Genomic DNA, 72,089 nt, shown 5'->3' with positions numbered 1-72,089 from the left:
TTAAAAAGTTTTTTTTTTTTTTTTGGAATGGTAATAGTAGAATATAAAAATGAAAGTGAAAGAAGTAATAAAGAATCATTTTTTTTAATTAAAAAGTAATAGTAAAAATATATCTAGGAGTTTCTCTGCAGCTGTTGTGGGAAGTGAGGGGTCATTTCAATGTCAGAAAATCCCTTGTTCTGACTGTACTTGTTCTCAAGGTCTATAGGTGCCCCTCAAGTGTCTCCAGTATTAAATGCCGGATTTTAATTTGTTATACCTGTTACTTTCAGAGCAGTTCCCCCTTCTTTGTTTATTTTGGCTTCCTCTGTTTGCAAGTCTCTTCAGTGTCTAATTTCCACCCTGACACAAGAAGGGCAAAGGTGGCCACTTATTTAGGCTCACTTGTTTAGTTGTCTTGTTGGTGGGGAGGGACACTGCAAACAAATACTACTGGCATATGTGGGGAGTGCTCGCAGTGGATGGACCACACTGGGTTTGGTCTAGGCCTAAGGTGGCATGTGCTTCCCGGGTCTACACTGCTCATTCTCCAGGGTGTTCTGCAAGGGCACTGTCCCAAGTGGACCCTGCATTTTGTGTACTTTCCAGGTCTAAGCCACTCAGGTTCTTGGGTGCTCCGTAAGGGCACAGACCTTGGATGGGCTGTGTGTATCATGCCTTTCCCAGGTCCAAGCAGCCCATGAGACCAGGTGCTTGGTAAGAGCACTGTGCCAGGTGGGCCATGTGTCTTATTCACCTGTCCATACCTGTGATGGGGAAGGGGGGGGGTATGAGCAGGATTTGGTAGTGAAATATTTCAGACAACAATACACACCAGAAAATGTCTCTGAAAGCCCAATAGGGAGTTCAGGATTAAAGATCACAAATGAAGGAAATCTCACGTTGTACAGAAATGGCTAGGCCCTTTTGTTACCTCCCTGCTTAGTCACCAGTTTCAGGTCAAATTGAAAATAGCATGATCTCAGACTAAATACTAAGGCAGGCTATTACAGAGCTAAGTACTAAAAATAGCTAAATATGCTCCTTACAACCCAGTAACGTGTCCTTTCTTGGAGGGAAATCTGAGTGAAAGATATATGTTTGCTACATATGAAAAGTATATAGCAATTTCTTTTAGAATTGATTAAACTGTTTCCCAAAGTGGTTGTAATATCTTGCATGTCAAAAGCAATGCATGAGAGCTCGTTTTTCCATGTATGATGCTTTTCTCCATTTATTTTCTTTAACTTCCCTCAGCAATGTTTCATAGCTTTTAGTGTGACAATTTGTGAAATATATACCTAGATAATCATGACTTTTAATACTGTTTTAATTGCATATTTGATGTGAAACTCCAATAGTTTGTAAGTGGCATATTGAAATATAATTGATGTTTTATATTGACCTCATATCCTGTGATCATGCTAAATTTACTTATAATTTCAGCAAAATTTTTGTAGTCTCTTTAGCATTTTTACATAAATTATTGTTGTTATCATTTATTATTATTATTGGCAAATAAAAATGGCTTTACTTCTCCTTTCCAATCTGTATGTATGATTGCTAGGATCCCCAGGGGCCTGGGATCCCCAGGTAATACTGAATTGAAGTCATAAAGGAGAACATTCTAACCTAAATCCAGATCTTAGGGGGAAAGCATTCAGTCTTTTTTCTAACAAACATGACAAAGTATGACATCTGATTATGAAACTACTGTGTTCTTCTTGGATCCTCTCCCCTTGCTCCTAGAATGGGAAATGCTTCCACACATAATACCTATTTCATGGTCATAGTGCTTATCTGTTTTTTTTTTTTTTCCCCACTCATAGCTTACAGTGAGCCCTTCCTGTTGTCCAGTGTCTGAAAGCTCTTGTTCCCTATGTCATGTAAGTATTATTTTTTTTTTACAGTGGGAGAGCTGGTCTAGTCCCAGTATTCAGTCAAGGCCAGAAGTGGAAGCCCCTCTACACAGATTATAGAGGGAGATGCATAGAGGAGATGATCTGAGTGAAAAAAAATCAGGTATTATTAATGGAGCATCCTGAAACAAATCCTTTTGTGAATTCCTTGGCACCTGAAAAGTCATTTTGTCTAGAAATATTCATATTTTACTGTCTGGAGGCATGCGCAGGATTAAGTGATGACATTTTTTTTTCACCTAGTCCTACATCATCATCTCAATCTTTGATATTTTGCCATCTCTGCCATAAGAGGAGGCAAGTGAGGATAAATGCAATGGGACGGGGCAAAGTTGTTCGTTCTAGTGGCTAGAGTAAAGTAGTTATAATTCCCCCATTAGGCCTTTCTAAGGTAGAGGTGTTGTTCAGTTGCTCAGTTGGGTCTCTTTTGAGACCCCATGGACTGCATCACACCAGGCTCCTCTGTCCTTCATTTTCTCTTGGAATTTGCTCAAGTTCCTGTCCATTGAGTTTGATGATGCTATCTAACCATCTTATTCTCTGCCATTCCATCTCTTTTTGCCTTCAATCTTTCCCAGCATCAGGGTTTTTCCAATTAGTCTGCTGTTTGCATCAGTTGGATAATATATTGGATCTTCAGCATCAGTCTGTCCTTCCAATGAATATGAAAGAGAGCTAGCTTCTAAAGAATAGGAAACCTCAGGCACATTTTATTTTCCCAAGCACATGAAAGTAAATGGTTTCAAAAAGAATAAACAGAGTAAAGACAAGAAAAACGATCATGTTTCATGAAAGCTAAACTTGTCACCTGCTTGCTTATCACAGTGAGAGTTTTATTTTCTGGAATATGGCCTTAAAATTCACTCTACTCTGAACTTTATAGTTGTCCTTTTGGAGGAAAGGGAGAAGAAAACCATGAAATATTACAAGATGAACTGCCTTTAATTATATTTTTATTATTATAATTTTTAATTTCATATTTCTCCTAACAGGTTACTAGGGCCCATCAAGTATAAGTCCAAGATACTTTCAGATCCATCCCCTCTTCCCATCACTTCTCTATTTCAGACCACAATCATTGCTCACTTGGATTACTCCCACAGCCTTGATCATCTGCTTCCTACGATCATTTATCAGCACTCAGTATATTCCAGTTATTTTTCAAACTTTAAAGTGTATATGGATCATCTGTTAATCTTGTCAAACACAGGTTCTAAAACTGTAGGTCTGGTCTGGTCTAACGTTCTGCATTTCTAATAGCTCCATATAATGCTGATGCTACTGGTGCTCAGATCACATATTGAGAAGCAAGGGTAATCTCTTCAACATGGCAGATATTGCTTTACAACTCCCAGTTTCTCTCAGCACTACTGGAATTCAGCAGTATATTATTTTACTGAGATATGCAAACTTTCAGATTCTCAAGAGATGCATTCGTTGTTCTTTTTACTGGGTACATGCACTATGAGACAATGACCATGAGAAATTTCTTGCAATATCAAATTGCATGTTCAGTGGATTTTCCCATCAACAGTATTCCCATGTGTGGATGGAATAGGATCGTTGGATCACTACACTCAGCCTTACCATTTCTCCACAAAGAGCTCAAATAGTATAACTCAGACTTGCAATCTCATTTCTGAAGAGATTCAGGATATTTCCTCATTAACTGCTAAGCCAACTTGAAAGAAACTGAACATGTCCAGGCTTTTCCAGAAATTATTTTGTTAGAATAGAGACCAACTATCTGATGTCTTCTGCTTAAGCCACTGTCAATTCTAACAATAGCTCTTGCAAAGTAATAATCATATACATTTTGTTTTTATTTATTTGGCAACTACTTTGAATTGGTCACTGGACTTAATATATATTATTTCATTCAACCTTCAAAACAATGCTATAGAAGTTGATTTCTAAAAAAATTAAATTTGCCCTGTAACTGAAGGAACTTAGGCTTAGTGGGTAAATAATTCACCTAAAGTCACAAAGCTTATAAAGCAAGGCTTTGAAGCCTCAGTATAAGGAATCTGTAATCCAACATTTCAGCCCTGGCTTGTCTACTTGTGTCAAGTCTATGAGACTTTCTCCTTGAGAATAACTGAAATCTTCCCCACATGGACTGGAAATATATGTGCGTATTGGATGCCTTTGCATGTATTTTTCTGGTGAGACTGGCATGGCAGAAGACAGCCAGGATTGATATATGGTCAGTGTAATGTGTGTGTGTTTAGTCGCTCAGTTCAGTTAAGTTCAGTAGCTCAGTTGTGTCTGACTCTTTGGGACCCCATGAATCTCAGCATGCCAGGCCTCCCTGTCCATCACCAACTCCCAGAATTTACCCAAACACATGTCCATCGAGTCAGTGATGCCATCCAGCCATCTCATCCTTTGTCGTCCCCTTCTCCTCCTGCCCCCAATCCCTCCCAGCATCAGGGTCTTATCCAATGAGTCAAATCTTCGCATGAGGTGGCCAAAGTATTGGAGTTTCAGCTTCAGCATTAGTCCTTCCGATGAACACCCAGGACTGATCTCCTTTAGGATGGACTGGTTGGATCTCCTTGTAGTCTAAGGGACTCTCAAGAGTCTTCTCCAACACCTGCTGCTACTGCTGCTAAATCACTTCAGTCGTTTCTGATTCTGTGCGACCCCATAGACGGCAGCCCACTAGGCTCCCCTGTCCCTGGGATTCTCCAGACAAGAACACTGGAGTGGGATGCCATTTCCTTCTACAATGCATGAAAGTGAAAAGAGAAAGTGTAGTGGCTCAGTAAAGTCATGTCCGACTCTTCGCGACCCCATGGACTGCAGCCTACCAGGCTCCTCTGTCCACGAGATTTTCCAGGCAAGAGTACTGGAGTGGGGTGCCATCACCTTCTCCAAAACCAGTCGTGTCCAATTCTTTGTGACTTCCTGGGCTGTGACTTTTTTTTTTTTAATTTTATTTTTAAACTTTACATAATTGTATTAGCTTTGCCAAATATCAAAATGAATCCGCCACAGGTAAACATGTGTTCCCCATCCTGAACCCTCCTCCCTCCTCCCTCCCCATACCATCCCTCTGGTTCGTCCCAGTGCACTAGCCCCAAGCATCCAGTATCGTGCATCGAACCTGGACTGTGACTTTTTGTCTTTTGTCTTTTTGTGTTTAATCTTCCTGCTATTGTCTTTATTTAAAGCTTGACTCATTCTTTGAAATATATTTTTACTTTTAAAATATATATCCCAATATATTTGTCTTAATGAGTGATTTAACACTTTCTACTATAAGAGAGTTATTTATTTGACATCTTATTTAAATATTTTATTTTTAATCTCTTTGTTCACCTATGTCCACTTTCCTTTCTTTTTGATGGATTTCATTTTCTTTGTTGTATGTAAGGATTAGTGATTTTGCTTTTATTTCTTAAGTGGTAGCTATTAACTGAAGTTCCCTGTTCACGTTTATTTACTACCACTACCTTATTAAACACATCATTTTCTCGATCTTCTTTTTTTTAATTCAAGTAGTTTAGTCCTGTCTTATGTCTCTCCCCCACTCATTCCCAATCACCAAAAGCTCTTAGTCTTTAATTATATTTCATATATTATATATATAATTTTAATTTTTTTGCTCTTACTTTTATTATAAGCATCAGTAAACTTCATCAAAATAATTGAGTAACCTTAATTCACAAACCTGTAGTAGCATTTCCTGTATATCTTAATATTTCATCTTAAAAATATTTTATTCCATGTGACATTTCATGTCCAAATGGTTTAAGATATTTTATAATTGAAACTATTTTTATTGCCATTCTACACATAATAGAAAATTTGTTTCAAAAAAAAAAAAGAAAATTTGTTTCAAAATTATTTCTCTTCAATTCAAAAGATCTCCATTTCTTCTTACATCTTGAGTCACTAAGAACAATTCTGATGCCTGTCTGATTATCTGTTCAAGAGGTAGCCTGCTTTTTCTTTTGAAGCCTCTAGAAAGTTTTTCTTTTTCTTTGATATTTTAAATGTTACATAATATGTCCAAACTTGTCTGTGCTATGCTTAGTCATCATTCATGTCTGACTCTTTGTGACTCCATGGATTGTAGCCTGCCAGGCTCCTCTGTCCATGGGTTTGATTCTACAAGCATCAATACTGGAGTGGGTTGCCATGCCCTCCTCCAGAGTATCTTCCCAACCCAGGAATTGAACCCAGGTCTCCCACACTTCAGGTGGATTCTTTACCATCTGAGCCACCAGGGAAGCCCAAGAACACTGGAGTAGGTAACCTATTTCTTCTCCAGTGAATCTTCCCTATCCAGGAATTGAACTGGGGTCTTTTGAATTGCAGGTAGATTCTTTACCAGCTGAGTTACCACGGGAGCCTGAGCTTGTGTAAACATGTTTAAATGTGTCATTTTTCTCCTGTCTGACATTTTAAACTCAGGGTTTTTTTTTTTTTTAATCTTTAATACTGGCTTTTTATTCTTTAATCTATTTTCTCATGAGCATTTTAAATTTTGTTTTCCTGTGCAGAGCCTAGTGTGTATTCTGAAAGTTTAAATTTTGTCTTCCATATATGTTAGCTTTTTTTTATATGTATCTTTTATATTTCCATCCTTTTTTGGTATCTTCTGAGCTGGAGTTTCTATCTAGTCTTTCAATAATTGTTCTTTGCTCCCAAGGTGGATCCCTCCTACTACTTATGCTATGTATTCTTGATATCAATTAACATGTTCATTCTTATTTTCAATTAGTATATTTTATACTACAATTTATTTCATTTATGATTTATTTTTCTTGTCTTAAAGGCCAATATCATCCTTCATCTCCTTTTAAATATCTATGATACATATTCTAAATTTTTGATCCTTTGTTCCAATTCTGTTTTAAACAATATATGTTATCTAGTTTCTTTTGAAGTAAGGTACCCTGGTGGCTCAGACAGTAAAGCGTCTGTCTACAATGCGGGAGACCCAGGTTCGATCCTGGATCGGGAAGATCACCTGGAGAAGGAAATGGGTACCCACTCCAGTACTATTGCTTGGAAAATCCCATGGATGGAAGAGCCTGGTAGGCTACAGTCCATGGGTTCACAAAGAGTCAGACATGACTGAGCAACTTCACCTTCCCCCAACCAACCCTTTAATGCCAAATCATCCACTTCCTGCCCTACCTACAGCCACTTTCCTCCCATACCTCCTTCATATCCACAATGGCGAGTTCATCATAGCCCTCAGTCTCCTTAATACTTGTCAAGTATTTTTGCTTGTTTTGTTTTTTAATTTTTAAAAATAAATTTATTTTAATTAAATATAAGTAAAATAGGACTTTAAAAATTTATTTTAAATCTTATTTATTGGAGTTTATCTTACTCCTTTTTTTGTATTGTCTCTGCATTTTGGGGGAAGTGGGTAGTTTGCAGACTCGCTAATTCCCCATCTTGGTGGGAACCAAAGTTCTGTGATGCATTTCTGGCCTCTGTGTTGATGCATGAGGCCTCTTTCTGGCCCCTGATGCGAAGTGTGGCTCTTGGCCTCTATACCCAACTCTGCCTGTTCCTCATGTTAGCTCTCAGTGAAATTGTAAAGTCTCCAAGCAAAACATTGTTAAAGCATAATACATCTTATAGTTTACTTAAAAAAGAAGCTGGAGTATATTTGAGATACTTTGTAATAAGTGTACTCCTTTTCATTTGCATTTGTTAATTTTCCCTTGAGTGAAAAGGAGGGGAAGTTAGAGAAATAACACTGAGTCGATTTCACATTCTTAGTGTGTTGAGTACATGAATAACATGCTATGTTGGAGGATGGGGCAGGGAGAGTGAAGGTCTGTGTCCCAGCTTCTTTTTTTGTTACCATGGACTCAGAAAATAGTTGGGCAAGTAGGAAAGTCCTGGAGAATACTGGCATAAGATCTGGTGTCTGTTTTCTGTGGGGATTTGTGGGTAAGAGAATGGTTTTCCTGAGTGTTGGAGTGTTAAATCACAATCAGTTCCTGTACACACACACACAAAGAGAGCTAACAATTGGCAAATGCCTTGCACAGCTGCATCATTGCTTATAAAAAACGGGAATGAAACAAACTTATATCTATGGTAAATGAGATAGTGAAACCCATACACTGCTGCCTCCAAAAATGATTTTTACTCATCATCAGTAATGAGAAAAATGTCTAAATGGCTTTAAGGGACATATGAAATTTATGTGGTTTGACACTTAAGATTTTTAGAAACATCTAAAATAGCATAAAAATAACCAAACCGTGAGGTTAAAATATACTTCAGGCCAACCTATAAATCCATGTCAGGAGAGATTTATTTTAGAGCAACATCTCAAATACAGTACTACTTTAAACTCTGTAGCCATTCATTTTTAGAACAAAACAGTAAAAATACTAAGGAAAGATACAGCCTCCACTCTAGATTAGAACTTTTTCAGGAGTGTATCAGGAGTTGCTGTTAGGCATTAGGATATGCTGACTTACAAACAGATTTTGCTTGCTTATTTTACCAGAGTTTATCTCAATAGTTACTTTCATTACGATTCTGCTTATAATTTAGTAATAATAATAGTATCCTTTGGTGTTCCAGTTTCGAGCTGAGCTTGTTTTAGTAAATGTTTCACCACCTGTTGCCCCACTAAATAGCTCACATTCAGGTAAATGGAGTTTTTAAAATGATGGTTCCAAATCAACTGGCATTGATATTGAATGAGTTGTAAGGTAGCCAGTAGTGGCAAACTTGCCAAAAATGAATACTCTGCCTTTGTTTATACATTATCAAGAATTAAATTCTCATTGAAAAACATTTAGTTTTATGTTACTGTAAACTCAGATAAAGGGATGCTGTGAACATTTTTCAGCATAAGGAAAAAGAAATATATGAGTTTGTATTTTCTCAAAAGGAGCCTTGCAGTTCTGCATTCTTTATCTCACTGTTCTGTTCATTTGGAATGCTCTTAAGTTACTGAATAAATGGAATTTGATTTTTTAAAAATCAGATATGTCATTTAGCCCATTTTTTAGCTTTTAAATTGTTTTCTTGCATTTTGGCAACTGTCATAATCAATTTCCCTTCCACTCAGTAGAGATGCTGATGTTAAAGAACATTTGAGTTAAGCCCTGCTTTCTCCACCATCAGGATTGTGATGGCAGTTAATACAGGAGAAGTATACATAAGCTTGGTGGGAAGTAGGGGATGAGGGAACCTCAGGGGACTTCTGTTTATAAAAATGCCCCTGGCACAGACTCAGAGACTCTAAATAATTCTAAACCTAGGTCCCCCCAAAATGAAGCTGACATTTTCTTTGAATAAAAGCTTAATGTAAATAGAATTATAATTAACTCATATATTTATTTAACAAATATTTCTAGAATATCTACTCTATCTTCAAAGCCCTGAGATAGCCTTGCAGGACATAGCATGTTGTAAAGGTAATTTCTTTCTTCAAGGAATTTCTGGAACTAGCAGAATATTTGTAGTAAATTATAAACATGATAAAGTCACTGGGATTTTGCATGAACTCCTCTGTTCAGTTTATTGAGGCTAATATAATACAAAGTTAAAATTCAAATAATACTCAATTGAAAGAAATTATTCAAATACTTGTAGCACTTACTAATAGATTGGTCACAACATTTCCTTGCTAGTGTTCTTATTGGCAAGCCCCATCATCAATCACTCCACATATTTCTGGGGTCCATTATTAAGTCTTTACACATGCTGGTGCTTTAAAAGTCACTTTCTTTCACCCACCCTTATTTGATTCCTCTAACAGATTTGTATAGGAGGCAGGAGGTATAGAACTAATGGTTAGGGATACTGGCCTTGACGCAGATTATCTGGTTCAAATCCCAGTTGCTACATTTTTATTACCTAGTTTAATTTGAGTGAGTTACTTATCCTCTCTAAGCCTCAATTTTCTCATCCACTAAAGATAGGAGACAATAGTATTCAACATAAAAGTTTCTGCACATATACAATGATTTAATACCTAAGAGGATAGTTGCGCTGATCTGGGGCATCTTGTTCCAGCTATGTAACGCAATATGTGTTCTTTAGATTTTGCTGCCTGTTCAGTCTTCATTAGAGTTACATCATTGCTTACTCTTGGAGAAATGATCTATCATTTTCCTGATTTTTATTTAACCCACAATATTAATTTTTTTAGCCAAATAATGTTTCATACCCAGATGTCAATATTTCTTGATATAAAATTCAGTTATGATCCAGCACCTTGTATTCTAATTAGAGACATCACATTAACTTTCACTGATATGCTATCTATGTAATTAGTAGGGTCTGCCTGGAACTAAGCATTGAAAAAAATTCTAGGGCTCCAGGAAATAAATGTTTTTCAAATACATTGCTGATTGCTCCTTGAGTCACCTGAGGACAGAGACGAGCATGGTATGGAAGTCTGATGTTCCATCCTTGATATAATGAACTAATTGAGAGGGTAACAGGCAGGAAGGCCAGGGCTCTCCAAATGGAGGAAATAGGCTGCAAGTGTCAGACATTTTTTGTCTCTCTCTTAAGAGGCAGGAGGAAACAAACTACAAGTGTCAGATTGTTTTTTTTTTTCACTTCTCTATACAAATTATATAAAAGAAGGTTTTTAAAAAAAGTCTGTGTTGCCAAGATGACACCTGGTCCCACCTGAACTTTTTGCAAACCTTGAGCTAACCAATGTGCTTTTCTTATGGAAATGTTTTCCTTAGGCTATGTTGATAAACTATGTATTTACCTTAGACTCTGTCTTCAAGTCAGTTCAGCCAAAGACTCAGAACCACTTAACAAACCAGTATGTTTTACTAAAGCAAATGTTTTCATAAGCTACGTTAATGAGACTATGTCTTTGGAAACCTACCTTTCTTTTTTTTTTTTAATATAAATTTACTTATTTTAATTGGAGATTAATTACTTTACAATATTGTATTGGTGTATACCTGTTGCGGAAACCTGCCTTTCTTAAATAATCACATCAATTATTTTATGGCCTGGGACAACACACCCTGTGCCAATATTATCTCAAAATGTATGTTGTGGGTGAGGGGTCTGGTGCCACTCTCTGAGTTTTGAGACATTTCCTTTCTCTTATTAGCAGCCTGCTAGTAGCTATATAATATCTTGCCAAAGACTGGTAGGAGGGCACTCTTTCTGCCCCCTTCTGATGCCTATGTCAGAAGCTCTCTCTATCTCTTTTATGCTTTAATAAAATTTTATTACACAAAAGCTCTAAGTGATCAAGCCTCGTCACTGGCTCCTGATTGAATTCCTCTCCTCCAGAGGCCAGGAATCCTGGCATCTTTCATGGCTCAGCAACAATCTTTCACTACTTCTTTTTATTACATATAGTGAAAGTTATTAGGGTTTAGAAGCTTTCATAATTATTTTTCTAAAGTTGATTATCAAATATTTTGCTATATTCAAAGAGGCAAGGCAGGAAATGGTTACGTGCAGGGATCATGGTGTTTGGGGTGCAGTGATTAATTAGTGTTCATACTGGTTCAGTTTAAAAAGATCTTAGAAAATAAATAAACAGGTGAATTATTAATAACACCAACAAATATATGCCTGTTTTCTCAATCAGGGTTTTTTAGAAAACCATAAGCAAACTAAGTTTTTAATCTAAAAATGTATAAATACAGAACTATCTTGTCAGTTGATCAAGATCTACAATGTTAACATCACCCAAAAAGGGCAGAACTCATTAATAAATAACCCATTAAGTTGACAACACAAAGTCATCTTAGTTTCATGGTCTTAAATTATGATCAAATGGTAAAGTTGCCTCATTTAAAAGCTAATAGATTTAAGAACTGAAGTAATTGAGACATACTATCTGAAATCATCATTGTGTGAAATGCTGTATATAACTCTTCTACAGTGAGAACTCTGAGTTCCCACTTTGGGATTCTACCATGCTTTCTTTATTAATACTTACTTTTTTTCAATCTGATACTTTCCAGATTTCATTATAATTTTTTTCTTCCATCAGTTCAGCTGCTCAGTCGTGTCTGACTCTTTGTGACCCCAGGGACAGCAGCATGCCAGGCTTCCCTGTCCATCACCAGCTCCCAGAGCTTGTTCAAACTCAAGTCCATCGAGCCAGTGATGCCACTCAACAATCTCATCTTCTGTTGTCCACTTCTCCTCATGCCTTCAATATATTTATCAATACATTTCACTCATGTGGATTCTTTTTGGATGTGTGTGTGTGTGTGTGTTTGTTTATCTTTTCATTTTTGTTTTTAATGTTCCTAATTATCATCTACCTCCAGATGCGTTTCTTATGATTATCAATCATTCTTACGATACTTTGTATTTTTCATTTTTTCATTATGTATCAATCTATTTCTGATAATAACTAGAAAGTAAACACTGTCAAAGTTTTTTTCATATGATCACCATGGATTAATTTGTAAAGTGATTTAAAATATAGTATCTATTTATGGTTTTTTCAGGCTTTATATGTTATCATGGATTTTATTGAATTTAAAAAATAGGCATTGCATTTTAGGTATAAATCTTAAATCATTGTTTTTTAGTGCAAATAAATACCCTGATAGAGAGTATAAAACCAAAGGGATTATCTTAAAAAGACAGTAATCTTTTAAAATAGCAGTTCATTTATTCAAACCCCTATTAAATTAAAAATTATGTGACTATCTTTTGGTAGATTTCTTATTTGCTCATTAATTATACATTACATATTCTTGGTATATAATAATATTTGACTTAATCTCCAAAATATACAAATAGGTCATATAACCCAACAACAACAACAAATCAATCCAATCAAAAGTGAGCAGGATTTAATAGACATCTATTTCTCCACAGGGACATATAGATGGCCAAGAGGCACATGTAAAGATGTTCAACATCACTAATTATTAGAGAAATGCAAATCAAAACTACAATGTGGTACTGCCTTACAATGGTCAAAATGGTCATCATTAAAAAATACCAAATGCTGGCGAGGGTATGGAAAAAGGGAGCCCTTCTACCCTGTTGGTGGAAATGTAGTTGGTACAGCCAATATAGAAAACACTATGCAGGTTCCACAGAAAACTAAAAATAAAATTACCATATAGCCTAGCAATCCCATTGTTAGGAACATTCATAGAAGCACAATTCACAGTTGCCAAGACATGGAAACAAATGTCCATTGACAGATGAATGGATAAATAAGATGTGGTACCTATATACAGTAGACTACAATTTTGCCCTACAAAATGACAAAATAATTTCATTTGCAACAACATGGATGCAAATTGAGATTATCATACTAAGTGATGTTGCAGCCTGGTGGAGCAGAGACCAGAACCTGCCCCATGACTCAAGGGTGTGGCAAACTCACCCTTGTGATTGTGCTAGTAAGCATGCAAAACAGACATTCTTGGGGTGAGAAGTGCTCTCTGCTCAGCTTCACTGCCTGCCCCTGTGTCCATCTCCATGGAAACAAAACAATATATTCCTGATCAACAGCAGAGCCTTAACTTTACTCCCTGCTTATGGTGCACTGATCAAACTCCCTAGTATAACTATTTCTTAATGATCTCATGTGACTTCTGCCAATAAAAGTGTGGGCTAAAAATGAGCCATGTTGTCTTCCTGCCATGGAGAGCAGGAGGGCCCCCTGACTCCCTGCTTGCCAAATTATATGTGTCTGTCTTTTCATTTTGCGATCACCCCCATTTCGGGTCTTTCTCACCTGCTATGTTGGACACATCAAGTGAAGTAAGTTAGAAAAAGAAACACATACCATATGATATCACTTATATGTGAAATCCTCTAAACTATCTATAAAAGAGAAACAGACTCATACAGAGCACACTTGTGGTTTCCAAGATTGGGGGAGTTTTGGTTGGTAGATGCAGACTATTACAATTAGAATAGATAAACAACAAGGCCCTAAGGTGTACCACAGGGAATTATACTCAGTATACTGTTATAAATCATATAGAAAAGAGCATAAAATTTTTAATGTATAAAAAACTAAAATTAATTTGTTTATTGGTAAAAACATAGACTTTTACCAGTTTACTCATTCTTTCAACCTTTCATTCAGAAAAGAATAATGGAATCTTATGGAAATACTTATAAAAGTAAGTATATGTTAACACTTATTTTTTCTTCCATTCAACTAGTTGAGAGATCACTTGGAAATAAATACATTAATAGATAAGTGGAATTCAATTTTATAGTTTTAGAATATCAGGAGAAAGAAATTCTACCACATCCTATGCAAGGGAAGAGATGATTCTCATTAAGGCTTCCAAGTAGAAGTTATACCTAAAATGAATCTTGAAGCATAATAGGAATTGGCCAGTCAAATATATGGAGGGAAAGGAGAATGTATCAGACTGACATACAAGCAAAGGCACTCTATCTAAAAGAAAAAGAGAGAAATGAAAGAGAGAAATTACAAGCAGACAAGCAGATTGGAGGGTTGGGGTTTTTGTGTTCAAGTGTTTACCATGGGAGGTGGCATAAGGAGTGGAATATGTGTCTGGGTTAAGGTTTCTAGAACAGGAGAAATTTAACATTTAATTCCAAAGCTAAACTCAACTGTATGTATTATGTAATAAAAATTAACCTTCATCATGTACTTCACTCTGCCAAAAATTCCACATCCATGATCCTATGAGGTAATTCCCCTTTCACTCAGAGGAAACTGAAACTTATCAAGATTAATTGACCAGAGTCATAAAATTTGTAAGAAGAAGGAACCAATCTATCTAATTTAGAGCCCTCTCTCCTCATGCCTACATCTACATGTGAAAGTATATAAATGTCTATATTTTCATTCTTACAGTCTATACTATAAAACCTCATACAATATTGTATTACTTTCATAATATGATATTTGAGAAAACTGAAATTTCCACTTGAGGCACATTGATGACTAGAGTAATCTTGAGTAATTGGGTGGAGACTAGCTAAAGCAGATAATTAATGGAAACATTCAGTTTTAGATACCACACTTGTTGATGGAACCCAGGCACATATTTTCTTCTGAGTTATTAGCCATACCTTCTGTTCATACAGCACATTGATAAGATGAAGGATTGGAAAGAAATTTACTACCTGCTGATTACAAGTCCTTGAAAGACAATTATTCTCAAGAATGGTTCAAGGGATTTCTCTGGTGGTCAGTGGAATCAAGATTGCTGGGAGAAATATCAACAACTTCAGATATGCAGATGATACCACTTCACTAAGATCATGGCATCCAGTCCCATCACTTCATGGCAAATAGATGGGGAAAGAGTAGAAGCAGTGACCAATTTTATTTTCTTGGGCTCCCAAAACACTGCAGTGACTACAGCCATGAAATTAAAAGACACTTGCTGCTTGGAAGAGAAGCTATGACAGACATGGACAGTGAATTAAAAAGCAGAGATATCACTTTGCCAACAAAGGTCTGTGTAGTCAGAGCTATGGTTTTTCCAGTCGTCATGTATGGATGTGACAGTTGGACCATAAGGAAAGCTGAGCATGGAAGAATGGTTGCTTTTGAATTGTGGTGCTGGAGAAGACTCTTGACATTTCCTTGGACAGCAAGGATATTAACTTGACAGCAAATCAATCCTAAAGGAAATCAACTCTGAATATTCATTGAAGGACTGATGATGAAACTGAAGCTCCAATACTTTGGCCACCTGATGAGAAGAGCCAACTCATTCGAAAAGACCCTGATTCTGGGAAAGATTGAGGGCAGGAGGAGAAGGGTCAATAGCAGATGAGACAGTTGGATGGCATCACTGACTCAATGGATATGAGTTTGAGCAAACTCTGGGAGATGGTGAAAGACAGGGAATCTTGGAATGCTGCAGTTCATGGGGTTGCAAGGGTCGGACATAACTTAGTGAATGAACAAGAACAAGTGGCTGAGAATCCACCTTCCAGCATGAGAAAGCACACTCAAAGTTGGTGCTCTAGGACAACCCAGAGGGATGGGGTGAGGAAGGAATTGGGAGGTGGGTTCAGGATGGTGAGACACATGTACACCCATGGCAGATTCATGTCGATGTATGGCAAAAACCACCACAATATTGTAAAGCGATTAGCCTCCAATTAGAATAAATAAATTAAAAAGAAAAAAAAATCCACCTTCCAATGCAGGGCTGCGGGTTTGATCCTGGGTCAGGGATCTAATATCCCACATGCCTCACATCTTGCAATGAAAAACACAAAACAGAAGCAATATTGTAACAAATTCAACATAGACATAAAAAAAGTGTTCAATTTTTTTTTAAAAGAATGGTTCAGTAATCTGGCCTATATCAATCTACTCTAACTGCAAATTGTTTTTTAAATCTAGTAATAAATTAACTACCTCTCTATTTGCAAACAATTTTATTTAAAGTCCACATCCATATAGATTTCTACCTGAAACTGTGTACAAGCCCTCGTTTCCCTGTCTTCTGAAGTAAAATGCTGACTCAAGAACTAATGATTGGCAAATGTGAAGATACAGAAACAAAGAACAGCTGTTGGGTCAGGGATGGTAACAATTTAGACTATAGTTCTCCCACATAGCAGAATCACCAAACTCAAAGTTCCATGAAGGATATAGATAAAGACCTGACACATATTCTTAAGTTGTTTTTACAGAAAGCAGACCCCTCTTCAGATAAAACTGCCGACTACAAGAATGTAGATACTGGACAGATTGAAATCAGAAAGTCCATGATGCTTGAGACTTCACTTTGATGCCAACCAATCCTAGAATTTTCTGTAAGTTGGTCACGCCCTGCTCCTTGAACGCTATAAAACTCCTCACTACCTATTCCAGGAGTAGTCACACAGTCTTAAGGGCATTAGTCTTCTGTGGTCCCCTTTGCTTATTATTCTTTTCTACTTCATTCAAAAATCTGTCTCCATGTTTCTTTACAGCACCAGTAAACAGAGGCAGAGTTTTGGCAACAGAACTGCTAATATCTTGATAATTTGTCTATGTATGTTTGTGTGTGTGTGTGTGTGTGTTGACTCAGCCAAGTATATAACTGCATGTGTACAGTTTACAAACTCTATACATGAAATCTTAGATATTTAATACCACCTGAAGTCCACGAGTAAGAGGTATGATATATGAGTGCACTTATCCTTTCTTTGTTTCTTTAAATCTTTCCCATTTTATCTAAAGTCACTTCATTGGCAAATCTTTACTGTTGGTTCAGAGAAGACAGCATCAGAGTGTGTTTTGCCTAGAGCCTGCTTATTCAAGATTATAAACATTCATAAGGCAGTAAACTTGAAATTCAAATAACAGGAGAAGCAGAAGATTACATATAAATTATACATATAAACTACTTGGCTTCTAACTCTAGAATATTAACCTAAATAAATATGCAGTAATGAGTGGTGCTAGAAATGTACCTGTCATAAAATGGGGGACAAATGTTTTCACATCTGTCATGGATAGAGACATTTTTTTCAAGTTTCTCAATACCAATCTGGAGGAACACCAGGAAGTGATTTTGGCAGGGATGAAAAGCTGTATCACCAGTGGCAGCCAGTGACAGGAAGCATAAGTTCAAGCAAGACAGAAAAGTGGAGCACATCTTGAGAGACTTTTTTGAAGTCACAGTGGTAGTTAGTTTAGCAGTAATGATGGAAAGCTCTTCCATGCCTGGAGGATAACTGAATTAAAGAGTCATAGACGTTGGATATGAAAGAACTCCATTAAGGTCATCTCATTCATTCCCTGCCAGCTGAGGATTGTTCCCTATAGCCTAGTCTATAGGACAATGGAATAATGTTTTGAGAAAAAAAAGGAGACTAAAATGATTTCTCCCAGCCTATATTACGCGGTCATCACATATCAGAAGCTTTCAAATGACTCATCTTGTACTCTATCCTAGTTAACAAATTAAAATGATGAATAGACTTGAAGCCTCCAGGTCTAAATAACAAAAGAGGAATCCTCTGTATCAAAGTCATAGTAAAAGGCATTGATTTAATAAAAAGGGCTTAGTATAAGTGGAATGAATAACTCAGAAGTTACACACAAAGAAACCCATCCCCTAGATAGACATGGAGCTTCAGACACTTACAAGAACTTTCCTGTGGTGTTATTTAAACCACTGTTTGCAAATCTCTGAAGCTGAGACCTTTAGCACAGTGTTTTAGATGGAGGAAATGAGTTACTCTCTTGCTTGGGAATTGTGTGCCTGTAATGAAAAGATTTCTTAAAGGTGTTCTGAGCATTAAGAGTTGAATAACTGAATGTCTCATAAAGGCTAATTGCTATGTCCTGATTGAATCCAGAGTACCCTGAGAACAGTGTTGGAAGTGAAACGCAAAGGGCAAAGAACAATGTGATGAGCCACTGTGACATTCAAGATTCCAAGATCTGACTCAAGTGTCAGTTTGCTTTTTCAAAGATTTGTTTTTATATTAAGTCTCATTTTTCTAACCTTTCTTTCATGGCTTTTAATCTTACAAACTACAACATCTGGCAAGCTACATTCTATCCTTAAAATTTAAAAGATACATGTTAAGAGGAGGGAACAGTGGGAAGTCTTTCCTTACTGAAGTTCTCAATTCTCCCTTCACTATGAATATGTTTTGTACTTCAAGCTGTGTGAAAATGTGAGGCAGAGAGCACACACGCCAGGTGATACCAAAACGCCCATCCTCAGTGAGCTGACTGGTTCCTAAGTTGTCAGAAAAAGAAAAGGGCAAAAAAGGGCACCATCAGAATATTTCTGTTCTGAAGGATCAGTTAACAATAGAGAGTATTGTATTGGGGTCAGATCAATGTAGACCCCTATGGAGTATGGGCTGGTTGAACTCAAATGTTGAATGCATATCTGTGAAAATGAGAGAGGCATTTCCACACACTTCATGGGGTCGCAAAGAATCAGACACAATTCAGCAACTGAGTCCCCATGCGCCCATGGTGCTCCTGCTGGTGTGATTTTCCTCAACCAGAACTGGCATTCCAGCCTCTCCCTGATTCACTGTGACAAGTCACTTCTCAGTTTTACTTTCCCCTCCAAAAATGGGGATAAAGACAACAATTGTTCTGTATTTCTCACCATTTAAGAAATTTATAAGCCATTAAATGCCCTGTTTAAAATTACTATATTCAAAATTATTGTGAGTTGTATGTTCCAGCATATTTCCAATATATTTTGCTAGCAAAAAGGCTACCTGGTTTCCTTCCTAGTTGCCAGTCTGTGAATGTGCCCATGAATCAAATATATGCTGCTTACTTTGTTCTTATATTGTGCTCACAATTGTGCTTAAGTACAGTACCTTGAACTCAGTTTACAAGGTCCCTTAGTTCCATATTCTCAATAAAAGCAATGGGTTATATATTTCTCTTGTGTAGGAATGTTGATCATTTTTATATTCCCAATTTTAGCCTTTATCTAATTATTATAAATCTGAAAAATGAAGTGGAGTGTCTCTTTAACTTTTATGATGTATATGTTGGGAATGAGAGTCCCCTTTAAGAGACACTTAATTTGCTCCTAAATTTTAATAGAACTTTTTGACCATCTCTATATGTCACAATTCTATTTATCCTTTAAGACCTAACAAAAGATAATTTAATTCTGAAGTTTTATTAATTGACTTTAGATAAGGGTTTAGAATCAGTTACTGGGTCACAGCTTGTACTGCTTGCTTCACAACAGGCCAATAAATTGAGGAACGAGATGTTGAGGTAAGGAATAGTGAGGAATTTATTTGGAAAGCCAGCAGATAGAAAAGATGAAGAACATCACACACACACAAAATCTTACCCAAGATAGAATTCAGGTTTCTTTTATACTAAAGGGCTTCCCTCATAGCTCAGTGGTAAAGAATCCACCTGAAATTCAGGAGACCCTGATTTGATTCCTGAGTCAGGAAGTTCCGCTGGAGAAGGGATAGGCTACCCACTCCAGTATTCTTGGGCTTCCCTTATGGCTCAGCTGGTAAAGAATCTACCTGTGATGTTGGAGACCTGGGTTGGATCCCTGGGTTGGGAAGATACCCTGGAGAAGGGAAAGGCCATTCGCTCCAGTATTCTGGCTTGGAGAATTCCACGGACTGTTTAGTCCATGGGGTCGCAAAGAGTTGGACAGAACTGAGAGACTTTCGCTTTCACTTTATACTAAAAAGGAAGGGGCATGCCTGGTTGTTGAAAACCTCTTGGTGCTTGAATCCTAGATTCTTGCAGCTGTCTAGGTAGGTCCATCCAATGACAATGTTCCTATAAACCTCCAGCAAGACAAATACTATTTTTGTTCTGTCACTTCTACAATCTATAAGAGTGAAAAGTGTTATAACTTTAGAAGTCAAACCTGGGAGGCAGAACCTTGAGAATGGGATTGTATGTATATTTCAGACTACAGGCAGCATTCTTTTACAAAGGTTCGGAGCCAGCATGACTAAGCACAGTAAGAGAGTGCAAAGGTTAAAGTTAAAGAAATAGCTCAAGCATGGAGTCAGGTTTGTTCTCTGTTACCATTCTGCAGTCAGGAGATGTGAGTTGCATTCATATTTGGGTCTCCTATTAGCAGCACAAATTTGAACAAAATGTTTAGATTCTGAATATTGGCTTTTCTCTTTAGGTATATTAGGGTGAAAGTAATACCTCTCTAGGGCTTCCCTGGTGGCTTAGACCATAAAGCATCTGCCCGCAATGCAGGAGACCTGGTTTTGATCCTTGGGTTGGAAAGATCCCCTGGAGAAGGAAATGGCAACCAACTCCAGTACTCTTGCCTGGAAAATCCCTTGGACAGACGAGCCAGGTAGGCTGCCTCTCTTATGACACTACAAGAAATGATACATTTTAAAGTTCTGTGCACAGGACATGCTACCTAATAAGTGCCAAGATATTAAGAATAGGTGGCAAGAATACACAGAAGAACTGTACAAAAAAGATCTTCACGACCAAGATAATCACCATGGTGTGATCACTCACCTAAAGCCAGACATCCTGGAATGTGAAGTCAAGTGGTCCTCAGGAAGCATCGCTAAAAACAAAGCTAGTGGAGGTGATGGAATTCCAGTTGAGCCATTCAAATCCTGAAAGATGATGCTGTGAAAGTGCTGCACTCAATATGCCAGCAAATTTGGAAAACTCGGCAGTGGCCACAGGACTGGAAAAGGTCAGTTTTCATTCCAATCCCAAAGAAAGGCAATGCCAAAGAATGCTCAAACTACCACACAATTGCACTCATTTCGCACGCTAGTAAAGTAATGTTCAAAATTCTCCAAGCCAGGCTTCAGCAATATGTGAACCATGAACTTCCACATGTTCAAGCTGGTTTTAGAAAAGGCAGAGGAACCAGAGACCAAATTGCCAACATCCTCTGGATCACTGAAAAGGAAAGAGAGTTCCAGAAAAACATCGATTTCTGCTTTATTGACTATGCCAAAGCCTTTGACTGTGTGGATCACAATAGACTGTGGAAAATTCTGAAAGAGATTAGAATACCAGACCACCTGATCTGCCTCTTGAGAAACCTATATGTAGGTCAGGAAGCAACAGTTAGAACTGGACATGGAACAACAGACTGGTTCCAAATAGGAAAAGGAGTATGTCAAGGCTGTATATTGTCACCCTGCTTATTTAACATATATCCAGAGTACATCATGAGAAACACTGTGTTGGAAGAAGCACAAGCTGGAATCAAGATTGCTGGGAGAAATATCAATAACCTCAGATATGCAGATGACACCACTCTTATAGCAGAAAGTGAAGAGGAACTAAAAAGCCTCTTGATGAAAGTGAAAGAGGAGAGTGAAAAAGTTGGCTTAAAGCTCAACATTCAGAAAACGAAGATCATGGAATCTGGTCCCATCACTTCATGGGAAATAGATGGGGAAACAGTCGAAATAGTGTCAGACTTTATTTAGGGGGGCTCCAAAATCACTGCAGATGGTGACTGCAGCCATGAAATTAAAACATGCTTACTCCTTGGAAGGAAAGTTATGACCAACCTAGATATCATATTCAAAAGCAGAGACATTACTTTACCAACAAAGGTCTGTCTAGTCACGGCTATGGTTTTTCCAGTAGTCATGTATGGATGTGAGATTTGAACTGTGAAGAAAGAGGAGTGCCAAAGAATTGATGCTTTTGAACTGTGGTGTTGGAGAAGACTCTTGAGAGTTTCTTGGATGGCAAGGAGATCCAACCTGTCCATTCTAAAGGAGATCAGCCCTGGGTGTTCTTTGGAAGGAATGATGCTAAAGCTGAAACTTTAGTACTTTGGCCATCTCATGCGAAGAGTTGACTCCTTGGAAAAGACTCTGATGCTGGGAGGATTGGGGGCAGGAGGAAAAAGGGACAACAGAGGATGAGATGGCTGGATGGCTTCACCGACTCGATGGGTGTGAGTCTGAGTGAACTCTGAGAGTTGGTGATGGACAGGGAGACCTGGCATGCTGCAGTTAATGGGGTCACAAAGAGTCGGACATGACTGAGCAACTGTACTGAATATAATAATTTCAATTTATTTTCATCTGTACTTTACCACTGTTCAGTTATAGCATATACGTGTTTGTATATCCACACATATAAAATATAATTGTCTTCTGTCCTTTTATAAATGAAAAGATGGAAGGACCAACAGAGTAATAAAGCCCAAGCAAAATATACATTAGCTTGTACTTACCATATGATAAACTCTGATGATATCAATAAATGCTATTGCTTCAAGATTTGTATTATTGTTTGCTTTGTCATTCAGTTGTGTTAGACTCTTTGCGACCCCATGAACTGTAACCTACTGGGCTCCTCTTTCCATTGGACTTTTCAGGCAAGAAATAGTGAAGTGTTTTGCCATTTCCTTCTCCAGAGAATCTTCCTCACCCAGAGATCAAACCTGTATCTCCCCTGTGTCTTCTGAATTGCAGGCAGAGTCTTCACCTGCTGAGCCATCTGGGAAGTTCAAGGTTTAGGGCAGTCTTATGTGAACTTCAGCTGTGCTAACCATACCTTATAGATATAAAAATTATACATAAAGATAGAGATAGAAATCTTTTAGGTAAAAAATTTCCCCCAAATTTGTGCACATCAGATATTGCTGTACCAGTAATAACAACTCCATTTGGAAAAATGATCTCTTGGAGTGGGTTTAACACCAAGAGAAACAACATTTATCACTTTGATCTATGATGCATGAGTTAGTCCTTTGAGATTCACATTATAAGACAGAGAGGATCAATGATATTTTCCTCTGTAATTGAATTAAAGGGAAGGAGAAGGAGAGAATGAAGGAGAGAATGAAAAGTCAAGCAAGAATAACATTCTGCTTTCAGCCAAGCTTGAATATGGAGAGCTAATGAGATAGAGAGTAATAAGACTGGTGAAGGCAATAGAAGTTACAGGGGAGAAATTTCATTTACCAATATATGAATAATTAGTGGAAGGCTAGGGATGGGTGGGAGGAAATTACAGATTACAAGATTTTCATGAGGAAAACTATAAGAAGTGCATTGCAAATTTTGAAACAAGAAAATAAATATTTGGAACAAATGCAGTGAAAAGATAGTCAGTGGAATTATTAAGGAATGAGGGAATGATGGCTGTGCATACAGACAGGGGTGTTGCTGAGCCTCTGTGATCAGCTTCACATGGTACATCACAGAATTTGAAAATATGGACCATGAGATGCTACGGCTGAAGTGAACTCTGTAGCTAAATGGAAAGATAATAAAGGTATGGAGAAGTTAAGCAGAGATGCAACTGTGACACAGTGGTGTTCATGCAGAGATTTGCAGAAGGGTTTGTAATGTGTTTTAATGTGGTTTTAAAGCTGTGGAAATCTTGGCATGCTGCCCAAACCACCAAGGCTCTGTGCAAGTAGGTTGGAAAGAAGGGTTGATACAGATGAACAGCATGGAGCATGCCATAAGAGGCTGAAGAGGAAATCAAGTTTATTAATTAGGGGAATTAATAGGATAGCTGTGACTTTTTCCTTATGTGGCCAAAACAGATTCAGAAACAGAACTGTAAAGGGTATACAAATTAATAGCTGAGCTTAAAATATAATCATCTTGCTACTAAACTTAAGAAATTAGATGGAAAGTGGCAAAGGTCAAGAGGCATGAAAACCATACTATACTATCAGTAACTGTCGTATTTACAAGGTATTATTTAATGATTTTTGTTTCTTAGGGACTCTAGTTCAAATCAACCTGGTGAAAGACTGCCAAATTGCTTGGTAACAGAAGTAAATTAAATGCTATTTAAAATGGCAGCTCTTGAATAGATTTTACTAAAGATGCTATTTACTATCCTATGAATTTCTCCTTTTCAAATTTGGCAACCTTTTCTCTCTTAAACCTTTGAAACAGCATAGACATAGCTCTCTCAACATTTGCTCTCTATTGTTGTTTACTTTTTGAGTTTTTCTTAAGAGTCCTCTGAGACTATTTTTGTAATGTGAGTTTCTGATAAAGAATCACTTTAAGATCTCTATTTTTATCCCTCTACTTTCATTTCATGAGTTCATTATTTCATATAATTTCATATTCCATGTATAAACATCTATTCCCTTTTTCTTATTTTTAGATTATTCTCAAATAATATTGCTCTCAATTAATTCAGGTTGTTCCTTCAGTTTCTTGTTGAGGATAACAAGCAGTGGATTCAGATAAACAACTGAAAATATATGGATTCAATATATGGACAAGATATATGGATTCAGATAAACAACTTGATTTGATTTGAAGTTAAATTAATATTAATTAAATATGTTACTTTACAGTTAACAAGGCACTTTCCCATTGCTATCTCATATAATGCTTATCATGAATTTGTAAAATAGATGTAATTCTAGTTGTAGATTTGAAATGAATATATGGCTCATCTATTATTTGTTAGTTAACTAATAATGGAGCACAGACTTGAGCATTTTCACTGTCAGTTCAGCCACTTCCAAATTCAACATACAGAATTGCTTTTAAGTTAATATGACATACCAGACAGTATTCTAGCAACTAAAATATAAAATATTTTTATCCACAAGACAAAAAGCCTATAATCTAGTGGGAAATGATAGCTGAGGTTATAATCTAATGGAAAAAGTTACTGTTTGAATATACAAGTCGAGAATTTTGTTAGAGATAAGTGTCGAAGCAATGGAAAAACAGAAGGGCAATTAATATAGTCAAGAGAAAAATACAGGGAGATTTCTTGAACACAGACTCATTCAGTCTGACATAGGATGTGAATAAAAGACAAATCATTTACAGTCACAAGCACATGTGCAGGCTGAAAGTGAGAGAGGGCATATGTATTGAGGAAATTTCATGTCTTACATATAGCATAAATTGAAAGCAGAGTAAAAGAGAGAACTAGTAAGAAATAAACTTGGGAATAGATAAACTGTTTCAAGCTTTGGGGCATTGATTTTTCAGGTAGCATTTTTGTCTTTGCCATTCCCCTACCATTGTGCTGCATCCTCTTGTAACTGATTTGCTCACTTAAAATTTTCCTTAGCATATAAGGGAGACTTTTGTGCATACTGGATACTTGGGAAGTATTATTGACTGACAACTTATGTTTAACTCATAGTCCTTGGGCTCTGTTCCTCCCTATATTTAATGTGCAGCCCATCTGTATGTAAAAAATGAATATCATGAGTAATTTAATAGCTGCCAATACTGAATATTAATAATAGTCCAGATTCACATTTTTTTCTTTCTATCCTGTCCCCTTCATTACAGCAGATCTGCTTGTTAAATATATTAAAAAATACTGAGGAAAAAATTACTTCAAAGGTAGAATCCTGCCAACCTACCATCATCAGCTGGTGAAAATTCAGAAAGTGGGTCTATGAACGAATAAGTAGCATAAAATACATAAAATTCACAATGAATGTCTCTGCTATAAATGGTTTTACCCTTCTAGACAAGGAAGTATTTTCATGAAAAATGCTTATAATTAGTCAATTTGTATGGAATTTAAGGCCAATATAGCATATTCTTTGGTCTTTCTAAGTGTGTAAAACTTTCCTAAGAATGTAAGAATGTTAAGAAAAAAATATTCTAGTCAAATCACCATGGAGCATGCTGAGATCACTCTCTTGACAACTTCTCACCTTAGTTTTCCCAAATACAAATATTTAGTTGGCAATATGACTTTTTGAATCTCATATATAATTTACCAATGTTGAACCTCTTGGCAGAGAGCCACTTCACATAAGCAGAGTATAGATTGAAAACAGTTTAGGAACATTTCAATTCTATTTTCATTTAACAAGTTTGCTTATGCCAAAAGAAATTTTGTTTCTCTCTTACCAAAAATAGTATTCATTTGCTTTTGCTTACCTTATAAAATTCAAATCCTTAACTTTATATTAAAGTCTCATTATGTTTTATCAACAGAATTATTGAATATTATTATACTCATACCATGCTATGCTGTGGTTGGTCATTTAAAATGAAAATAAGTTTGCATACTTCCCATATGCCAAACACTACTCATAAGCCATAACTTCTAAGGAGAACTCTAGTTATGCTTTTTCTGTCCAACTCCACTCACAAAAATGAAATTCTTATATGCAGAATGAGGTGGATGAAACTGGAGCCTATTATACAGAGTGAAGTAAGCCAGAAGGAAAAACACCAATACAGTATACTAAAGCATATATATGGAATTTAGAAAGATGGTAACAATAACCCTGTGTACGAGACAGCAAAAGAGACACTGATGTATAGAACAGTCTTATGGACTCTGTGGGAGAGGGAGAGGGTGGGAAGATTTGGGAGAATGGCATTGAAACATGTAAAATATCATGTATGAAATGAGATGCCAGTCCAGGTTCAATGCACGATACTGGATGCTTGGGGCTAGTGCACTGGGATGACCCAGAGGGATGGTATGGGGAGGGAGGAGGGAGGAGGGTTCAGGATGGGGAACACATGTGTACCTGTGGTGGATTCATTTTGATGCTTGGCAAAACTAATATAATTATGTAAAGTTTAAAAATAAAATAAAATTTTAAAAAATGATAAAAAAAATTCTTATATGCACACTTTTGTCTACCATTGTGAGGGGTGAATATCTAATTGGGAAGCAGTAAGTGAATTATAAATGAAATTAAAGTAGGGCAAATGACCATTATTGTTTTTTTTTTTTTTTTTTTTTCCAGTTTTCTTCCACGTCACATGAGAAGTGTCTAACTATTTGAAGGGCAAATAAGACCAGGAAAGGGAATGCTGAATGTGCATTGGTTAAGAACATTGATTGTAGGGTTGGCTATATCTGGTTTTAAATCCCTTAATAGTTATTTGCCATAAGCAAGCCTAAGTCTCAGTTTTCACATGATAAAGCAGTATTAGAATAGTCATCACATGTCCTTCACACTTACTGTGTTGCACGGGCTGTGATATGGACTTGACAGTAATATCATCAGTGCTTGCTACAACCCACTCATGTGGGTGCTGGCATTGTTTTCATTTAACATGCCCCACAAGCTGGTGGGATAAGCCAGTTATATCTATTCATACACAGTATGAACAAAGCATTTTGTTTCCTGAAGAAAGGAAAAACTTGTCATGATGAAATTTCATTTTGAGGGGTTTTAATGCAGTTTAAAAAAGGACAGGTATAAATCTACTAGGACTTTAGAGGATTTTCATGTATTTATCATTTATTCATTTAAGAAATGTTCAGGTAAAACTATAATATTTTTTAAATTGTGGAAAACTGATATTTACTTATTAACTATGCTTTCTACCGCTTACTATATAGATGATAAAAGACTACAGTACAAGATTTCACTAAGTACTTTAATTCATTTTTATGAGCAAACCCTGTGGGTACTTAGAAATATTTTTGGCACAGATATTTGGGAAGCGCAAGGGTATATTCGTGAATAGTAAACAAGAATAGGATAAGAAAAGGGAAAGACTGAAAAGGTTTAAAAAGATAAGTGAAGGAGAATAAGATAAATAAAGTTTAATATCAAAGAAACAATAAATCTTGAATAATTAGAGGAATGAAAGAGGGCAGAAGAAGGCAAAGACTAATCTGTCAAAAGTGGATAAAAATTCCTTAAATGAAAGTGTCCCACAGTTTTTGAATAAAGGTCACTCAATATTTAGTTTAGATCATTTTTAAAATCTCCTTTGAATCTAGAATTTATAAGGAATTTAACTTTGATGATAATATACTGTGTATTTAGATTATAGAATCAAGAGATTTGTGAATCTAATCTATGGAAATTGATGGTACACATTGCCACCAGTTCCTCTTAACCCAATTCTTATTTGCAAATACACTTATGTATAAACATGCCAATGCCTTTTTCTAAAATATTTTTAATTCAAATAATTTTAGTGGTCATATAAAGCAGCCTGTGGAAGCAACAGTTAGAACTGGACATGGAACAACAGACTGGTTCCAAATAGGAAAAGGAGTACATCAAGGCTGTATATTGTCACCCTGCTTATTTAACTTCTATGCAGAGTATATCATGAGAAATGCCGGGCTGGAAGAAGCACAAGCTGAAATCAAGATTTCTGGAAGAAATATCAATAACCTCAGATATGCAGATGACACCACCCTTATGGCAGAAAGTGAAGAGGAACTAAAAAGCCTCTTGATGAAAGTGAATGAAGAGAGTGAAAAAGTTGGCTTAAAGCTCAACATTCAGAAAACAAAGATCATGGCATCTGGTCCCATCACTTCATGGGAAATAGATGGGGAAACAGTGGAAACAGTGTCAGACTTTATTTTTTTGGGCTCCAAAATCACTACAGATGGTGATTGCAGCCATGAAATTAAAAGATGCTTACTCCTTGGAAGGAAAGTTATGACCAATATAGATAGCTTATTGAAAAGCAGAGACATTACTTTGCCAACAAAGGTCTGTCTAGTCAAGGCTATGGTTTTTCCTATGGTTATATATGGATGTGAGAGTTGGACTGTGAAGAAAGCTTAGCCCTGAAGAATTGATGCTTTTGAACTGTGGTGTTGGAGAAGACTCTTGAGAGTCCCTTGGACTGCAAGGAGATCCAACCAGTCCATTCTGAAGGAAATCAGCCCTGGCTGTTCTTTGGAAGGAATGATGCTAAAGCTGGAACTTCAATACTTTGGCCTCCTCATGCAAAGAGTTGACTCCTTGGAAAAGACTCTGATGCTTGGAGGGTTGGGGGCAGGGGGAGAAGGGGATGACAGAGGATGAGATGGCTGGATAGCATCACCAACTCGATGGACGTGAGTTTGAGTGAACTCCGGGAGTTGGTGATGGACAGGGAGGCCTGGTGTGCTGCGATTCATGGGGTCACAAAGAGTCGGACACGACTGAGTGACTGAACTGAACTGAACTGAACTGATGGGTATAGTGAATCTATAGCAACTATAAAAATTTAAATCCCTATCCTTCTGGTTCTTTTCCCCATCTGCTTATGCAGAATAGCAAATATTTATGAAGGCCTCAGAGTTTGTCTTACACAGAATTCCATTATGTCTTGAAGGATACAGCTGCTGAATCAATATTTTCCTCCAAGACCCACTGGAAAATTGTCATGTCCTCCTGTTTCAGTGTAGGCCATAGACTTTTCAGTGCCAAACATCAACTGTGTTCCATTAAGAGGTAGATCAAAATATCTCTTACAATTTCTGTTAAGTCTGTTAGAAGACTAATCAGAAGTACTATTTATATCACAATGACTATTTCCTTATTATAAATATGTTATGTTGATTTTTTATTTCATTCTGTTTCTGTTTATCTAATCCCATATCCCTGCCTTTTTAAAGATAGTCCCTGAAAGACTAAACATGAATGCAGTAGTTATTGGAATAGGACACAGATGCTACTGAGAGTCACCAAACTATTTTAAACTTTACCCCTGAAGACAGATCTTTATTCCCTGATCAAGCTTATTGAGATTTGTTCCTTCTTCTTTGAGGTTAAATTTATTCTCAGGAAGTCCATTCATACTGCATAAAATACAGTTTTACAGAGTTTTCCAGCCTAGCATAGCAGAGATTTAAGCTGAGATCTCTGCTAGAGACTTAAGGGAAGTAGTATTAATAATAACAATACAATAGTTGTTATTGTTATTTAACCAAATGCTTTATCTGCATCAGATACTGCATCAAAGAAATCTATGTGAACAAAATTTTAGAGGTAAAAAAATATCATGTTTTTATGTTCTTTTGCAGAACATTTTATTATATTCAAGCTCTTTAAATTCGACTTGGTTATTCCCCCTATATGGGCTTCCCCAGAGGCTCAGTGGTAAATAATCTGCCTGCAGTGCAGGAGGCACAGGAGTTGTATGTTTGATCTCTGGGTCAGGAAGGTAGCAACCCACTCCAATATTCTTGCCTGGAGAATCCCAGCGACAGAGGAGCCTGGAGGGCTACAGTCTATATGGTTGCAAAGAGTCAGACATGACATTAGCAACTAAGTACACACACACGTGCTTCTATATAAATGTCACACAGACAACACCTATTTAGGAAATTGCCCTGGACTACTCTCTACTTTACCCACCCTACTTCTGTGACTCTGGCCTTATTCCCTTCTAGATTTTGGATGCTTAATTTGGCTTTTGGAGAAGGCAATGCCAACCCACTCCAGTACTCTTGCCTGGGAAATCCCGTGGGTGGCGGAGCCTGGTAGGCTACAGACCATGTGGTCGCAAAGAGTGGGACATGACTGAGCGACTTCATTTTCACTTTTCACTTTCATGCACTGGAGAAGGAAATGGCAAACCACTCCAGTACTCTTGCCTGGAGAATCCCGGTGACAGAGGAGCCTGGTGGGGTGCCGTTTATGGGGTCTCACTGAGTTGGACACGACTGATGTGACTTAGCAGCAGCAGCAGCAGCAGCTTGGCTTTATTTTCTTGGGCTCCAAAATCACTGCCAATGGTGACTGCAGCCATGAAATTAAAAGATGCTTGCTCCTTGGAAGAAAAGTTATGACAAACCTAGACAGCATATTAGAAAGCAGAGACATCAGAGACCAACAAAGGTCCATATAGTCAAAGCTATTGGTTTTTCCAGTAGTCATGTATGGATGTGAGACATAAAGAAGCTGAACAACAAAGAATTGATGCTTTAAAACTGTGATGCTAGAGAAGACTCTTGAGAATCACTTGTACAGCAAGGAGATCAAACCAGTCAACCCTAAAGGGAATCCGTTTTGAATATTCATCAGAAGGACTGATGCTGAAGCTAAAGCTCCAATACTTGGCCACCTGATAGGGAAGAGCTGACTCATTGGAAAAGGCCCTGATCCTTGGAAAGATTGAAGGCAGGAAGAGAAGGGGATGACAGAGGATGAGATGGTTAGATGCCATCATTGACTCAATGGACATGAGTTTGCACAAACTCCAAGAAACAGTGAAGGACAGGGAAGCCTAGTATGTTGTAGTCCATGGAGTCTCAAAGAGTCGGAAATGACTGAGAGACTGAACAACAACTTGGATGTGAAAATCAGCTTTAGAAACAATTTCAGTCTTCCCTGTTTGACTTAATAAATTTTTCCTTCCCACCTAGATTTGGCTATTACTTAGTCTCCTGATTTTATGTCTCCTATATTATTATGGAAGGTAAAACAAATAATAAGTCTTTCCTTTTCAACACCATTCTCTCAACTTCACTCCCAGAAGTATGGAAAAAAGGATGATAAGTGATTTGCATAATAATTAAACTACCTCCCTTAGCAGACAATAAAATTGAACTCTAGAATGTTTATGTTATTGCTCCGGTGACTAAATGGCAAACTCCATGAAGGTAAAACCATTGCTAGTAAATTTTGCATGATTCAACTGGTGTATCAGAGGTAAGATAGTAACTTGTATTTGTTAAATTCAAAGAGACACAAATTATTCATGGCAAAAGATGGACTATGCTAAAAAGTATATAATATAAAATATATATATATATTTTATATAGATATATGTATACATATATGACAAATGAAGAATAGATTTTCCTTCTCTGATCTCCTTGCTGCTGCTGCTGCTAAGTTGCTTCAGTCGTGTCCGACTCTGTGTGACCCCATAGACAGCAGCCCATTAGGCTCCTCTGTCCCTGGGATTCTCCAGGCAAGAATACTGAAGTGGGTTGCCATTTCCTTCTCCAATGCATGAAGGTAAAAAGTGAAAGTGAAGTTGCTCAGTCCTGTCCAACTCTTAGCGACCCCATGGACTGCAGCCTACCAGGCTCCTTCATCCATGGATTTTCCAGGCAAGAGTAGTGGAGTGGGGTGCCATTGTCTTCTCCTCTCTGATCTCCTTAGCAACAAGGAAAAGTAAATATGACTTAAGTTCACTGAATTTTATCTTCCCAATGAAAAGTTAACTTTTGAATAAATGTCACAAAATGCAAGATTACTTAAAGATTTTGGAAGAGACCAGATTGGAATCTAGAAATAGCAGCAAAATGGATATTGTCCTAGTGTGTTGGGGTCCAATGGCAGGTATCAAGGGCTCTGATTCCAGAAGCGGTCATAGGCCATAAAACAGTAGTGGTGAGGGGAAGAGATAAGTTGCTGTAAACGAGCATTTCTCTTATTTGGATTTGGCTCTGCTTTGGTTCTTGCCTGATTAGCAAATATGGATTCTCTAGATCTTGGTACCTATTCTATCCTACCAATTAATTAATTTTCTGCTTATTTATATAAATTATTTAACATTATTTTCAATGAAAAAATGACTTGCTATCAGAAGTGAGGTATAAGAAACAGGGATAAAGAATGTGTAGGATTTGTTAATTAGCCTAATTTGAACATGAATGAATTAAAATTTGCTTGCCATTTACCAAGGCAAGTGTGCTCTGGCAAAAAGGTAAAACCTAAACATTAACTAGCATGTTCTTAGGGTCTTTCCATTGATTGAAGCAGGCCTACCCAAACTATTTAGGGTATTTCCCCCTATTTAAAGTCAATTGATCATGGACTTCAATCACATATACAAAATGACCTTGCATAGCTACACCTAGATTAGCATTTTGTCAAATAACTGGACATTGTAGCCTAACTAAATTAGCAAATAATAATTATGTACATAACCCTCAATTTGAATCTTGGCAAGAAGTATTGGTACTTTACATTTTCCTTATGTGGAGATTATCATTGCCAACATTAGTTGAAAAGTTTTTGATTGGTGAAGACTGAGAATACTATTTTATGCTTTATCTTGCCTGTTTGGTATAGGGAACCATCTGTTGTTTGTAATAATTGAACTAGAGCACGTGATTACATTTTAAAGTAAAACAGAAGATCTGGATTAGATAGAAAGTCCACAAAGGTTTATAAAGCAGGCTCTGAACAATTTTTTCGGATACAAAAACCAGATAATTATATGGCACTTGTTCATATAACTTCCTATAATTTAGTATGTGAAAAAAAAATGCCTGCTTTAGAAATTCACTGGAGTTCTTTAAGCTTATAAAGTGGTTGCTTCAAGGTTTCTGGGTTTGACTTCACCATTGTTCACAGTATACAGTGAACCAAGTACTTACATGAAAAATGCATGGCTTTCTGCATTACAGGTTTTATGTTGTGTGACTTAGCCAAGTAGTGATATTCTATTAACTTCTAAAGATTTCTTAGCACTAATTTCTTTGTAAATTAAGTAATAATCATTTACATTGAAAGTGACTTCTCCCATTCTTTCTCTACCTAGCTGTTGAAAATGTGGCACTACAATGCTAAGGTGTTCAATTCGCACCATGCTAGTGAAACTTAGAAGTTTCATTAAAAAGTTGATGTTCTAAATGCTTCCAGCCATAGTTCTAGGAGTGAAGAAATAATTCCTTGGCTATATTCTGTTAAATACATTACCACTATGTTTCTTGTTAACATTAATGTCTAAACATGCTATCTGCAGAAATTTTACAATCAGAGGGAAGGGTGAAAGAAACTTTGAAAATATTTTTGGAAGTCATTGACAATTCTCTGGATCCAGAGTCATCATCCTTTCCAAACCTGCAATTGTCTCTCTGATGACAAACTGCCATCTACCTCTTCTCCTGACATCCCCTAAACTGTAAAAATGATCATGCCAATACTGTTCCCTAAAGTGCTGTAATATCTTTTCAGGAGTCTTAGAATAAAGGCCAACATCATTAACATAAATTTTAAATATGATTGGACTTTCTTCTCCATCTATAACTTTCTCTTGACAATTGCCATCTATGTGTAAGCAAAGTTGATCTCTGAGTGCTATGGTTTCTCTATAGTAGGGACTTCCCTGTTGGTTCAGTTGGTAGAGTCTGCCTGCAAAGCAGGAGACCCAGGTTCAATCCCTGGGTTTGGAAAATCCCCTGGAAAAGGAAATGGCAACCCACTCCAGTATTCCTGCTTAGAAAATCCCAAGGACAGGGGAACCCTGTGGGCTACAGTCCATGGGATCACAAAGAATCAGACATGACTGAGCGACTGTTACTCTCTTTATAGTAGAGATTCACATGCAAGACAATATAAATACCTCAAGGGCAATTATTCAATTTACAAACAAGTTTCACAAGTATGTCACATTCATATATATTCTATCAAGGATAACATTTTAAATTTCATCATATTTGTAGAACCAAAGTGCAAAGATTAAATTTACCTTACTCATCATTTTATAACATACACCTTTATTAGTTCTTCAAGGCCTTTCTTCGCTTGCTTCTTTCCCTCTTTCATTTTTATACAAGCCTACTCCAATATGTTGATATTCATCTTGAATCTACATGTATCCTTTAATTAATGTAAATCTGTTTTTTCTAGGTATGTGTCCAGGTAAGGGCTGTTTTCTACAAGTTTGTATTTTTAAGTTTCATAATTATATTATGACTTAAAATAATTACCAGTATTTCTTTGTTTGTAAGGAAGAATTGACTAAATCCAGTTCCTTGGATGGCAGGAAACCTTAACTGTTTCAATTGCTGAAATCTGGGTGTCTCAACATAGAGAAAATTAGAAGAGCTTCTCCAAATGTTGATTTTCACTTTCTGCTATAATGTAGAATATATTTGGTGTTTGTAAACTTATTCATTTTAAAGTAAATAATATTCAATGATAAAATGAAACATGTGAGTCTGATCACTGATGTTTAATTATCAGAAGGCTCCATCACATATGCCTTCTTTGAGACTATCTTTGTACTTTTCCATCTGCTTGGAATTTTGAATCCACTACTGCTCCCCTTCCACTTCCCTTTACTTGGTTAAGGCCCTATGTATTCTTTTGATTTTAGCTCAAACATAGGCTTTGTAGGAAGTCTTTGATGATGATTCTCAAAGTAAAATCTTCTTTATAAAACTTATCTCTGCTATACTTTTCTTCTGTCTTTATTTTACACAACAAATAAATCTTTTTATATGTCTGCTTCTAAATTAGAAAGTAAGTTTCATTAGAGTGGGGTAAAATGTATGTCTTGCTATATTTCTATCCTTAAGGGCTAGTGGTGTTCTCAGCTCTTTCCCATCCTTTTCCAGCAACTAATGTGGGACTAGATATACTTATTAACATGAAGGATCCTCAACTGTTTCTTGAACATATCAGTGGAATACCATGGTAGAAAGGATTCTTAGGATTGTTACCAGCCATATCTCATCTCTCACCTCAGCAAAATAGAAGTCAAAGGCAAAAATGCATTCCGGAAAGAATTGCAAGGAATTCTTGCATCATCAGTATCAAAGTTGTGTTCGTGGTTGTCCATTTATACATTTCCACATAATTGACTTCTGAGGTTAGTGACAAAGACAAATCTATAAAATGATTAGATAATTATACATTTGCTCAAAAGGTAATAGCTAATAATAGCTACTAATCCATTTTGGTAGCAACAAAATACTGGTATGCAGCCATTGAGCTAAAAAATTGTGTATGTTCAAGGCAATCAGTAAAGACATTAGAAGTAGTTTGCCTTTACCTTTAGGAAACAAGCTATAGCATTACTATCTTAGTTCACGATTATGTGTGCTCTCATGTTGTCTGCCATAAATATATTCTGCAGAAACATTGGTCATTTTTGTATCATTCAGAATATCACTTTTATCCAATACATTGATACTTCTGTGCTAATTGGACCTCATGAGCATGACATGGAAAATATCCTAGATACTTTAAACATACAAGTATCAAAATTTATAAGTTCAGGCATTTGCCATATCTGAAAACTCTAGGGATCCAGCTTTATGGGAATGTCAGGAGATTATTATGAAAGTAAAAAGCAACTTTCTGTTCTTTGAGCCACCTATTAAGTTGAAAGAATATTTGATGACATTCTTTAGATTTTAGAGTTTAAAAAAGGTATGATTCTTTAATCTTTTTACTAGATAATTGATAATGCTTCTGGTATTGGCAGTGCTCAGAGCAAGAAAGGGCTCTGCATCATATCCAGGCTATTTTAAAAGAAGCCTTGTCACTTGGATCATATGATCCAACAGACTAAATTTTACCTGAGCAATCTGTAATATAAAGAGATACTGTCTGAAGCCTTTAGCAAGTCCCAATAAGAGAATCAAAGGGAAGACTCTCAAATGTTGTAGTAAAACCATGATATTCTTTGCTGACAAAAATTTTTACCTTGAGGAAAATAACTCCTATTTTGACTTTACTATTAGACGCTTGTAGACAGGGAATGCCTGATCATAGGGCACTAAGGGACTATGAAACTTAAGATGTCCATTATAAATTTGTTATTTGATCCATTCAATCAGAAAGTTGGACATGTGAGTGAGCATTCTATTACTAAATGAAAATATTGTTAATGTACAAAAGAAGTTCTTGAGGGCACAGTATGTTGCTTGAAAATGTGGCTCATATTCAAAGGATACCTGCTTTAAACATTTATTATTTATCTCTGAATCCAAAACTATGGCTTCAAGTGGCATTTCCTGTGTCTAACTAATGAAAGACTCAGCTAAACAACTCTAGGCTTACCATATAGATAGACCTAAACAGAATTTGCCAGTAATAGAAATAAGCATTGTAAGTATTGTGTAAAGAATCTTACTAAAAGGAAGAACTCCAGGCAGCAAATCCATTTCTCTACCTTGTCTGGAATAAGAGATGCTTTGATGTAGAGATTCTAACAGCTTGTTAGGGGAAATATTTTGTCAATAGGCAGTGTGACAATCTGTGCTCATATAAATTTTCAGTGGAGGGTCCCTGGACAGAGATGCTTAACAATAATCATGTTTAAAAAATGATCTATTTTATAGCTGTCAGGGAGCATCTTTCACAGTTGCTTCTGTGCTTGGTGAATGTGTCCAGGTCTAATCTTGAGACAGCAGTAGGGAAAAAAGCTATGCAAGAACTTACCTGCATACGTTTTCCTTACCAAAGTGATCTAGTTATGGTAACCATTGATAGGAAGCAGCTTGGTATGGCACTCTCATGTTCACCATGTAGCAGGGGCTTGATCGTTCTGAATTTTTTTCATCATGGACAGGCAGTAATTAGTCCTTATGGAAATTGATGTATAAATCTGTACACATTTTTGCCTTTCCAACTTTCATCAATTTTTTCCAGCATCATCCAAGAATTTTTTTTTTTTTCATTCTGAAATATCTAAAGAACATACATTCTGTCCAGAGAATAAATTTTAGGGTGATTTTAAAAAAAATGGCAACAAAAGTCCTCTGCTGATGACATTCGCTGGTTGTATCATGCAATAGCTCTATTCAAAGACTTGTTGAAAATTCAAGTACAGAGTCATCTATAAAGCAACATCTACGTGGGTTGGTGTATCATCCACTGGTTATACTGTATGCCTTAAAATAAAGGCCATTATAGGGAGACTGCTTCCAGATTTCCTAGTTTTCAAGGGTTCCAAAACCAAGAGGTGAAAGTAGGTCCCTTTCATAAATATACCTAATCATCACTAAAACAGTTTCTTATTCCTGTTCCCGTAGTCTTGGGTTTGATGGGTTTAGATACATTAGCTCATGTATTATCTCTCAAGAGAAAAGTAATTCCTCTAGGAAACGCAATCAAGACTAGTTTCTATTAAAAGCTGTAATTGCCTCCAGACCATCCTACACTCCTCATGCTATTGAATCAGCATGTTTCTGAATCACTTCATTGGCCAGGAAACTTGATTACCACAAGCTAGGTAAATCTGAATATGGTTACACAAAGTGGCGGGTGAAATAATATCTGGAACCCAGAGAATCACTTGAGTGCAACTCAGTGTTCACATTCAATAATAACAACTAATAAGAAACCACAGTATTCTCATGAGGGTAGTATCTATAAGGGCTCAAAAATTATAATGATAGAAGTTTGAGTTACCTACTGTAGAAAAGAAAAAGAAAGAAGGAAAAAAAAGACAAAACACAACCAGAGAATAAGAAAATAAAAGTAAGGTGTTGACAGAAGGCAGGAGAAGATGGAAAATGTAAGGGAAATCCATTGGTTACAGATTTAGGACTTATTAACCAGTTACAAAAAGGAGACTGTAGCAGTGCTCTTTGTGGTAGTTAATTACTCTCATTCCTTTTATTTTACTAATGTATACACTAGAACTACTGGTGACTCCTTTTTACTGATTTAACCATACTCTGCTACTGTATGGTGATTGATGAAATATTATTTATTTCCTTGTTTGGGGAAATGGAAATGTCTTCCTCTAAATCATTTATTAACATAAAGATTATTTATATTATTTATTATTTATCTGTGCATGGCAGATGAATGTTGAGTAGCAAAAGTAGTGGTGTACCACAAGTTTTATACTTTATATTCTCTAGCTCTGTGACTAGAGAAGTTAACTGCCCTCTACAGACCATAGTATAAGAACCCCTCTTTCCCTTCATTTCTGGGAAAAGACTAAATGTAATTGAAAATATGTAAAATAAGAAATAGATCAAAGTATAATATGCCTTATCTTTGCTCTCTCATGCATCTCCAGGTTTTGGCCATAGTCCAAGCAATGGCTGTGTGCCTCTATGGACATGACTCATGTTGGCCATCCTGTCTTCTCTGGTTCCTACCCTTCACAGGTCCAGCTTCAGCCTCTTGTCCATCAGGCCAGTGGTGATGACGGTTGTAATATCATCTCACTGTTAACAATTTTTGCCAGCTTTACCATCTACTGTGAATTTTTGATTCACCCAAACTCTACGAAAAGTCCCTTTATTAAGTTCTGTTCATGTATATCCTTTAAGTGTGCCATTGATTCACGCCAATACTGTGACAATATAAATGTCTTTACAATTTATTTTGACTCTTATATTTTAAGTTTCCATAGGCAAGAGATAATTTCCATACAGTGTGGATATTAAATATAATTAGGTTTTAGAAATGTATATGGCTCAATTTAATTAATTCTATGTCCCACACTATTGGTTTTTAAAATGCCATCCTTTATAATGCTATAGATAAATAGGGTACACTTTCAAACATATATAGTATTTAGATTTATTTTACAGTGAGACGCACAAAGTAATAACCTTGCAGAAAGAGATACATTTTTTAAAGGAGGAATAATTATGTTGCTAAGCTGTGAGGAAATGTATCATTAGTTAAAATAACAACCAAAAGCCTCTAGAAAATAGAAATAGGCTTTCATATCCATGAAGTTATGGTCATGCTATTTTTTTCCCTATTTGCAATAGCACATCACAAAAACTTGTTCAGTCTCCCCTGTGACCTTGTGAAGGAGAGAAAACATGTCCCTTTGTCACCTAAAACATTTTATTCATTTCAAAATGGGCACCATGACACCGCAGCTATTTTAAGCCTCCCATTGTTTGTCTGAAATAGATTGGACTGGCAGAGTGTGTGTTTTGAAAATTGTTTGCTTGGTGTGCTCATTACTTCATGTCAAATTCCAGAATGGCAATTTCTAACAATTTCTAAACATATTTTTTGCCAAACAGGTCAAGTGAATGATGCTATTTAAGTGTACGGTTTGTGGGAAATGGGCTGAGAGAACTAGAAATTAGTCTGGATGAAGTCTAGGCAGAAAGAGACTCAAAGACTATTCCGTCTTATGGGATAAATAAGGTTGCACAGAACTGAAGAGAATGGTGATGAGGTATAAGGCCAACAAGTTTTCAGTTCTTGCTAAAAACATGGACAAACAACTTAAAAACTGCAGGAAGTTAATTGATACTGAGAGTATAAAACATACTGGATAGTATGTTTTATAGTAGTGGCTAATTTTATAGTAGTGGCTAATTTAGCACAGGACAAAACATCTGGCAAGCAGAGTTAGAAACTAATACTAAGGAGGCTTATTCATGCTGCAAAACCACAGAGGCTCTCAGCAAGTGGTGACACAAGCTCAAAGAAAGCATGGATGAGGTATGGGAATAAAAACAAATAATATTTTGAACAGTTTAAAAGCACTTACTTTTTTGTTCAACATTCCATTATTTATTCCACACAATGATGTGACTGCCCCTTCACTGGTAAGGTAGGGAATGGAAGTCTACTCCATGGAAAGTTAAAAGTAGTGAGCTCTAGATTTAAAAATATTGAGCCAAGTTAATAGGGGTTGAGGGTAAGAGAAGATATTAAAACAGGAGGATTAAATAAATGTTTCCTTTTTAAACTCTAAAACCTCATCCTACTTTGTCTATCAGCTTCTAAAATTCAGGAAGCCAGGCTTATACTACCTATTAGAAGCAACTATCTGACCCAGGACAATGCAAAAAACTATGATGCATGTTGATATTATGTATCATCAAATGAAACAGATTAGCACACACCAAAAATGTTTCAATAAAACCTAGTCATGTTTTAGCCTTTCTCACAACACATATAATTTTTTAGTTCTTAAATCTTAAAAGAAACAGATAGCTACCATATTTTAGGACATTATCTAAATTTAAAGACAGACAGATTTGCATAATGGCAAATATGCATATGCAGTTAACCCTTGAACAATGCACGGGTTAATCTGTACATATAGTCAACACTTTATATCCACAGTTACTCTACATCTGCAGATTAAATCATCCAAGGACCATGTGGTGCTATAATGTTTATTATTGAAAAATATCTGGAGGTAAGTGGACCCATACAGTTTAAATCCACATTGTTCAAGGGAAAACCGTACCTAAGCAAAACAAAAGCTAAACACCCAGGAAATATGAATCATTTAGAGAAAAGAAAGTTTAAAACGAAAGCATTAATAGGAATATCAAGAGAAGATACAACATCATGATATGTAAGAATAGGATACAATGGAATTTGTTTATTTATTTATATTTTATTTTTGGCTGTGCTGGGTCTTTGTGCTGTGCATGGTCTTTCTTTAGCTGTGGCAATCAGGGGCTATTCTCTAGTTGTGATACACAGGCTTCTCATTGTGGTGTCTTCTCTTGTTGCAGAGCATGGGCTCTAAGGTGCTCAGGCTTCAGTAGTTGCAACACAGGCTCTAGAGGGTAGGATCAGTAGTTGTGGCACACGGCTTAGGTCACCCCATGGCATGTGGAATCTTCCCAGACCAGGGACTAAACCCACGTCCCCTGCATTGGCAGTTGGGTTCTTAACCACTGGACCACCAGGGAAGTTCAGGATGCTATGTTTTAAAAAGACGAACCATTCAGAAATTAAAATGTTGGTGTTGAAAATGTGAAAAAGTGCACTTTAGCAAAAGTAGAATTTTATGTGACAAGTTATTTATATATGATCTGAACGGTAGAAGAATACAGAATAAAGAAATACTGCTGAGTAAATTCAAGATTTAAACTAGCAGTTTCAAAATATAAGAAAGGACAAAATGGGTCAGGGATATTATCAATGATATTATTTTAAAAATTACAATAAAGTAGATGTGGGCAAGATAGTGAGGTAGGAAGATCAAAAGCTCACCTCCTCACACGAGCACAACAAAATTATAACTGCTTATGAGTAACTGTTGGTGAGGAAGACTTGATGACAGGCAAAAGGAATATGCAATATAGGTAAGAGATGCAGAGGCATGGTATCATCAAGATCAATGCCTTTGGCTACTGACTTACAAACTGAAGGATAATTAAAACAGCACAGATTCTTAAAAAGGCATGAGGGATCTGAGACCCATTTCAGGCTCCCATGTCTAGAGGCCATAAACCAAGAAGAACACCCAGAATGTATAGCTTTGAAGGCCAGTCCCACTTGCGTACAGAAAAGTCAGATGCTTATAAGAAACAAACTAGCTCTTAAAGGGTGCATGAAATATCACACACTGAGTTGCAGTACAGAGTCAGTGATTTGAATGGAGACTGATTCAGATATACTTGCTGATGTTGGAGAGTCCCTCAGAGGAAGGAGGTAAATGAGATTCCCATAGGGACAGATGCCAGTGGCAGCCATTTTAGGGAGTTTATTCCCTGACAAGGGTGTTGGTGTTGGCAAGGGACATCTGGTATCTTCCCTCTAGTTTATTAGTTCTAGGGGCTTAGTTGCCCATCAACAAGCTGAACCAGTAGCAGGATTCTCTTGACACCCACAATGACCCATTCTGTGACCCAGCCTTACGCAAGAGTGGGTTGACACTAGCCCTAAGACCACACAGCCAGCTTGTAGGGTCCTGCCCTTGCACACTGTTGGGCCAGCACAATCATGTGAATCAGAGTCTGTCAGACAAATGGGTCAGATGTCAGTTCCACCATGCAGTGTGACCATAGTGGTCAGCCCCACTTCAACAAAAGTCCACGTGGTCTACATAGCTTTGGTGACCAGAGAGGAGTATACTCCTGGGGCCAATAGTATGCCTCCTGCATAAGGCCACTTCTCCAAAATTTCCAAACACAACTGACTTATAAGACACAAAAATGAACAGAAAACTGGGCAAATGAGGAAACAGAAAAATGTGTTCCAAATTAGGAACAAGACAAAAACCATAGAGAAAGAACTAACCAAGACAAAACCAGATAGGACATACGAAATATACTTCCTAAAGAATTCAAGTTGAGCTATTTCAAATCCTAAAAGATGATGCTGTGAAAGTGCTACAGTGGCCACTAGACTGGAAAAGGGAATACCAGACCACCTGACCTGACTCTTGAGAAACCTATATGCAGGTCAGGAAGCAACAGTAGAACTGGACATGGAACAACAGACTGGTTCCAAATAGGAAAAGGAGTATGTCAAGGCTGTATATTGTCACCCTACTTATTTAACTTATATGCAGAGTACACCATGAGAAACGCTGGGCTGGAAGAAGCACAAGCTGGAATCAAGATTGTTGGAGAAATATCAATAACCTCAGACATGCAAATGACATCACCCTTATGGCAGAAAGTGAAGAAGAACTAAAGAGCCTCTTGATGAAAGTGCAAGAGGAGAGTGAAAAAGTTGGCTTAAAGCTCAACATTCAGAAAACAAAGATCATGGCATTCTGTCCCATCACTTCATGGTAAATAGACGGGGAAACAGTGGCTGACTTTATTTCTTGGGACTCCAAAATCACTGTAGATGATGATTGCAGCCATGAAATTAAAAGATGCTTACTCCTTGGAAGGAAAGTTACGACCAACCTAGACAGCATATTCAAAAGCAGAGACACTACTTTGCCAACAAAGGTCCATCTAGTCAAGGCTACTGGTTTTACCAGTAGTCATGTATGGATGTGAGAGTTGGACTATAAAGAAAGCTGAGTGCTGAAGAGTTGATGGTTTTGAACTGTGGTGTTGGAGAAGACTTTTGAGAGTCCCTTGGATTGCAAGGAGATCCAACCAGTCCATCCTATAGGAAATCAATCCTGGGTGTTCACTGGAAGGACTGATGTTGAAGCTGAAACTTCAATATTTTGGCCACCTGATGCAAAGACCTGGCTCATTTGAAAAGACCCTGATGTTTGGAAAGATTGAGGGTAGGAGAAGGGGACAACAGAGGATGAGATGGTTAGATGGCATCACTGACTCAATGTTCATGAGTTTGGGTAAACTCTGGGGGTTGGTGATGGCCAGGGAGGCCTGGTGTGTGGAGGTTCATGGAGTCAGAAAGAGTTGGACACGACTGAGCAACTGAGCAGAACTGAACTGAAAGAGTTCAAAGTAATGATCATAAAGATGTTTAAGGAACTCGGAAGAATAGATGAACACAATAAGAAGTTCAACAAATAGCCATAAAATATGAAAAGCAAAATAGACTGTAAGAATACAATAACTAAAATTAAAACATGTATATTTCTAAATGTGAAATAGATTGCCAGTCCAGATTTGATACATGAGACAGGGTGCTTAGTATCAGTGCACTGGGATGACCCTGAGGGATGGGATGGGGAGGGAGTTGAGAGGGGGGTTCAGAATGGTGGGATACATGTACACCCATGGGTGATCCATGTCAATGTATGGCAAAACCACCACAAAATTGTAAAGTAATTAGCCTCCTATTAAAATAAATAAATTAATTAAAAAATATACACTAGATAAAATGATCAGTAATTTAGATGATACAGAGATGATCAGTGAATTGGAAGACAGAATAGGGGAACTTAACCATGCTGAACAAACAAAGGAAAAGGAACTAAAAGAAAATGAAGACAGTTTAAGAGATTTCTGGGGCAATATAAAGTATATTAACATTTGAATTATATGGGTTCCAGAAGGAGAAGAGAAGGAAAGATGCAGTGAAAGTGTTTAAGAAATAATAGCTGAAAATTTCCTTAAACTGGAAAAGGAAATAGATATCCTAGTCCAGTAAGTGAAGACAGTCCTAAAGAAGTGACCTCAAAGAGGTCCACACCAAGAAAAATTATAATTAAAATGACAGAAATTAAAGATAAAGTGAGCATCTTAAAAACAAGAGAAAAGCTACTAATTCCATACAAACGAACTCCCATAATACCATCAGTTGACTTTGCAGCTCAAAGTTTGTACACAACAGGAGAGTGGCATGACATACTTAAAGTAATGAAAGGAAAAACAAAACAAAACAAAACAAAACAAAAAACCTACACTAAAGTATACTCTAACCAGCAAGGCTATCACTTAGATGTGAAGGAGAGATAAAATTTTTACAGACAAAAGCTAAAAGAGTTCAGCACTATTAAATTTTAAAGGAACTTCTTTACGTAGAAAAATAAATGGCTATAACTAGAAATAAGAAAATTATGGAAGGAAAAATCTCATTGGTAAAGGTAAACATACAATACAAATAGGCCAACCTCTTATAAAGCTAGTATGAAGGTTAAAAAGCAAAAGTAGTAAAATCATCTATAAACCACAGTAAATTGTGGCAGATATTGAAATTTTAAATATGGAAATAGAGAAGTAAAATTTAAATATAGAAATAGAGAAATTAAAATATGGAATTTAAGAGACTGTCAACTTATATAATATATGTGCATATATATATATATATATATATCAAACCAAAAACCTACAACACCTACACACACACACACACACACACACACACACACACACACACACACACACAGAGTAGAAAGAATCCAAGCATAACACTAGAGATAGACATCAATCCAAAAGAGGAGAGCAAACAAGATAAAAGGAACAAAAAAGAACAACAAAATGACAATAAGTACATTCCTATTGATAATCACTTCAAATGTAAATGGAATAACCACTCCAATAAAAGGACACAGAGTGATTGAATGGATACAGAAACAAGATCCATATATTAACATGTACTGCCAACAAGAGACTCACTTCAGAGTTGAAGACAAACACCAAATAAAAGTGAGGAGATGGAAAAAATTATTCCATGCAAATGAAACAAAAAGAAAGCTGGGGTTGCAATTCTTACATAAGACAAAATAGATTTTTAAAAACAAAAATTGCAACAATACAAAAATAAATATATAATGATGAAGAGATCAAAGATATAAAACTTTTAAATATATATTGACCCAACAAATACTAATAGACCTAAAGGGAGAATTTGATAGTAATAAAATAATATTAGAGGATTTTAATATCACACTTACATCAGTGGACTCATCTTCAAGACACAGTAAATCAATGAGAAAATACTGGCTTAAATGACATATTAGAAACAGTGTCAGACTTTATTTTTTGGGCGCCAAAATCACTGCAGATGGTGACTGCAGCCATGAAATTAAAAGACGCTTACTCCTTGGAAGGAAAGTTATGACCAACCTAGACAGCATATTAGAAGGCAGAGAATCACTTTGTCAACAAAGGTCCGTCTAGTCAAGGCTATGGTTTTTTCAGTAGTCATGTCTGTATGTGAGAGTTGAACTATAAAGAAAGCTGAGTGCTGAAAAATTTATGCTTTTGAACTGTGGTGTTGGAGAAGACTCTTGAGAGTCCCTTGGAATGCAGGAAGATCCAACCAGTCAATCCTATAGGAAATCAGTCCTGGGTGTTCATTGGAAGGACTGATGTTGAGGCTGAAACTCCGATACCTTGGCCAGCTGAAGCGAAGAGCTGACTGATTTGAAAAGACCCTGATGCTGGGAAAGATTGAAGGCAGGAAGAGAAAGGGATGACAGAAGATGAGATGATTCGATGACATCACCTCAATGGACATGGGTTTGGGTGTACTCCAGGAGTCAGTGATGGACAGGGAGGCCTGGTGTACTGCCGTTCATGGGGTCACAAGTAGTCAGACACGACTGAGTGACTAAACTGAACTGAAGACCAAATAAGCTTTATATACATAAATATAGCATTCCATCTAAAAGCAGCAGAAAGCACATTCTTTTCAAGTGCACTTGGAACATTCTTCAGAATAGATCACATGAAAATGAAAGTGAAAGTGTTTTTGTTCAGTTGTACCCTACTCTTTGCAACCCCATGATTGTAGCCAGTGAACCTCTTTGATCAATGGAATTCTCCAGGGAAGAATACTGGAGTGGATTTTTGTTTCGTTCTCAAGGGTATCTTTCTAAGCCGGGGACTGAACCCATGTCTCCTGCATGACAGGCAGAGTCTTTATCATCTGAACTATCAGGCTAGGCCACAAAACAAGCCTCATTAAATTTAAGAAAACTGAAATCATATTAAGTATCTTTTACAATTACAATGCTAGCAGACTAGAAATGAACTAAGAGAAAACAAACAAACAAAACTCAAAAACACAAACACAAGAAGGCTAAATAATATGCTCTTCAACAACCAATAATTCACTGAGAAAATAAAAAAAGGAAATTATAAAAATACCTTTTGACAAATAAAAATGCTAACACAAATATAAAAAATCTATAGGACTCAGTGAAAGCAGTTCAAAACCAAAGTTAGTAGAAAGAAAGAAATAATAAAGATTAGAGTGAAAAAAAATGAAATATATTTTTTTCCTTTTAGATTATAAAAGGCAATATAAAAGATAATATACTACACACTAAGCACTGGTGATGGGCACAAAAATGGAAGATGGACACAAAGATGGGCACAATAAAGGACAGAAATGGTATGGACCTAACAGAAGTTGAGGATAATAACAAGAGGTGGCAAGAATACAGAGAAGAACTATACAAAATGGACCTTCACCATCCAGATAACCACAGTAGTGTGATCACTCACCTAGAGCCAGAAATCCTGGAATGTGAAGTCAAGTGGGGCCTTAGGAAGCATCATTATGAACAAAGCTAGGGGAGGTAATGGAATTCCACCTGAACTATTTCAAATCCTAAAAAATGATGCTGTGCAAGCACTGCACTCAATATGCCAGCAAATTTGGAAAACTCAGCAGTAGCCAAAGGACTGAAAAATGTCAGTTTTCATTCCAATCCCAAAGAAATGCAATGCTAAAAAATGTTTTAACTACTACACAATTTCACTCAAATTTGGAAAACTCAGCAGTGGCCACAGGACTGGAAAAGGTCAGTTTTCATTCCAATCCCAAAGAAAGGCAATGCCAAAGAATGCTCAAACTACTGCACAATTGCACTCAACTCACACACTAGTAAAGTAATGCTCAAAATTCTTCAAGCCAGGCTTCAGCAATACGTGAACCGTGAACTTCATGATGTTCAAGCTGGTTTTAGAAGAGGCAGAGGAACCAGAGATCAAATTGCCAACATCCGCTGGATCATGGGAAAAGCAAGAGAGTTCCAGAAAAACATCTATTTCTGCTTTATTGACTATACCAAAGCCTTTGACTGTGTGGATCACAATCAACTGTGGAAAATTCTGAAAGAGATGGGAATACCAGACCACCTGATCTGCCTCTTGAGAAATTTGTATGCAGGTCAGGAAGCAACAGTTAGAACTGGACATGGAACAACAGACTGGTTCCAAATAGGAAAAGGAGTACGTCAAGGCTGTATATTGTCACCCTGCTTATTTAACTTATATGCAGAGTACATCATGAGAAATGCTGGACTGGAAGAAGCACAAGCTGGAATCAAGACGGCCAGGAGAAATATCAATAACCTCAGATACGCAGAGGACACCACCCTTATAGCAGACAGTGAAGAGGAACTCAAAAGCCTCTTGATGAAAGTGATAGAGGAGAGTGAAAAAGTTGGCTTTAGCTCAACATTCAGAAAACGAAGATCATGGCATCCGGTCCCACCACTTCATGGGAAATAGATGGGGAAACAGTGGAAACAGTGTCAGACTATTTTTGGGGGCTCCAAAATCACTGTAGATGGTGACTGCAGCCATGAAATTAAAAGACACTTACTCATTGGAAGGAAAGTTTTGACCAGCCTAGATAGCATATTCAAAAGCAGAGACACTGCTTTGCCAACAAAGATCCGTCTAGTCAAGGCTATGGTTTTCCCTGTGGTCATGTATGGATGTGAGAGTTGGACTGTGAAGAAGGCTGAGCACTGAAGAATTGATGCTTTTGAACTGTGGTGTTGGAGAAGACACTTGAGAGTCCCTTGGACTGCAAGGAGATCTGACCAGTCCATTCTGAAGGAGGTTAGCCCTGGGATTTCTTTGGAAGGAATGATGCTAAAGCTGAAACTCCAGTACTTTGGCCACCTCATGCGAAGAGTTGACTCATTGGAAAAGACTCTGATTCTGGGAGGGATTGAGGGAGGAGGAGAAGGGGATGACAGAGGATGAGATGGCTGGATGGCATCACTGACTCAATGGACTCTGAGTCTGAGTGAACTCCGGGACATGGTGATGGACAGGGAGGCCTGGCGTGCTGTGATTCATGGGGTCGCAAAGAGTCGGACACGACTGAAGGACTGAACTGAACTAAACATACTAACAAAGTAATGCTCAAAATTCTCCAAGCCAGACTTCAACAGTATGTGAACCTTGAACTTCCAGATGTTCAAGGTGGATTTAGAAAAGGCAGAGGAACCAGAGATCAAATTGCCAACATCTGTTGGATCATCAAAAAAGCATGTCAAGAAAAATGTCTATTTCTGCTTTATTGATTATGCCAAAGCCTTTGACTGCTGGAAAGTTCTTAAAGAGATGCGAATTGCAGACCATTTTACCTGACTCCTGAGAAATCTGTATGCTGGTCAAGTAGCAAGAGTTAAAATCGAATGTGGAACACACGTTCCAAATAAGGAAAGGAGTGCATCAACGTTGTATATTGTCACCCTGTATATTTAACTTATATACAGATTGCATCATGCAAAATGCCAGACTGGATGAAGCACAAGCTGGAATCAAGATTGCCAGGAGAAATATCAATAACCTCACATACATGAATGACACCACTTTTTAAAAAAAATTTTATTTTATTTTTAAATTTTAAAATATTGTATTGGTTTTGCCAAATATCAAAATGAATCCACCACAGGTATACATGTGTTCCCCATCCTGAAGCCTCCTCCCTCCTCCCTCCCCATACCATCCCTCTGGGTCGTCCCAGTGCACCAGCCCCAAGCATCCAGTATCGTGCATCGAACCTGGACTGGAGACTCATTCCATATATGAAACTATACTTATTTAAATGCCATTCTCCCAAATCATCCCACCCTTTCCCTCTCCCACAGAGTCCAAAAGACTGTTCTATACATCAGTGTCTTTTTTGCTGTCTCGTATACAGGGTTATTGTTACCATCTTTCTAAATTCCATATATATGTATTAGTATACTATATTGGTGTTTTTCTTTCTGGCTTACTTCACTCTTTATAATAGGCTCCAGTTTCATCCACCTCATTAGAACTGATTCAAGTGTATTCTTTTTAATGGCTGAGTAATACTCCATTGTGTATATGTACCACAGCTTTCTTATCCATTCATCTGTTGATGGACATCTAGGTTGCTTCCATGTCCTGGCTATTATAAACAGTGCTGCGATGAACATTGGAACACGTGTCTCTTTCAATTCTGGTTTCCTCAGTGTGTATGCCCAGCAGTGGGATCATAAAGCAGTTCTATTTCCAGTTTTTTAAGGAATCTCCACACTGTTCTCCATAGTGGCTGTACTAGTTTGCATTCCCACCAACAGTGTAAGAGGGTTCCCTTTTCTCCACACCCTCTCCAGCATTTATTGCTTGTAGACTTTTGAATTGCAGCCATTCTGACTGGCGTGAAATGGTACCTCGTAGTGGTTTTGATTTGCATTTCTCTGATAATGAGTGATGTTGAGGATCTTTTCATGTGTTTGTTAGCCATCCATATGTCTTCTTTGGAGAAAGGAATCCAAATTGGAAAAGAAGGAGTAAAACCCTCACTGTTTCCAGATGACATGATCCTCTACATAGAAAACCCTAAAGACTCCACCAGAAAATTACTAGAACTAATCAATGATTATAGTAAAGTTGCAGGATATAAAATCAACACACAGAAATCCCTTGCATTCCTATACACTAATAATGAGAAAACAGAAAGAGAAATTAAGGAAACAATTCCATTCACCATTGCAACGGAAAGAATAAAATACTTAGGAATATATCTACCTAAAGAAACTAAAGACCTATATATAGAAAACTATAAAACACTGGTGAAAGAAATCAAAGAGGACACTAATAGATGGAGAAATATACCATGTTCATGGATTGGAAGAATCAGTATAGTGAAAATGAATATACTACCCAAAGCAATTTATAGATTCAATGCAATCCCTATCAAGCTACCAACGGTATTCTTCACAGAGCTAGAACAAATAATTTCACAATTTGTATGGAAATAAAAAAAACCTCGAATAGCCAAAGCTTTCTTGAGAAAGAAGAATGGAACTGGAGGAATCAATCTACCTGACTTTAGGCTCTACTACAAAGCCACAGTCATCAAGACAGTATGGTACTGGCACAAAGACAGAAATATAGATCAATGGAACAAAATAGAAAGCCCAGAGATAAATCTACGCACATATTGACACCTTATCTTTGACAAAGGAGGCAAGAATATACAATGGATTAAAGACAACCTCTTTAAAAAGTAGTGCTGGGAAATCTGGTCAACCACTTGTAAAAGAATGAAACTAGAGCACTTTCTAACACCATACACAAAAATAAACTCAAAATGGATTACAGATCTAAATGTAAGACCAGAAACTATTAAACTCCTAGAGGAGAACATAGGCAAAACACTCTCCGACATACATCACAGCAGGATCCTCTATGACTCACCTCCCAGAATATTGGAAATAAAAGCAAAAATAAACAAATGGGACCTAATTAAACTTAAAAGCTTCTGCACAACAAAGGAAACTATAAGCAAGGTGAAAAGACAGCCTTCAGAATGGGAGAAAATAATAGCAAATGAAGCAACTGACAAACAACTAATCTCAAAAATATACAAGCAACTCCTAAAGCTCAATTCCAGAAAAATAAATGACCCAATCAAAAAATGGGCCAAAGAACTAAATAGACATTTCTCCAAAGAAGACACACAGATGACACCACTTTTATGTCTGAAGGCAAAGAACTATAGAGACTCTTGATGAAAATGAAAGAGGAGAGTAAAAAGGTGGCTTAAAACTCAACATTAAAAAAACTAAGATCATGGCTTCTGGTTCCATCACTTCATGGCAAATAGATGGGGAAACAATTGGAACAGTGAGAGACTTTATTTTGGGGAGCTCCAGCATCACTGTGGATGGTGACTGCAGCCATGAAATTAAAAGACACTTGCTCCTTGGAAGAAAAGCTATGACCCAGCTGAATAGCATATTAAAAAGCAGAGACATCATTTGCTGACAGAGGTCCATCTAGTCAAAGCTATGGTTTTTCCAGTAGTCATGTATGGATGTGAGAGTTGGACTGTAAAGAAAGCTGAACATCTAAGAATTGATGCTTTTGAACTGTGGTGTTGGAGAAGACTCTTGAGAATCCCTTGGACAGCAAGGAGGTGAAACCAGTAAGTCCTAAAGGAAATCAGTCCTGACTGGTTATTGGAAGAACTGATGCTGAAGCTGAAACTTTAATACTTAGGCCACCTGATGAGAACTGACACATTGGAAAAGACTCTGATGCTGGGAAAGATTGAAGGCAGGAGGGAAAAGGGATGACAGAGGATGAGAAGGTTGGATGGCATAAATGACTCGATGGACATGAGTTTGAGCAAGCTCCGGGAGTTGGTGCTGGACATTGAAGTCTGACGATCTGCAGTCAATGGGGTCCCAAAGAGTTGAACACGACTGTGCAACTGAACTGACTGAAGCACTGACAGTTTGAAAATCAGAATATAATTGAGAAACTTGTAGCCAAATTCATTGAGAACCTAGGAGAGAGGTCCAAATAAATTAAAAAAAAAAAAGAAAAAGTTATGACTGACACAAGAAATACACAAAGGATCACAAGAGATTACCATACACATTGCTGCTGCTGAGTCATTTCAGTCGTGTCCAACTCTGTGCGACCCCAGAGACGGCAGCCCACCAGGCTCCCCTGTCCCTGGGATTCTCCAGGCAAGAACACTGGAGTGGGTTGCCATTTCCTTCTCCAATGCATGAAAGTGAAAAGTGAAAGTGAAGTCGCTCAGTCCTGCTAGACCCTCAGCGACCCCGTGGACTGCAGCCTACCAGGCTCCTCTGTCCATGGGATTTTCCAGGCAAGAGTACTGGAGTGGGGTGCCATTGCCTTCTCTGACTATACACATTATACACCAATAAAACAGACAACATAGAAAAAATGAGTAAGTTCCCAGAAGATTACCATCACTTGAGACTGAATCAGGAGGAAAGATAAAATATGAACAGACCAATAATTTAAATGAATCAGTAGTTTAAAAGCTTCCAACAGGTAAAATTCTAGAGCTAGATTCCTTCACAGATGAATACTTCCAAAAGTTAAAAGAAGAGTTAAAATCTAGCCTTTTCAAATTATTCCAAAGGTGGAAGAGAAAAGAATTCTTCTGAACTCATACTATGAGGTCAGCATCATCTTGGTATCAAAACCAGAGACACCACACAAAAAGAAAATTATAGGCCAATATATGTGACAAACGCAGATGTACAAATGCTCAACAAATATTAGCAAACAAGATTTAATAAGACATTAAAATAATCATACACCATATTCATGTAAGATGTATACCAAGGAGGCAAAGTTGTTTCAATATCCACATATCAATCTATGTGATACATTACATTAACAAATTGAATAATAAAAATCATATAGCCATCTCAATAGATGCAGAAAAGCTTTTGACATATTCGACAGATATTTATGATAAAAGCTTTCAATAAAGTGCAATTAAAGGGGACACACCTCAACATAATAATAGTTTTGTGTGACAAACCCACAGCCAATATATTATGCTCAATGGTGAAAAGAAAAAAATATTTCCTCTATATCAGGAATGAAGTGAGGCTGCCCACTCTTGCTAATTTTATTCAACATAGTATTGGAAGTCTCAGTCAGAGCAATCAGGCAAGATAGAGAAATAAAGTGAATCCAAGTTGGAATGGAAGATGTAAAACTGTTACTGTTTGCATGTTGCTATATAGAGAAAATCCTTAAAAAATACACAATAATGATTAAAACTCATTATTGAATTCTGTAAATTTGCAGAATACAATTTAAAATATGGAGATTTTTTATGCTTCTATATACAAAAATAAATTATTAGAAAGAATAATTTAAAAACAATCCCACTTAAGATTGCATCAAAAAGTATAAAATACCTTGGAATAAATCTGGCAAATGAAGGAAGTGAGCTATACTAAGAAAACTAAGGCCTATTAATGAAATTCATAATGACACAAACAAATGGAAACATATAACATGCTCCCAGATTGGAAGTATTAATGGTGTTAAAATACTAGTATTCCACAAAGCAATCAACAGATTCAAAGCAATTCCTTCTAAAACCAGTGACACCTTTTCACAGAACTGGAACAAATAATTCTAAGGTTTGTTTGGAAACATGAAAGACCTAGAATAGTCAAAAGATTTTTGAGAAAGAACAAAATGAGGTATTATGATCCCTGTCTTCAGACTATACCCACAAATTTTCAGTAATAACAATAGTATGTCACTGGCACAAAAACAGAATCAAAGATCAATGTAACAGAATAGAGAGCCTAGAAATGAACACAAACTTGCATGGTTAATTAATCTATGACAGAATAGGTAAGAATATACAATGGAGAAAAGACAGCCTCTTCAACAAATGATATTGGGAAAATTGGACAGCTACTTGAAAAAGAAGAAAACAACAACAACAACACTGAACTGCATTCTCATACCATCTATAAAAAATAAACTCAAAATGGATTAAAGACAAATATAAGAACTTCAACCATAAAAACTAGATGAAAACCTAGGCAGCACACCCTTTTGCAATGCTGTTTTTGGAGTTTTGGTGAATATGTCTCCTCAGGCAATGGAAACAAACTAAATTTTAAAAAAAAGTGGGACTATATTTACTAAAGAATCTTTCCATGAAACAGAAAACTCAACAAACTGAAAAGATTGCCTATGGAATGGAAATTCAAATTTGCAAATGATGTATCTGATAAAGTGTCAATATTTTTAAAATATATAAGGAAATCATACATTTCAACATTGAAAAAGACAAAGATTTGGCAGAGTACCTGAATATATACTTTTCCAAAGATGTACAGATGATCAACAGGCACATGAAACAAAGCTCACCATTGTTAACCATCAAAGAAATGTATATCAAAACCACAATGAGATATTACTCCATACTTGTCAGAATGGCAATTTTCGAAAAGACAAGTCACAAGTGTTTTAAGAAGGTGGTAAAATGGAAACTCTAATGCACTCTTAGTAGGATTGTAAATTGATGCAGTTATTAAGGAAACATTATGGAAGCTCCTCATAAAATTAAAAATAAAACTGCTCCATAATCCAGTGATTTCAATTCTGGATATTTTCCTGTAGAAAACAAAAACATTATTTTGAAAGGATTAAAGATGCATGCATTCTAATGTTCATTGTGGCATATGTGCAATAGCCAAGATATGGAAGCAGATTAATTGTCCTTGGATAAATGGATAAAGAAGATGTGAAATAGCTATACACACAATAGAATATTACTCAGCTATAAAAACAAACTAATTGTCCATGGATAAATAGATTAAAAAGGTGTAAAATAGCTACATGCACAATGGAATATTACTCAACTATAAAAAGGAGTAAAATGTTCCCATTTATGACAACATGGATGGACCTAGTATTATCCTAAATAAGATAAATTAGACAAAGATATATGCCTTTTGAATTAACTTACGTGTAGTATCTGGAAAACAAAACAAGTGAACAAATATCACCAAAACAGACTCATAGATAGAGTGCAAACCCAGAAGAGAATGGGAAAGGAAGATAAGTGAAATTCATGAGGGAGATTAGGAGGTACAAGCTTCCAGTTATGAAATAAATGAGTCATTAGGATGTGTTGTATCGCAAAGGGAATATCATCAATAATATTGTAATAAATTTGTATAGTGACAAATGGTAACTAGACTTACCATGGTGATCATTATGTATCTATATAAATTTCAAATTTTATTTTGTACAGATGAAACTTACATTGTAAATCCATTATACTTCAATTAAAAATAATAGACTTTCCCTAAATAGCAGTGACATGATATTCCTGATTGAAAAGACTACTCACTGAGGCCCTAAATAAATTAATAAGAAGTGATTCAAAGCAAAGTGTAATTTTTAAACTCTCCAAGATGTGTTTGGAGAAGATTATATATACCTACAAGTATCTATTATTTGTCTCTCAATCATCTAGCTACCTATCAATGTGTCATCAAAATCACATCAAAGTATTTGGGAATGAGAATGGTACGGCACTATTTCCCCTCCACATTTTCCCCACAAAATTTTACATTGAGACAAATTACCTGAGGAATGTAGAATGAAGATATTTTCAGATATATGAAAATGTAATTTTTAACCTCCTATGGAGCAGCTGTGAATAGATACCCCATGTCCAAGGTCAGAGAAATCCCAGTAAGACGGTAGGCACTGGAAGGGCTGTGAGGAGATACCCCACATTCAAGGGCAAAGGAGAAGCCCCAGCAAGATTGCAGGAGGGCGAATTCACGTTTAGAATCAAACCCCATTCCCACCAGAGACACTCAGAGGACTCAAACAAACCTTGTGCATACCAGAACCCAGGGACCCCACAGAGAGTGAGACATAACTGTGCTTGAGTGTCTCCTGCAGAGATATGGGTTGGCAGTGGTCTGCCACAGGGACAGGGGCTCTGGGTGTGAGTATTGCATAAGTCCTTGGAGGAGGTCACCATTAACCCCACCGTAGAGCTGCCAGAACTTACATAGGATGGGAAACAGACTCCTGGAGGACACAGCAGAACCTTATGCACCAGGACCCAAGAGAAAGGAACAGTGACCCCACAGGAGACTTGCCTGTGGGTGTCCAAGAGTCTCTGCTGAAGGCGTGGGTTGGAAGTGGCCTGCTGCAGGGTTGGGGGCAAGGACTGTAGTAGTACATGCATGGGATCTTTTGAGGGACGTCACCGTTATCTTCATTACCTCTACCATAGTTTGGCCCCAGGTAAACAGCAGGGAGGGAACACAGCTCAACTCATCAACAGAAAATTGTATTAAAGATTTACTGAGCATGCACTCCCCTCCTCCCATCAGAACAATACCCAGTATCCCCCTCAGTCACTCTATCCCATCAGGAAGCTTTCATAAACCTCTTATCCTTCTCCATCAGAGGGCAGAGAGACTGAAAATCACAATCATAGAAAACTAACCAATCTAATCACATGGACACAGCCTTGTCTAACTCAATGAAACTATGAGCCATGCCATGTAGGGTCACCCAAGACAGATGGGTCATGGTGGAGAGTTCTGACAAAATGTGGTCCACTGGAGAAGGGAATGGCAAACCACTTCAGTATTCATTGCTTGAGAACCCCATGAAGAGTATGAAAAGGTAAAAAGATAGGACACTGAAATATGAACTCTGCAGGTTGGTAGGTGCCCAATATGCTACTGGAGATCAGTGGAGAAATAACTCCAGAAAGAATGAAGAGACAGAGCCAAAGCAAAAACAATGCCCAGTTGTGGATGTGACTGGTGATGGAAGCAAGGTCCAATGCTGTAAAGAGCAATATTGCATAGGAACCTGGGATGTTAGGTCCATGAATCAAGGCAAATTGGAAATGGTCAAACAGGAGATGGCAAAAGTGAACGTTAACATTTTAGGAATCGGCAAACTAAAATGGACTGGAATGGATGAATTTAACTCAGATGACCATTGTTTCTACTACTGTGGGCAAGAATCCCTTAGAAGAAATGGAGTAGCCATCATAGTCAACAAAAGAGTCTGAAATACAGTACTTGGATGCAATCTCAAAAATGACAGATTGATCTCTGTTTGTTTCCAAGGCAAACAATTCAATATCATGGTAATCCAAGTCTATGCCACTAGCAGTAATGCTGAAGAAGCTGAAGTTGAGTGGTTTTATGAAGACCTACAAGACCTTCTAGAATTAACATCCAAAAAAGATGTCCTTTTCATTATCGGGGACTGGAATGGAAAAGTAGAAAGTTAAGAAACACCTGGATGAACAGACAAATTTGTCCTTGGAGTACAGAATGAAGCAAGGCAAAGGCTAATAGAAATCTGCCAAAAGAATGCACTGGTCATAGAAAACACCCTCTTCCAACAACACAAGAGAAGACTCTATACATGGACATCACCAGATGGTCAATACTGCAATCAAATTGATTATATTCTTTGCAGCCAAAGATGGAGAAGCTCTATACAGTCAGCAAAACCAAGACTGGAAGCTGACTGTGGCTCAGATCTTGAACTCCTTATTGAAAAATTCAGAGTTAAATTGAAAAGAGTTGGGAAAAACACTAGACCCTTCAGGTATGATCTAAATCAAATCCCTTCCAATTATACAGTGGAAGTGAGAAATAGATTTAAGGAACTAGATCTGATAGACAGAGTGCCTGATGAACTATAGACAGAGGTTCATGACAGGAGACAGGGATCAAGACCATCTCCAAGAAAAGGAAATGCAAAAAAGCGAAATGGCTGTCTGAAGAGGCCTTACACATAGCTTTGAAAAGAAGAGAAATGAAAAGCAAAGGAGAAAAAGAAAGATATACCCATTTGAATGCAGAATTATAAAGAATTGCAAGGAGAAATAAAATAGGCTTCCTTACTAATCAGTGCAAAGAAATAGAGGAAAATAATAGAATGAGAAAGACTAGAGATCTCTTCAAGAAAATCAGAGATACCAAGGGAACATATCATACAAAATGGACTCAATAAAGGACAAAAATGGTATGGATTTAACTAACAGAAGCAGAAGATATTAAGAAGAGGTGGCTAGAATATACAGAAGAACTGTACAAAAAAGATCTTCACAACTCAGATAATCATGATGGTGTGATCACTCACCTAGAGCCAGACATCCTGGAATGTGAAGTCAAGTGGGCCTTAGGAAGCATCCCTATGAACAAAGCTAGTGGAGGTTATGGAATTCCAGTGGAGCTATTTCAAATCCTAAAAGGTGATGCTGTGAAAGTGCTGCACTCAATATGCCATCAAATTTGGAAAACTCAGCAGTGGCCACAGGACTGGAAAAGGTCAGTTTTCATCCCAATCCCAAAGAAAGGCATGCCAAAGAATGCTCAAATTACTGCACAATTGCACTCATCTCACACGCTAGCAAAGTAATGTTCAAAATTCTCCATGCTAGGCTTCAACAATACATGAACCGGGAACTTCCAGATGTTCCAGCTCGTTTTAGGAAAGATAGAAGAACCAGAGATCAAATTGCCAACATCCGCTCGAGCATCAAAAACACAAGAGAGTTCCAGGAAAAAAAAAAAAAAGTATATTTCTACTTTGCTGACTCTGCAAAAGCCTTTGACTATGTGGATCAGAATAAACTGTGGAAAATTCTTAAAGAGATGGGAATACCAGATCACCCCCCCACCCTGCTTCTGAGAAATCTGCATGCATGTCAGGAATCAACATCTAGAACTGGACATAGAACAACAGACTGGTTCCAAATAGGAAAAGTAGTATGTCAAGGCTGTATATTGTCATCAGGCTTATTTAACTTACATGGAGAGTATATATGTGAAATGCTGGGCTGGATGAAACACAAGCTTGAATCAAGGTTTCTGAGAGAAATGTCAATAACCTCAGATATGCAGATGATACCACCCCTATGGCAGAAAGTAAAGAACTAAAGAGCCTCTTGATGAAAGTGAAAGAGGAGAGTGAAAAAGTTGGCTTAAAGCTCAACATTGAGAAAACAAATATCATGGCATCTGGTCCCATCACTTCATGGCAAATAGATGGAGAAACAGTGGATAAAGTGTCAGACTTTATTTCCTTGGCTCCAAAATCACTCAGACGGTGACTGCAGCCATGAAATTAAAAGATTCTTGCTCCTGGAAAAAACGTTATGACTAACCTAGACAGCATATTAAAATGTAGAGACATTACTTTTCCAACAAATGTCCATTTAGACAAGGCTATGTTTTTTTCCAGTAGTCATGTATGGCTGTGAGAGTTGGACTATAAAGAAAGCTGAGAGCTGAAGAATTGATGCTTGTGAACTGTGGTGTTGGACAAGACTCTTGTGAGTCCCTTGGACTGAAAGGAGATCCAACCAGTCCATCCTAAAGGAGATCAGTCTTGAATGTTCATTGGAAGGACTAATGTTGAAGCTGAAACTCCAATATTTTGTCCACCTTATGCGAAGAGCTGACTCACTTGAAAAGACCCTGATGCTGGGAAAGATTGAGGGCAGGAGGAAAAGGGGACGACAGAGGATGAGATGGTTGGATGGCATCACTGACTCAATGGGCATGAGTTTGAGTAAATTCCAGCAGTTAGTGATGGGCAGGGAGGCCTGGTGTGCTGCAATCCACGGGGTCACAAAGAGTCGGACATGACTGAGTGACTGAATTGTACTCAACTGATGCACATTTTTTATAGTTTCTTTTGGTATATTCTTCCAACCATGATAGTGTAAATTAAGAAATAGAAATCATGTAATTTAACAAATAAAATTCTAATAAGCAAAGGGTTTACATGGAAATAACAAGATTATGACTGTAGTAGTATAGGAAGTCCCCATTAGAGATAAATTCGTGAAGATGGAAAGCTTTAAGAGAGTTACAATTAAGTGGGTGGGAATCTATAATTGCTTGATCATCTGACCAGATTCAGTTTTTCAGATAATTTGGAGAAAGAAAAATTATTACTAAGTATTAATCTAAGGGTGAAAGTATTTCTGGAGTGCTAACTTGTACCAGCTAACCATTATTTTATATATATTAATTTGCTAAACATAATAGCAACCTTATAAATTTGGCAATTTTATTATTGTCATTTTATTAATGAGCAATTTCTAGGCAAAACAAATGTTGTAAAATAAATAAAATGCAATTTTGCAGCAATATGTGGTTTAACCATGAATAATATTTAAAAAATCATAAAAAACATGTATGAAATATTTATTTTGTTAAAAATTATATAATTCCTAGGATGGAGATAAGGAAAGTATTTCCATGTGGAGACAAAACATGGTATCTGAGAATAAAAAATATCATTTCTAATCTTCAATAGAAGAAGATTATTAGATAAAGCCTTAAATTGTGAAATGGAATGAAGAAGTATCAGAATTTTAAGTGATAAGTAGGCCCTCTCCTGGGTTTATGTGACACAGGGTAATACTTTGACAGTGTCCTTTTTCACATCAACAAGTTGACCAGGAACTTATGATAAAGTTCATGGGTTCATGTAAGATAGGTCAATTTGATTTATTGCAGATGTAGAGAAGAAGTATTTAAATATTTATATGTCATAGTGTCAATGCATCACCTCTTCCTATTCAGGTCTGAGAACCATAGTATTGTGTTATTTATTGTCAAAAGTACCATTCATGGTTAATGGTACTCCACTTTTATAAGAGAAAAAAAGATAGTAATATTGTTATTACTCATAATACAATGTTTCCTTAGAACCGGTCTATATTGAGACAATATAGATCTTACTGTACATTTCCCTAATTCCACTTGTTTAATGCTGGTTACATCATTACTTCTGTGAATATTAACTTTGTAATTACTCTGAAAAGCTGCTAGTGAGTTACACTGATTGTGAACACAAATGCAAGTCTTACCGAGAATACAAATTAGTATACGGCATTAGTTTTCTAGTTTTGTTAAATTTCCAATTTAGAATTTTATAGTATAAAAGTTTTGCAACGCCTTATAACTATGTGTTTTCTGGAATGCTTTAAACTATAATGCCCACATTCCTAGCATGTAGTCTCTTTGATCTTGGTTATACCTCTGCCTTCACCAGTGGAAGTTAAATAGGGGAGTTGAACAGAAGAAGTGTATTCCTATTCACAGGACTATCTACCTTTTGTCTAGCATAGTTGAAGATGGTCATGGGAGCACATATCCTCATCCATTGAATACAATTAGAGGAAATAGATAAGAAAAGCCTATTGGTATTGTGTAGCAAGAGTCTTAAAGACTTTTGGAGGAAACAGCACAGCCACTCTTGCTGAACTGCCTAACCAAGATCAGTGTCAATTGGCAAAGGAACATTCAGTGTAAAGAATTCCTATAGCACCACCACAGCCACAGAGCACACATTTAGGTGCTGTAGGCCTGAAGTGATAGGATGATTGGGACACGGATGGGTGAAATCCGTTGCACAGGCCAAGGGTCAACAGTGGATCATTAGTAGTCCCGGATCTGAACTTGTCCTAGGTCTGACATAAACGAGTCACCCCAAATTAGCAAGTCAGCACCATCTTGATAGTTCGGTCTCACTAGATCTCAAGAAAAAAATAGTTGCATTATCCAGCAGGAGTAATCTGATGTTTGGTCGTTTTCCTGAAACTAGATTCCTGTTTGACTGTTTTAAGGGTGGTATTGGTCAAAAATGTGTAGGCAAATACAAGAAGAAACAGTTAAAGAGTTAAAATATTGAGCTGATTTACTCTCAGAGCCGGGCTAGGGAGGAAACGGTAGTATTAAGGTATCGTTGTTGTTGTTTAGTTGCTAAGTCATGTCTGACTCTTTTGTGACCCCTTGGACTGTAGCCCACAGGCTTCTCTGCCCATGGGATTTACCAGGTAAGAACTCTGAAATGGGTTGACGAATCCTTATTCAGGGGATCTTCCCGATCTAGAGATTTACTATTTTCTATAATATGCCTTATACTAAGTAAGTTTTTAAGTTCTATAAAAGTATTACTTCTAAAAATAAAAATAATAATAAAGTGAATACATGAAAGTAGTTTATTTTATTTTTTTCCTGCTTCAAGCTTCTATATAAACCAAGCTGACCAGGAGCTAAATATACTATAAAGTATTAGAAGAAAAGCCAGTTGATTTCAATTTATATTGGTACACTCAAATATATCATGGTTGGTCTCTAAGAAATGTAAAAGTCAATGACCAAAAAGTGAGACCAGTAACCTAAACCAGTCAAATAAAATAAAGAGGAGAAGTCTTCATGTTATTCAAAGTATAGAACTGTTAAGGACAGCACTGGGCCCAAACTATGACTCCAAGTTTGCTCATTGGTGGTGCCCTGCCTGCCAGACCCTGTCTTCCCTCAGGCTTCTCTGCCAGCTGTCAATTAAACACCATTAATGAGGACACTGATAGCAACTTATGAAATACTTCAATCCCTTGAGTATTTTCTTTCTAACAAGGAGTGTCTTTTTAGACTAGCCATTTTAACCCCCCAAAAATTAATATGAAAAGGAACTAATTTTGTCATTGGCAATAGGGGTGATATTTTAAGGCCTTCTAAACTCTCCATCTACCCTCAAGTTTTGTTTTATAGTTGACTGTATAATGTGATGCTGACTCTAGTTATACACAAGCTTGAAAACAGGGTAGGCATTCAGGCAAAAATCATAGCTGGCTGAGCAAAGCAGGGTATTTTGATTTGTATTTACTTCCATGAAGGCCATACTGCAGCTGAAGATGTGAGAAGTATTTTTGGGTTTGCCCATACTATCATTTATTTCAAGAAACCATACAAGCAAGCCACCTCTTTATGTCAGAACTCACCAAATAAATCTGTGAGAATAGAGCATGGTTTTCTTTGTTCATGTTTAAGTAAAACTTTACTGCGTAAGTAATGTGTTCATGCACACCCAGAGACATACACAGTAACATCTCATTAGTTTTGCAGCACTACAGACATTGTTTATGTAAGAATTTCAAAGAAATTAAAGTTTTTAATATATAAATATTTAAATGTTTTTTTTAAACTCTCTTCAAACTATGTCACTATTCTTTATCTTCTAAAACACTAAATGGAACTTTTAAAATATTTTAATGACATGCAATTATTTTAATACATGACTTGACATTAAGTTCTATAATTGATGTCTTCTAGTTCTTTCTATTTATTAATACTACAGGCAAAATAGTATCAAAAGACTCTTTTTTTTTTGGTTATTTGTGTAACTTTCTATGTTTTATTTTTTTCTCACTGATGTATTTTCACTTTTGTCAATATGTTTTCTTTTAGTTAGTATTAAAAAAAAAATTTTTTTTGGCATGTTGAAATTGAAGTCGCTCAGTCATGTCCGACTCTTTGCGACCCCATGGACTCTAGCCTACCAGGCTTCTCTGTCCGTGGGCTTTTCCAGGCAAGACTACTGGAGTGGGTTGCCATTTCCTTCTCTAGGGGATCTTCCCAACCCAGGGATCGAATCCAGGTCTCCTGCATTATAGGCAGATGTTGGCAGCCAGAGTAAGGCACTCCGCCCGTGGCAAAGGTCATGAGGAAGGAGGCTCGACATACGCAAAGGCAGGATCGAGCCTCAGAAGTCCCCCTGGAAATCCTTGAGCATCTACCCCCATAACCAGAGCCTGCCTACTTTACTACTTTGTGTTCTCACCTACACCTCTGACTTTACAGGGGGCTGTCCCCCACCACCTCTTTCGGAGAAGGAGTTAACTTAGAGCTCCAGTTAATAATAATTCCTGGGCGTGATAGGAGTGTTTCAACCTACAAACTCCTCTGAAGGTTCTCTAGCCTGCCTGACAGGCTTGTCCCGCCACATGTGATTGCTCACAGCCTCCCAACCGTGAGAGGCACGAGATGCTTTAAACCTTCTAAAAACAGGTTCTTTAGAGAAGTTAAAAAACTATTAGTATAAGTATAGTGGGCTGATTAGAAATTGTATTGGTAAAGAGTTTTTCATTTGTTGAGCCAATGTTTACTGCTAAGTTGCCACATCCCCTGCCCTTATACACATTAATGAATATATAGAAAAAATAAGTATTAACCTTTGATATTAATCATGTTGGACCTTAGGCTAAGTAAATTCTTTCCTTAATTAAAACCCACTACACCCTCACCCTATAGGAATGTAACTTTATCTGGTACCTTCGGAAGGTGGCGTCTGTTTCAAAAATAATCACCCCTGGAGAAATAAGTGTCCTGGTTGACTGACTGCTGTCACAAGGAGAGGGTCATAAATTGTCAGCAGGCCCCCCTGGCCAGAAGATGATGTAACATCCCTAAGACCTCTGTATACATTTGTATGAAGCACCTGACTTTGATAAAAGTCAGGACTGCTGACCCTGCGTGACTTTTGCATAACATATCAGTGTATAAAAGTAGACCATGGAAAATAAAGAATTGGGATCAGTTCCTCGAAAGACTGGTCTCCCCATGTCTCTCTCTCTCTCAAACTCTGGCTGAGTCTCCATCTGGAGCGTGGAGCCCGCCATGCTTACTAATTATGCCTGGGCTTCTACGATCCGACTGGGGAGGCCTCAGTGTCTCCTCTCCTTCGGGAGAATGGAAGGACATCTGCGGCCTATGTAAGTGCTGCAAGCTTCTTGTCTTGAAGTTTTATTGGTTTCCCGCATTAACCAAGCTACTCAGCCTCTTTTCTCCACTGAATTTTCCTGCTGAGCTATCCTCATTCTATTACTCTTTACATCTCTAATTAATATCTAATTAAAGCCAGTGTATTCGCCGAAGCCGTCTCCCCTTCGAATACCCTGGATCAGCCGGGGCTGGACCTCGGCAGGCAGACACTTTTACCATCTGAGTCACCAGGGAAGCCTCTTTTGCATGTTGAGTACATAGTAAGTGATGGGAAAGGGTGAAGGCAAAAAGAGAAGAGTTGGGTAGAGGATGAGATGCTTAGATAGCATCACTGACTCAATGGACATGCATCTGAGCAAATTCTGAGAGATAGTGAAGGAGAGGAAAGCCTGGCATGTTGCAGTTCATGGGGTCCCAAAGAGTTGAACACGACTTGGTGCCTGAACAATAACAAAAACAAGTACTCAAAAAATATTTTGCCGAGTTAAAATGCATCTTAGTCTGCTCCTAGACAGTGCTGTTGTAAAGAAATAATGAGTATTTTCATTGACCACTTTTTCCTCTTATCATGCCAGCTATTTAACATGATTTGATTTGATCCATTTTCAAAGTAATTCAAGCACTGAATGTTAAAGTACTGGTAATAAAAATTCAGTTAGTTCTGGTCAGTATGAAAATCCAAGTAATCACTGATATTTGCCTCCTTTTTCTGTGAGTGGCTGGAGTGCTGTCATACAAAGAATTAAATGTTGAGGAGGCTGACAGCATTTATAAGATTTGAAGCTATGGCTTTGTAATTGAAAGGATGAGCTCTTATTATCATTGCTGTGACTCCAAGGAACTTCTGGCTCACAAGAAACATATGTCTGAAACTGTATCATTTTAGTTAACACTGATCTTTGTATCTTCTTGTACTGTCATCACATACCCTCCTTTCAAAAGTAAATTATCTTTTGAATGTCTATTTTATTACCCATCCCCTCAAGGTACTAAGCAATTTCTCTTAGAAGTCAGAAAACTGGAAGGCAGACCATTTTAAAGATAGTTTATGACATGGCATCATATTTTTAAACGGCCCTGAAAGCCTCATCTCCAAGAAATCAAGGCAGTCATATTTGACTTTATGGTTACCCTAGGCAGAGTTCTTTGATGGAATAAAAAGTTTTTTTTTTTTTTTAATTGACATCTGCTGTTTCAATGACACAATATGGATATTTTAGACTTGTATTCAAAACAGAAATTGAGTTTCAGTACATTGAAAATAAGGGCCAGAAACACTAATGACCACATTGATGACTTCAAATAATCTCTAATTATACTTCTAGAATAATAACACTGGAGATATTTGCCATGATAGAAAAATATTGTGCTACCACTAGGTATGATGGCATTGACCTTAACTTAAATGACTACTTTAAAAAGCTAGTGATAGATCAAAGACTGTGGAAGGGTTTGACTTTACAAGACAGTTGGAAAGATAATTCCTCACACACATTTATAATGGATGCTTCTTTATCTAGTTTTAAATTCTGAAAAAGTGACTGTATCCTATTCATACTTTATCTCCAGAATCAAGACAGATCCTGATAATAAGACTTAGTGTTTGCTTAACTGACATATATATATATATATATATTTTTTTTTTTTTTGAATGTTAAAATACTAGTTGGTAAAATTCCTCTGATAAGGAAAAAAAAAAAAAAAAACTGGTTCTGTTGAATATTATTATTTTTTTTTTCTTAACTTCTGTTTGTAATGTGTTGTGTTGAACAGTTTTAACTCAACTGATATACAATATTTTACATGACTATGATAAATATGTGTTCATTTTTACTAATGGGTCTTTCCTCCCCATAAAATACAGAGCTACAGAGCTTCATGTTAACTCATGAAAATTGCATTCGAAGGATTAGGCCAGCAAAAATGCTTGTGACTAAATTGAAATTCAATCAGATTTATTTTATCTATAATTTGAAAGAGAGATCCAGAGAATGAGACATCAGTTCAGTGCAGTTTGGTCGCTCAGTCATGTCCGACTCTTTGCGACTCCCTGAATCGCAGCACGCCAGGCCTGTCTATCACCAACTCCCGGAGTTCACTCAAACTCACATCCATCGAGTCAGTGATGCCATCCAGCCATCTCATCCTCTGTCATCCCCTTCTCCTCCTGCCCCCAATCCCTCCCAGCATCAGAGTCTTTTCCAATGAGTCAGTTTTCACGTGAGGTGGCTAAAGTACTGGAGTTACAGCTTTAGCATCATTCCTTCCAAAGAATACCCAGGGCTGATCTTCTTTAGAATGGACTGGTTGGATTTCCTTGCTGTCCAAGGACTCTCCAGAGTCTTCTCCAACACCACAGTTCAAAAGCATCAATTCTTCGGCACTCAGCTTTCGTCACAATCCAACTCTCACATCCATACATGACCACTGGAAAAACCATAGCCTCGACTAGACGGACCTTTGTTGGCAAAGTAATGTCTCTGCTTTTCAATATGCTATCTAGGTTGGTCATAACTTTCCTTCTAAGGAGTAAGCATCTTTTAATTTCATGGCTGCAGTCACCATCTGCAGTGATTTTGGAGCCCCCAAAAATAAAGTCTGACACTGTTTCCACTGCTTCCCCATCTATTTCCCATGAAGTGATGAGACCAAATGCCATGATCTTCATTTTCTGACTGAGCTAAAGCCAACTTTTTCACTCTCCTCTTTCACTTTCATCAAGAGGCTTTTTAGTTCCTCTTCACTTTCTGCTATAAGGATGGCATCATCTGCATATCTGAGGTGATTGATATTTCTCCCGGCAATCTTGATTCCAGCTTGTGCTTCTTCCAGCCCAGCGTTTCTCATGATGTACTCTGCATAGAAGTTAAATAAGCAGGGTGATGATATACAGCCTTAACATACTCCTTTTCTTATTTGGAACCAGTCTGTTTTTCCATGTCCATTTCTACCTGTTGCCTCCTGACCTGCATATAGGTTTCTCAAGAGGGAGGTCAGGTAGTCTGGTATTCCCATCTCATTCAGAATTTTCCACAGTTTCTTGTGATGCACACAGTCAAAGGCTTTGGCATAGTCGATAAAGCAGAAATATATGTTTTTCTGGAACTCTCTTGCTTTTTCCATGATCCAGCAGATGTTGGAAATTTGATATCTGGATCTTCTGCCTTTTCTAAAACCAGCTTGGACATCTGGAAGTTCACAGTTCACGTATTGCTGAAGCCTGGCTTGGAGAATTTTGAGCATTTCTTTACTACTGTGTGAGATGAGTGCAATTTAAATAATTGCAATTAAAAAACAATGATAGGCACATAGAAAATGGACTGAAAAGGAAAGAAAGATAAGAAAAGAAATAAAGAATGAAAAGAAAGAACGAAAACTCTGGGTACTAAAGTAAATTCCATCACAAATGGCATGACAAGATAAACCTGGATTCTCAAACCACTTAATATTCTTAACAAACTTTGAAGAAGCTCACAGCATCTTCAAATTTTTGAAAAAACTTTCCAGTCTCTGGGGCACTCAATTTAGTTACTATTTCTGACCTCATGTGAGATTTGATTGATTGGTTTCTCCAATTTCTTGTGTGGGCAGGAAATTAATAAAAATTCCTGCTCAATTCATCCCAGTGTTTATTGCAGCACTATTTATAATAGCCAAGACAAGGAAGAGACCTAGATATCCAACAACAAATGGAGGGATAAAGAAGATGTGTATATGTCTATATCTACACACATACATATATAATGAGATATTACTTAGCCATATAAGAGCATGAATTTGAGTCAGTGTGTAATGAGGTGGATGAACCTAGAGGCTGTTATGTACAGAGTGAAGTAAGTCAGAAAGAGAAAAAACAATCAATGTATATTAACCTATATATGGAATCTAGAAAAATTGTAATGATGAACCTATTTGCAGGGAAAGAATGAGACAAAGACATAGAGAACAAACTTGTGGACACAGTGGGGGATGGGTAGAGTGGGACAGATGGATAAAGTAGCATCAACATATATGCACAACCATGTGGAAAATGATAGCTTGTGAGAAGTTGCTATATGACACAGAGAGCCTGGTTCTGCGCTGTGTGATGACTTAAAGGGGTGTGATGTCGGGAGGGGAGGGAGCTTCCATTGGAGGGGATATGTATATGATTATGGCTGATTTTTTAATGAAAAAAATATATATACTATAATTTTCTTGAAGAGATCTCTAGTCTTTCCCATTCTATTGTTTTCCTCTATTTCTTTGCACTGATCACTTAGGATGGCTTTCTTATCTCTCCTTGTCGTTCTTTGGAGCTCTGCATTTAGATAGGTATATTGTTAGTTTTCACCTTTGCCTTTCACCTATCTTTTTTTCTCAGCTATTTGTAAGACGTCCTCAGACAAGATTTTGCCTTTTTTCATTTCTTTTTCATGGATATGAGTTTGATCATCACATCCTGTACAATGTTATGAACCTCCAACAAGAGTTCTATCAAATCTAATCCCTTGAATATATTTGTCACGTCTACCGTATAATTGTAGGGATTTTATTTAGCTCATATCTGAACGGCCTTTTAGTTTTTCCTATGTTTTTTTTTTTTTTTTTTTCAATTTAAGTCTGAATTTGGCAATGAGAAGTTCATGATCTGAGCCACAGTCACCTCCTGGTCTTGTTTTTGCTGACTGTATAGAGCTTCTCCATCTTCGGCTGCAAAGAATATAATCAATCTGAGTTCGGTATTGACCACCTGGTGATGTGCATGTAGAGTTGTTTCTTGTGTTGTGGAAAAGGATGTTTTCTATGACCACTGTGTTCTCCTAGTAAAACTCTGTTATCCTTTACCTGCTTCATTTTGTTCTCCAAGGTCAAACTTGCCTGTTAATCTGGGAATCTCTTGATTTCCTACTTTTTCATTCCCATTCCCTATGATGAAAAGGACATCTTTTTTGGGGAATTAGTTATAAAAGGTCTTGTAAGTTTAAATAGAACCACTCAACTTCAGCTTCTTCAGCATTAATGGTTGGGGTATATACTTGGATTACTGTGATATTGAAAGGTTTGCCTTAGAAAAGGAGTTCATTGTGTTGTTTTTGAAAAATCGCACCCAAGTACTGCATTTTGGATTCTTGTTGACTATAAGGATTACCTCATTTCTTCTAAGGGATTCTTGCCCACATTAGTAGGCAGAATTAGATTCACCCATTCCAGTCATTTTTGTTCAGTTCAGTTCAATTCAGTCGCTCAGTCGTGTCTGACTCTTTGTGACCCCATGAATCACAGCACACCAGGCCTCCCTGTCCATCACCAACTCCCGGAGTTCACTCAAACTCACTTCCATTGAGTCGGTGATGCCATCCAGCCATCTTATCCTCTGTCGTCCCCTTTTCCTCCTGCCCCCAATCCCTCCCAGCATCAGTGTTTTCCAATGAGTCAACTCTTTGCATGTCGATGTTCACTCTTGCCATCTCCTGTTTGACCACTTCCAATTTACCTTGATTTATGGACCTAATATTCCAAGTTCCTATGCAAAATTGTTCTTTACAGAATAAGATTTTACTTTCATCACTAGGCACATCCAAACTAGGATGTTTCCAAACAGTTTCCACTTTGGCTCAACCTATTCATTTCCTCTGGAGTTATTTTTAAGTTCCATCCTCTTTCTGACAGTAAAGCACAAAAAAAAAAAAAAAAAATGAACTTAACAGAAACAGAAGTTATTAAGAAGAAGTGGCAAGAATACACAGAATAAATATGTAAAAAAGATCTTAATGACCCAGATAACTACAAGGGTATGATCATCTACCTAGAGTCAGACATTCTGGACTCCAAAGTCAAGTGGACCTTATGAAGCATCAATACACACAAAAATAATGGAGGTGATGGAATTCGAGGTAAACTATTTCAAATCCTAAAAGATGATGCTGTGAAAGTGCTGCCCTCAACATGAAGCAAATTTGGAAAACTCAGCAGTAGCCTCAAGCCTGGAAAAGTTAAGTTTTCATTTCAGTCCCAAAGAAAGGCAATGCCAAAAAATGTTCAAACTACTGCACAATTGCTCTCATTTCACAGGCTCACAAGGTAATGCTAAAAATTATCCAACCTAGGTTTCAACAGTACTTGAACTGAGAACTTCTGGATGTTCAAGTTGGATTTATAAAAGGCAGAGTAATCAGAGATCAAATTGCCAGCTTCTGTTAGATCATAGAAAAAGTAAGAGAATTCCAGAATAACATCTACTTCTGCTTCATTGACAATGCTAAAGGCTTTGACTGTGTGGATCACAACAAACTGAAAATTCTTGAAAATATGGAAATATACAACCACCTGGCCTGCCTCCTGAGAAATCTGAATGCTGGTCAAAAAGCAACAGTGGAACCAGACATGGAACAATGGAATGGTTTTAAGTTGGGAAAGGAGTATATCGAGATTACATATTGTCACCCTGCTTATTTAACTTCTATGCAGGGTACATCATGTGAAATGATTGGATGGATGAAGAACAAGCTGGAATCAAGTTTGCAGCGAGATATATCAATAACCTCAGATTTGCAGATGATGCCACCCTTTTGACAGAAAGTGAAGAGGAACTAAAGAGCCTCTTGATGAAATTTAAAGAGGAGAGTGAAAAAGCTGGCTTAAAACTCTACATTCAAAAAACAAAGATCATGACATCCAGTCCCATCACTTCATGGCAAATAGATGGAGAAACAATGAAAACAGTGATAGACTTTATTTTCTTGGACCCCAAAATCACTGCAGACTTTGACTGCAACCGTGAAATTAAAAGACACTTGATCCTTGGAAGAAAAGCTATGACAAACATACACAGCATATTAAGAAACAGAGACATTATTTGCCCACAAAGGTCTATAGAGTCAAAGATATGGTTTTTCCAGTAGTCATGAATGGATGTGAGAATTGGACCATAAAGAAGGGTGAGTACTGGAGAATAGATGCTTTTGAACTGTGGTGTTGGAGAAGACTCTTGAAATTCCCTTGGACTGCAAGGAGATCAAGCCATCCAATCCTAAAGGAAATCAGTCCTGAATATTCATTGGAAAGACTGATGCTGAAGCTCCAATATTTTGGTCTCCTGATGCAAAGAGGTGACTCACTGGAAAAGACTCTGATGCCTGGAAAGATTGAAGGCAGGAGGAGAAGTCGATGACAGAGAATGAGATCGTTGGATGCCATCACCGACTCCATGGACATGAA

The sequence above is a fragment of the Bos indicus genome, chromosome 15, assembly GCF_029378745.1.
Source record: "Bos indicus isolate NIAB-ARS_2022 breed Sahiwal x Tharparkar chromosome 15, NIAB-ARS_B.indTharparkar_mat_pri_1.0, whole genome shotgun sequence".
NCBI lineage: Eukaryota > Metazoa > Chordata > Mammalia > Artiodactyla > Bovidae > Bos > Bos indicus.
Note: the sequence above shows the minus strand (reverse complement) of the source record.